The sequence below is a fragment of the Vitis vinifera genome, chromosome 7, assembly GCF_030704535.1.
Source record: "Vitis vinifera cultivar Pinot Noir 40024 chromosome 7, ASM3070453v1".
Lineage (NCBI taxonomy): Eukaryota > Viridiplantae > Streptophyta > Magnoliopsida > Vitales > Vitaceae > Vitis > Vitis vinifera.
Genome location: NC_081811.1, coordinates 25,503,305 through 25,557,329, shown reverse-complemented (window position 1 = coordinate 25,557,329; position 54,025 = coordinate 25,503,305). Strand labels below are relative to the sequence as shown.

Below are 54,025 nucleotides of genomic sequence, written 5' to 3'. Positions count from 1 at the left end.
AAGAAAAAAGTATTCAAATAAGTTGGGCAGAAAAAACAAAAACTAAAGCATGATGATTTTTTTTATTAATTTTAAAATTTTCATTTTTGCATACCATTTTCTTTTTTTTTTGGAGGACAGTGGACTGATGGAATGTATACAGCATGTGGGTCTAAACTCACGTGGGCAGCTTCTCTTCTGAGACTGTCCTTGGCCGCCCTACTCAGATCATGGTTCCACGAATCCGCCCAAAAAGCCAAGGTAGCTAGGAGTTTTTGACCAAACAAGAGTCATTTTTTTTTTATCCTTAAAAAAAAGAAAAAGAAAAAATCCTTCTAGATCTCTTTCGCCTGCTTGGACCATGACAAAAACGAAGGATTTGGAGACCATTCTGTAACATTTTACCATGCATGGCTGCTTGTCTCGCCATGTAGGTTTTTCATACGGCCAATTTTGCTGTTCTTTTCCCTTGAAAAAAAATAAAGTAGCAGTCCGTATATTTTTGGAAGAACGTAGCATACACAGTACAACATGTGGCCTTGACCTGGACCAACAACTCTGCAAGCTTTCAATTAAGCTCTTGCTACTCCTGATTTCTTGGCTAAAGTTAGGTACAATTTTTTAACAAATCAAGGAAGGATGCTTGGCATTCCCACGCTGATAGAATATGTCAACTGTATGGTCATCTTGCACCCTTTGAATTATAAAAGGAATGGGAAGTAGGAGAACTACCACAATCAACCAATGGCCTTAGGAAACGGTTCGGGATTACATTTTTTTAGGTATAGAGGACAGTGACACATTCCACTATAAATGGTTATTCGAAATTCCAAGATTGTTAGGAATATGTTGGGAGGCTAGTGGTAATGAGATCCTTAGGTGAGAATAATGTGAAAGATGGGAAAAAGTTGTAAAGAATGAATTTGATAAGGGTCAAAAGCCATGAAAATTAAGATAGAATGGGTTTACTTTGGGACAAAACAGGAAGCAACGAGGGGCCCTTTGTATCTTTTAGAAATTGAAAACTTTACATAGACATGTTGTAAAGCAACATGTCATACGGGTTTAGGGCCTTGCTGTCCAGGACAAATCCTTTTCAAATTTTTGTGAGTTTTACAAAAGAAAGTTGTTGCATAATAGGATAATCATCACAACCTTTTTAAGGCCACCAGTCGGCCTGGATTTATGATCTTTTTTTGGGTGAACAAAGTGCATTCTAAGCATATTTAACTTTAATTAGTGATTAGGTTAACCATTCTTTTTTCCAGGTATGTGTAAGAGCCATCTCCATGCCATTCAAATCAAGGCTTGACCCATGACAGGAAAGTAATGGAAACCTAATTGGGTGCTCTCAAGTCACAAGCCCTCTACCCATTTGGTCCAACCAGACTTGTGGGACAAGCTAGATCATCACCTAACTACTCATGGAGTCATAAGAAGATATAGGGCAGGTCTAGGATTGGGATTTTTTTGTTTTTTATTTTTTATATCACTGAAGACTTGTCCATAAAACTCACACCATGAGAGATCATACTCTTTCTTAGCCTAAATTGAATTTGCCTTTATGGCCTCCCATAGCCATGGATTCATGCCCAAAAACAGGTGGTGATTTGGAGTCAGATAGCAACCACTCAGCTAGAGTTAAAAAATTATGGTACAAGCAACCTGAATAGACCGCATAATTTCAAATTAATACGACTAGATTCTTCAATTGATAGTCTAGGCGTTCGTACTCATCATGGCCATGTGGGCTTTGACATGAATACACCTCCCCAGGCATGTTGCTCCACCAACAACAGCAGCCCATGTGTGGAAATGAGACTTAGTCCGGAACCCCATTTGCAGAAGAAGCCTCTATTGGATGGTCCTTAATTGGGGCCCTATTGCCTTAACTTTGTGCCAACAATTTAGCCGGCAACACTTCAACTGTTTCTGCCTCTTACCCCCAACCACCAAGTCAAATTTTGGGTATGCTTACAACCCCCCACTTCCAATTGTTTGAGTGTGGGTCCACCTCCTCCATCTCCTTCTCTAGATGATGGAAAGTCAGTCACCATAGTGGGGGTGACATGGGTCTCCCCTTTCTCTACTTTTAAACGCAAACATGATGCTTCCACTAAAAAGCTTCATCCAACAAAGTCTTACCAAGGAAAAGAGTGTCTGAGTGGGGCAAGCTAAAGCCTTGCTTTATTGGAAGTCGGTGCTTTGGTGATGCTCTAATGCTCTCCTCTTCTGAAAAAATCAAACTCGATATATTTATCTGACTAGACCCTTGTTGTCCAACACCAAACCCATTTATTTTCTCCTCCGCCTCCTACTAAATTCAAACCTCTTTCTCATCACTCATCACATGAGTTTTGTATTCTATTCTCTCTATCACATGGATTTGATTATTTATTTCGTCAGGCCACTTGTTCATGTACATTTTCCCCCCCTCTTTAAAGTTTATACTCTTTTCCTAGAAGGAGGGCACATCATGATCTACATGGTGCAAAATACAACATTACCCCTTTCCTCTTTCTTTTCAAAGCCCATTTTAGAAACATAAAGCCCAACCTTATCATCAGCTCTCTCTGTAATTTTCTTTCATATCATATATGCTCCTCAACCTTAATTCCCAAGCAAGCTCATTCCTTTTTCCTTTTTTAACTATAAATTATTTTTATGCATTATCTCTCTCCCAATTCCTAACAATCTAGATTACTTCTCTTTTTTTTAAAAAAAGAGAACATGAAATTTGTCACTGAAACATGGTCTAATGAAAATCCACAAAGAAATGCATAAAGGAATGGGAAGGACCCACGTGGAAAGGACTCGCCTCATAGCCGTATTCTCTATTTAATAAGAGAAAAAAATCAATTATCCAAATCAGCGGCATAATGAATTGATCACGCATACATACATAGAATGTGGTAAAGCAATGCAGAGGTTTCCAAGGCGCGTGAGAGTAGTGTGAGCCAGTGAGATGAGGGTGTGAACCACAGAGTCACAGAGAGAGGGGCGTGGGGCTAGAATGGTGAATTCAGTGAAGAATATAGACAAAAGGTCTAGGTTTCCTTGATTAGGACGGTTGGTATGGAGAGGGACGAGTAAAAGCTAAAACCCAAAAGAGCACAGCACCACATAAAATTATATAATGAACACCTAAGCAACATGGTCGGCTGGCCTTAAAGGCAGGAAGGAAAAACATCACAAAACCTTATCCCAAATTCCCCCAACTCCCTCCTCCATCATTGCCAACTTCTACGCTCCATAATCATCAAACCCCATGGAATCAAATACCCATCATACCAAATCATTGATAGGGCCCTAGTGTCCTCCTCCCTCTTCCCCCACTTGTCACTTCTCTTCTCACAACACATCATCATCACAGGTGGGTCTGGGTTGCTTTTATCAACTATTCAGGGCTGTTCACATTACACCCACCATTTCTTTATAGGGTTTATGTCACTTAATTTGTTCTTATGTATGGATGAGATTTCTGGATTTGATTAATTAAAGGGAAGTTTGATTTGGTTTAATGAATTTGTAATCGTTCCCAATCATCTCTTCGGACTTAAAGTTAGTGAGGAGATCACGCCTTATATTTAATTTTATAGTGTGCTCGTTTCTCAAACCCCGTCAAAGTCAATGCCTATCTACTTTCTTTTCGTACTTTGCCACTCACCGACAGTATCTTTAGATAATGCTTTCTATAAAATATCTTACCTCTATAATCATGAAGATAACAATCACAACATTTTTTTTTTCCGTTTCTACTTTATTTTTTTAGATTCAATTTCAATCTAACGAGTCCAAATTAGGCCAATGGGAGTCTTGAGCCCATCCTGTCGATTGTTTAATTCAGACCGGGAAAGGAAAGTCGAGAATTTCTAAAAGGTGGAAAATTTTAAAAATGGCGGGTAGAAAAACTGGTAGCCTTGATTTTGACCTGGTTTTGATCATTACGGTTGATTGAATCTTTGTCTAGTGCGACTTCTGGGGTTCAGGACAAAGACTTGTACAGATCATTGATAATCATGGAAGTCTTCTTTCTAAAGATTGATTGAAAGGAGAAAAAAGTATAGCGTATAGACGATTTTCGTTTACAATCATTTCATAAATTGCAGATTTTATTTTTTATTTTTTTGAATAAAATGCTTTGCATTTGGTCACATTAAAGCTAGAATAAGTCTTGAGAAGAAAAAGAACAAAAAAGAATAAGTCTTCAAACTTACTCATCCTAAATTTCATGGGGAAACACAAATACTAACATGATATATATATATATGATGGGACCTCAAGAAAATACACGAAGCCTGCCATGGCCACGCTTTCTCGTTTCTTATATCACTGGCCTCAGCCTGCTGCCACACGTGCAATCTTACTTTTCTTTTCATCCGTAAAGCATAAAATATAATAGTGTAGGTGCATTATGAGGAATACAAAAGAATAATCATCATCACCATCACTTTTAGAGTTTTAAAATGAGGGATTAGGTGGCATGCATGCCCACTGAAGACAGAATTGCAGGCCACATGAGCAAGGAAGCTAAAGTGTATCAGATACCAGTAGTCGATCATATATATGTATAGATGGGGCGCAAATTTTTATTTTCTGAATCTGAAAATATTAATTAAAGAAGAAGTTGCAACAGATCCAATTTCAAACGGGAACTAACAGCAGAATAATAATAGTGGCATTAGTCGTGGAAGCTATAATATATAAGCTGTCAAAACAGGTGTAGCAGAGCTTTCCGAAGGAGGATGGAGAAGAGAGGTGAGGAGGACCATCAATGCCCAAAGAGGTATTATTCCTATCTGAGGAGGGAGTAATAATATATTTAAACCAAAAAAGGAAGTGCATGATGGTGTTATGTTTGCAAGTAATAATTTAGGGTTATCATGTTGTATGGGTGACCTAACTTCTCATCAGCGTAGCCGACAAAGCATTATTGAATGGGTTAATACATGTAGAGAGGGAGAGAGAGCAGTAGGTCCAAAAACACTCCCTATCAACTTTCTAGTTAAGCAAAGATCCGGATTCTTGTTGATGAATCATATTCTGGCACCATTATAACTCTTTGAAACTCCAGTGGTGTCTTCTACCTACTTTCCTTTTCCGCTTTTTAATCTTTTCCTACACAACAAACAGGGGCAAAGAAGCTAGGAGCCATGGCTCATAGAATTCTAGATAGTGCACATCTCTATCTCATCTCCGCATTGAGAAGGAAAAAAACTAGCTACCATCCCCATTAATTTAGAGATGGAAAAAATGGCAAGCAAGGTAGCATAAGGCCCTCCCCATCTCTCTAGCTAGTTGAAGCAGGCATGGAGTGGGGGACAGTTCATGTGGTCTGCTATAAAGTGGACAAGAAACTTATGGGGTTATCCAATCATGGGTCCCCTGTTGATCAGAATTTTTCAAGATGGTTAACCCTCTAATCTCCACTTCATCTTTGGATGAACGCAAAAACTAATAGCGGAGAAATCTGAAAACTCAAAGATGATGCGGCAGGGACAGGAGTTAAAGAAAGCAAAAGTCGGCCAATAATTGATGCATATGTAAAGTAAAACTGAATACCCAAAAGAAGCAAAGGAAAAGTAAGTGGTAATAGTTAAATTTGGTACGTTAATGGGTGGCGAATGAGGGGCGAATCATTCTCTTGATGTGTTTCCCACTGCCATGTGAATCCACGTATTCATCTATCCTGTACATTGATTCTAGTATTCTATGGAGAAAAGTGAGAGAGAGAGAGAGCGGGGAGAGAGGGAGAGAGAGAGATAGAGGTAGTTTCCTTGTTTGTTTGTTTTATGATGGAGATAACAGTAGTGGGGTTCAAATGGTCAACCTATGCAGAGAGAGGATAGAGGGACTTTCATAATTCTCCACACCAGATTCGTTTCTCTACTCATTCTTTCTTTTGATTAATAATCATAGCCACCCACCCACCCAACGCCCCCTCACCCCCTACAAAGTCTCCCTTCTTATGCACCTCATTTCTTGCAAGACCTACTCTTCTCCTCCATTTCTTTCTTCTACCATTATATATCCCCCTCCTCCTCCTTCTCCTTCTCCTTATTACCCAAATGGGTTTCGATGATGGCTGTAACACAGGTCTTGTGCTGGGGTTGGGTTTTACAGCAACAGCAGCCGCCCTTGATCAGACTCCATTAAAGCCATGTACTACTACCGATCATGATCAGAGGTCCAAGAAGACCTGCTTGAGGTTCGGTCCTTTGGCCGCCGCGCCTACAAGTTTTGAGCCGTCTCTGACGTTGAGTCTCTCTGGTGAGACTTATCAAGTGACCGGGAAGATGGATATGAATAAGGTTTGTGAGGAGGCTGCTGCTGATTTGTATCGTCAACCTTCTCCTCACAGCACGGTTTCTTCCTTCTCGAATGCTAGTGTCAAGAGGGAGAGAGATCTCGGCAGTGAGGAGGTAGAGATTGAGAGACTTTCTTCAAGAGTCAGCGATGAAGATGAAGATGGAAGCAATGGGAGGAAGAAACTAAGGCTCACCAAAGAACAATCTGCTCTTTTAGAGGAAAGCTTCAAACAACACAGCACTCTTAATCCAGTAATCTCTCCCTCTCTGTTTCTCAATCGCTTTCTGTTATTGTGGGTATTCGTTTATGAGCTGTACAAAGGATTAAAACTTATGGCTGTTTTCTTAATTGAAGCAGAAGCAAAAGCAAGCTTTAGCAAAGCAATTAAATCTACGACCTCGACAAGTTGAAGTATGGTTCCAGAACAGGAGAGCCAGGTTCGCATTCTCTACTTCAATTCCCAAAAACAAAACAAGAGAAAAAAACCCCTGAAAAAGTACTTCTACCAAAAGAAAAGGCCAATGATACATACCACTTTGGACCCTTCCAAAATCTCAAATACTTTAGGTTGTCTGGTTTTCCATAATTTGATGTAGCCCTTATTGATTTACAGGACAAAGCTGAAGCAAACTGAAGTAGACTGCGAATTCTTGAAGAAGTGCTGCGAATCACTAACAGATGAAAATAGAAGACTGCAGAAGGAGCTACAAGAACTGAAAGCACTGAAACTAGCGCAGCCCTTGTACATGCAGCTGCCGGCGGCCACCCTCACCATGTGCCCCTCGTGTGAGAGGATCGGGGGCGTCACCGACGGCGCTTCCAAAAGCCCATTTACAATGGCTCCTAAGCCCCACTTCTACAATCCCTTCACCAATCCTTCTGCTGCCTGCTAAGTTGTTAGGATTAGAAAAAGGAGACTCCCACAACCCCTCTTTTTTTTGGTTAAGGGCTTCTAGTAGAAGATTAATGTAATTAATTTGTAGAAAATAGAATTTACTAATCAATCTCGTTCTCTTTTTATATATCATATATATATATGTTTGTAAATCAATAAACAGTATAGATATCTATGAACGGATTGCTTTATTTATTGTTCATTTCACCCATTTCTTTCATTCTCTTTTTGGTTTCTGGATAACTAAAAAAACCTTTGATTTTATGTAGATTATCATAGACCAGAAAAGCAGTTTAAGAATGAGGGAACTCTATAGATTAAATTAGGAAGTGATGATCATGAATCGCCTCAGTCTGGAAAACTTTTGGCCCTCAGCTATTAAGCAATAGACCACCACCTCAGTTTCAACAGGACCAACAAAGGAAGAAGAAAAACCATGGGTGGCTTGGAAGTCAGGCAACCAAATCCTATCTGGGGCCAAATGCAATCTCCCGATATGGATATGACTAGTGAGTTTATGTGATAATCATGCTTTTCTAAGAATCCTTAAGCAAGAAGCAAAAAGAGATAATAATAAATCAGTTGGTGGTTATGATTATAGGGGGATAGAGAGAGGTTGGGTCACGTGTAAATGTCTGTAATTCTGTGTTTCTGTTTGGTTGAGAGAGCAAGGGAAGAAAAAAAAAAAAGTTAAGAAAAGGGGGGGAGGTGGTGAGAAGCGTGTAGAGAAAGTAAGGAATGGAGGGGGTTGTGAGCCGGAGAAATAGAGTGGCTGTGGACGCGTGAGATGCTCCCACTTTTGGGGTACCGGTGGGTCACACCCCACGTGATGTCCCAATGTCCCTCCCGCTTCTTCTTTTTTCTCAAAATCTCATTATGGGGACCTTCCATTTCATGACCCACCACCTGTTTGATAAAATTCTAAACCATCCAAAAAGGCAGATATTCTACTTTACAATAATGGAACATATCTTAGGTTGAGTTGCCCAATGGACGGTCCAGATTCACGGCCTTGAAAGTAACATTGTTTATTTATTTAGGGACACGCCATCATGATTGGTGTTTGCAATTGATGAATGATGAGAAGTATCTCTCATGGTAGTCTTCGCATCATTCATTGTTGCCTGAAATTTGGGCTGCTCTATTAAATGATGAGTATCGCTGTCCCTACAACTAATCTTTTGATGCTCCGATCATTACCGTCATCCCCACCCTCCCTTAATACTTAATTTTTATTATCACTCCATTGCTTCCCTCACCATCACTCCTTCTATCATAATATCCGTATGTGTACCCACAATTTTAAGCTTCCAAAAGACACATGTCAAGTATAGCCTACACACAGTGTCGACCTGTCATCATTTTTTAGTTTATTTTTCTGTTGAGCTTTCAATTTATGGATATAATAATGGTAATAAAAGAATTCAGTTTGTGTTCTTTTATAAATGTGGTTTCATGAGTCATGTTTGAAAGCAACCGGGGGGCTACATGCTAGGCTATTAACAGTTCGATGGTCATCAAACATTGTCTATAGGTCAAAGCTATCATCCTCCTATTTCCTGCTTTTTTCAACCGTAATATGCCATAAAACCCGGAATGACACGAAGGTCGGCTTTGATTAGGCTGGTGAGTACACATTCACCGTAGAAAATGCTGGTTAATAGATTTCGTTAGGCAAAGTAGCGTGAGATTACAGTTGAGGTCAAACTCAAAGCGCCGGAGCATGGCTTGAATAATTGAGGGCCTACGCATTTGCAGCATTGCACAACAAGTCATGACTCAGGTCCATGTTGATGGAGCAAGGGTCCGACATGGGAAGGAACCATGTGGGTCTGAACCCTTCCCTCTGGTCATGATGAGGATTGCTCTTCAAGACTCCCTCCAACTATCTTAGATACTCTTTCGGCCGACATCGGTCCTGTAACCTTTCAATAAAATTTTAAGGTTTTCTACTTTATATCTCAGGGATTTTTTGGACCATCTTACAAAAAAAGAAAAAAACTTTGGCTTGGGATTATTTTATGAACAATTGCTCTTTTCATTGCACTCAGTTGGCAAGACTTTTTCGTTTTTAAAAATGAGTTCTTTTGAGCAACGCACGCTCAGTTCAGATGTAGATCGATTTGAAGAAATTAATATAACACATTTTCCTTTGATTTCCTTTTCTTTTCTGCCAACCATATGACCTCTTGGAGAGTCGCTGTCTATGAGCGTGTAGCCCCCCCCATAACCCTATTTCGCATACATAATACATTCACTTCTTTTTATTAAGGCCAATTCTTTCTTGTGGTCAACTTTTTGCCTTTCACTTTTCTGCTTCCATGTTCAACAATTAGAATTGTTGAACCCCGTGCAGCGAGACTTTTGGTCATTACAGATTTGTCATCAATGGCAGCAGTTCATGGAAAAGGAATGTCTCCGCAAGTTGAAGCTTTTTGGTATGAAATGCCTCTAGCCTTGTTACCAAATTCTACCAACTACCTGCTCACTTCCATCATTTCCCAGGTTCAAAATCAGGGAAAATCAAAAGGGTAGATCCAAATTCATGGGTGAGGGCCACCTCTATTGTACCTAATTTGTATCACCATTAAAAAATCAGTGGTGTGAGCAGTAGTCTGAAGTGATCACCATGGAGGATGGACCTAGCACCTCGGTTTCATTTCATCACTTCAATGGTCCATATGATGGTGCGGCAGTGGTAGTGGGCTTGGTGGGGACTGCCATATTTATTTGCATGGCGAACAAGAAGATAGAACCCATTTGGCTTGACCTCAACCGACACCATATTAGAATTGTTCAATTACACAACACCTAGTTAAATCTGGATAATAAGGTTGCACCTAACTATGCCCCACAAACCACTGCAGTGGGTTAGTGTTGGAATTTGTCAACTTTGAAGATGGAGATTGTTCCCTGCCTCATATTGTTGGGACGGTAAATTGGTGGACCTGTTAGGCTGTTACTTCTACTTTGGGTTGGACCAGACCAACCTAACCATATAGCCTTTGGTTCCGTGTGAATCCAAGTTTGGACCAGCGTTTAGACTAAGCTCCACTAAGCTACAAGCCTATAGCCCAAAGCTGGGCTTAGCCTACGAAACTAAAGTACGGGCTGACCACCAAGTGTTCAGCTAAGTCCACACGCTTATCAGAAATTATGCATTTGGGAATGGAAATAAAAGTAATTTTATTTTATTTATTTAATTTTTTTTAAATGATTCCTAGAAATCCATCTTATTTCCAGTACAAAGAAGTTCAATATTTTACCCATTGCAATAATTTGTAATATATTATAATCATTTTAATGCATCTTTATTTCAAAGCTTGATGAAAGGTAGAAGAAAAAGAAGGAAAGAAGTTTCATAATCCTTGCAAAAGTGTGGGTCCATATTTAATACACTGATTTACTAGATTCTGTAATTCATTGTCGGTAAACCCTAATTGAATGTAGGTTCTAGGACAGTCCAAATCTGATAGCACTCTACAAAACCACCATCATAATTACACACAATGTCGTCATGCATGTGTCATTTCAATACACTTTAAAGGATCTTCTACTTTGAAATCCAGAATGATATACTAATACTACATCTTCAATATTATTAGTAAGATGCTATTTCAAAAATAGGTCACCAATACTAAGAATATAGTCATATCATATCTCCAAAATTACGATTAAAAGCTATCACTAAAGTTGACAATGGGACAAGAGAACCATCATAAATATGTTAAATCAAGTCATGTACATTGTACATATCCTTTTACTATTTTTCCAAGATCTTCTAAACTCTAAATCACGACAATACGTCACATCCTTGTCATAATTACCAACAAGTACCATTATACTATACCATGTATTTGTCTCTATTCACTATACTTATATCAAATCATTGAATATATGCAAAAATGAATAAGATTTGTAAAGTAAATACCATTAATGGATACGATAGGCTTCACCTACCACTTGTTATAAAGGTCCATGTAATAACTGTAAGGATCTTTGGTGGAATGGATGGGAACACACATCAAGCATTGTCCACTTGAATGGTTTTAGACCATAAGTTTTAAAACTTTTACCTAATTAAATTTTGTAGATATTATCAATAAGGATAAAACTATTACTACTAAAAAATTAAGTCTTGTCAGCGATTTAAATTATCATAAATTTATAACCCACCTACATTATCGGTAAATTAACACACATCTACTATTATTAACACACCTATTTTGTCGGTAATTACAACAATAAATACATGTGAACAAAAATATTATTACGATGAATTAAAACTATTGCATGTGTTCAACTAACATATTTTGTCACAAAAATAATTTACTTGTAAAAAGAAAAAGAATGTTTATCCGTTGATACATGTTTATAGTTTTTTATCAAGTCAACCATTATATATTGGATTATCAAATGACTTGATAATTTAATTTTACTTGACAATGTATTTCAGTTGGGAAAAGTAAAATTTCTTATAATGTATACTTGATAAAATTTAAAAAACAACGTGTTTTCATACATTTATTTGAAAATAACCATTAAATAACAATCTTTTGAAAATAAATCAAGTTTTATATGTACACCAATCAAATATAGTCTTTGGGATGATTAAAAGTAGTATCCTATATATTATAGGGTATGTTTAATAGAAAAATATATTAAATTCTAATTATTTTGTGATTTTTTAAATGAAAATGCCAAAAGACAATTTCCCATTAAATTTACTTATTATTTTCACGTCCCTGGGTAGATAATGGGAAAGCAAGTTTGAAATTGTGTCTTTTAAGAGCCAAGATAATTACAGGGAAAATTACCCAAAAGGGTGGGTTGGAAAAAATAATGACTATAAAAGCTCATTTTTTTAGAGAACAATTTTACCCTTAAATATGTTTTCTATATTATTTATAAATAAATTGAGATTGTCAATGATGTGGGATCCATACATAATGATAAGTACATTTTGATAAATGATGTGGGACCCATACATGATGATAAGTATAGGTCGATAGACAATCAACGATACATTTATCAGCTTGAAAAAATTGTTATTACTTTTAAACAATTGATTATTTAAAAATTTGCTATTTTTTTTTTTAAAAAAAAGATTGAGATTTTTTAAAGAACCTTGTAAAAAAAATAATTTTTAATATCTCATAAATAAAAACCATATCCTAAAGCTATTATATTGTTTTATATATAAAACATACAATTAAAAACTTTGTTATCATAATATAAAGAATAATTAGTTTTTACAAACACTCGTTAATTGAATAATATATAAATATTCAATTGACTAATACACACCTATTAAATGGAATAACTCACAATTATTCATTGTGTAATATAGCAAGTGAAAAAATTAAATAAAAATAAATTAAATTATGTTGTAATATATTGTCATAAATTTCTTAATTAGGTTTTATTGTAATGTAAGTGTATTTATATTGTAATATAACATATTTTTCTTGTGTCTGTATTTTATAATAATATTGAGGATCCCTTTTGTACCTTATTAATATTCAACATATCAAATATATTAACATCATCCACTCGATGCATTGAGAAAAAAAAACACTATGCAATCATATAAATTTTTTTAAATTATTTTATTATAAAAATAAAAAATGATTAAACATTCTCTATCATTTTTTTTATTCTTTTTAAAGAATCTGAATGAAAAATTAAATATTTTATTTTCCTTAAATTTAATACAAAAACATAATTTATCAATTTAAAATTAATATATATATATATGGAAAAATCATCATTTTTATTATATAATTATAAAACTTATTTTTTTCTTCATAAAATTAAAAATTAGAATGACAATAAAAAAGGTAAAAAAACAATAAATAATATTTTGAAAATATTTTTGTTTTAAATAGTAAATTTAAATAACAAATTATATATAATTATAAGGGTTAAACCCAAAATTTTGATTTAAAATTTAAATATCAATAATTACAATAAATATGAGACCCATGTACTATAAATGTATTGACAAATCAAATGAAGTGCTTTAAATTTTAAAAGTTTTAATTAAAGAACAATTTTGATATATTAACCCTATTAAAGTCCTCCTTAAAATTTATTAAAAGATACCACCCTTTTTAATCATTGTTCTACCCAGCCTACCTTTTGGGTAATTCTCCCTAATTATACATCTTAGGACCAAGAACAATCTTGACACTTGAGAAGCCCCTGCTCTATAGTCTCCCTTCGTACCCAACTGCCTCTGCTATATATACAAACACGTCGTCCCACAGGAGGAGGTTCCTCCGTATTGTGGCATCATTTTGCAGTGTTTATCTTCGGGAGACCAGCTGAGCATTGAGATTTGAGAGTGGCATGCTGATGGAGGCAAGGCAAGTACCATTTCCCTAGAGAGAGGGGGAGGCAAGTACCATTCACTAGAGAGAGGGGACATTGTCGCTGTTGAGTACTGTTTGATTGAGGAGTGACGTTCATGGTCAATGGCAATGGGTACTCAAATTTAGAGCATTTTCTATGCAAAGAATGCATCTGCTTATCTTCCACTCAGCTGGGAAGTGAACGGCTTCTTGTCATGATCGTTGGTCGGATTCAGAGTCTTGTCAGTTGTCAGCAGAATGCATTTACTCTTCCATTCTTCTTAGTGGTGGTAATTGTAGTGTTAGTCTAATTCTCTCTTTAGCGTTTGCTCACTTCCAGTAGTCACTGCCAACTGTATCGTGACTACAACAAGATTTGAATTTCCATCTGGTTTCTGGTCTGGTCAACCAGACCTTCAATAATAGTCTTGTTATGGTTTCAGCACGCAGAATGCTGAATCTGGGTGCCCTGAGTGCTATACTACTGGTGGTTCTTCTGATTTTTGCCAAGTCCCAATCCTTGGCAGTTGGGGAAGAAATTTCCGATTTCAGCCATCTTGATTCTCCTTGTAATATCACTTCTTGCAATGACATTTTGGAAGACAAGAGAGGCATCCCAACAGGAGCTAATCCTCTGCATAACAGATAGCTAGAGGCACAGAGAGAGCTAGCATGATAGGATTTCCCAAATTTTTTTCCCACTTTTAATTAATTAATAGGTCCAAGGAATCTGTGGCTCCTTCTGTTCTTGTTTGAACTTTCTAATTAATATATAGCATGTTGGTATTCCATTCCGACTTAAAGATAAAGAATTAATATAGATGTATTTTTTATGTTGCTCTGACATGTTTTTGCATACATGCCTGAGTACCTGTCTGTTGCTTTGGTGCGCCTGAAAATGATTTTTCTTGCATGCCTGTTGCCTATGAATACGGGCGTGCCTTCAATTCCACTTAATTACTGGTGCAAAGCCATGCATGCACTATTGCTTGGCCTCACATGCACCATCTTATCTTGAAGCCCACAATAGTTAGCGACTAAGTATTTAGTTTCAAGATAAATCCGATCACATAAATTAATGTGCGCCACCACCCTTTAGAGTGGGCTGTAAGCTTTGCTGGACTTGTGGAATTCATTGAGCGAGCCACACTGAGCAGCAGGGAGTAATATTTATTGAAGGCAACAACACGCGTGATGTATATTATATTTGTGATTTGGATAAGCTTTTGTTTTATTAGTACGTGATGAGGAGAAACGAGGGCTGCTTTACTGTTGGATGATTGCTGGGGATCTTTCTATTCTTGTCTAGTTGAGAGTTGGGGTTGTGCAGATGTTTCTCTTCTCATGTCTCGTTTGCTTCTCAGTTTTTCTTTTATCAACTCTCTTTTGTTTTTTAGTTTTTGTTCTCTCAAACCAAGTAAATGATATTAAAAAATAAAAAATACATAATGGATTAAAATATTTTAATTATATTAAAATATCTATGAACTCTGAATTAAAATTCAAAATAAAGAAACTATTATTTTAATAATATTATACCATGTTAAATCAAGAAAAGAATATACGTTTAACCCACACATTTTTCTTTCCCTTTTCCCTATCAGTCCAGTTTATTAACTCGGTCCAATTTTTGTATTTTGACATTTGATAAGATCATCGAGCGAGACACACAAAGTAATTACTCATACATAGACACGTATTTCGTTTTCATTTTCGTAAAATTACAAGAATTTACGACACTGTATAAGCAAGGTTGGCTTCGACTTCAAATTTAGGGTTGCAATTCAACCCTAAATCAGCAAGCACAGAGGAGAAGCCCCTTTCTTGTTCTTGTTTCTGGCTCCAGAGTCGGAAGATGAACATCAGCTTGGTAAGACTTGGAAATTTGAAGTTGATTGGGCATCTGCATTGCAATGTTCTGGTTTCTCTCTCGATTTCTCATTCCCTTATTTCTTGAAACCAAGTATTGATTCCTGACCGATTGATTAGTTCCTGATTCATGCATACCAATACGTAAGCTTTGATCAATGGTATCAGGAATCGAATCCTTTGGATTGCGGAAGAACATTTGTTGATGTTTTGATAAAAGATTCCATACATGTCATGGTTCAATGCATTTGATGAAATCACCTTGTTTTGGTTTTACTTGTAGGAGTGTACTGAAAAGGTGAGATGCAGAGAGGTGGATCTTTCATCATCTTTTTGCCGCTCTGTGTATTCAGAGGTAACTCAGCTGCGATAGACTTATAAAACAATTTTGTTATTTCATCTGTGAATCCTACAATAAAATCAATTACACATGTAGAATACTCGCTGGCTTTACGTATGGTTTATCTGTATTTGCATCTCCTCTAGTTTTAGCTGTTGTTCTTCTAGTGTTTTCTTTCTGATTTTTCTTCCAGTTCTAGTGTGTTTTGGTACTATTTAGGAATCTCTTTTAGCTTAGCGTCTCTTCTAGTTCTGTTTTTCTTTTTAAGAAATTGTTATATAATTACAGTCTCGGTAATCTAATTACTTACACTGAATGTTTAGCTAAACTGCCATATTTCATTTTTGACAAATCAATCCAGTGTTTTCTCCCTTATCAGCAAAAACTCAATGCAGGTTTGTAATGTCATTTTTGAATTTGTTTTATTTCAATTCAATATAGCCATTCCTCAAATCCATTTTGTAGCATGACGGATTAACTTATATGTGCCTTCCTACTGAGGTCCAAGAAATAATTTAAGTTGTGCTCAATGGAAAACTAGATTTGTGAGATAGGCACCAGGGAACTCCATTAGTAATATTTTGGCACAAAAGCAGATACTTTGTTGAATTCAAATCCTTTATCCTCAAAAAGAAGAAGGTTGGCCCATTTTTTTTATTTTTTTTTGAATTGAAGTTGGTTTCTGGGGAATACCTATTATATCTTCTTATATATGGAGTATCATCCATGGCTTTGCTAATCATTCCTCTTCAGCAGCATTTGCATATTACTTTTTTTTTGATATGTAAATCGAAATATATTAAGCAAAAAAGGCCAATAGCCACACAGTATACAGGAGATATACAAGGCGACTATAACCTCTCAACAAAAAAACAAAAGAGACCAAGAAGACCTCACCCCCCCTAGGTGGATGCTAGCCACTCTAAAAAACCTAGAAGGGATAGAGAATCCTCTCCAATATCCAATCTAGACCAACCCCACAAGTTACAAACAAAAAAATTCTTTAACTTCTGAATATGTAGCTCACCCCCCTTAAAGGCTAATCTATTCCTTTCTTTCCAAACCGTCCAAAATATACATAACGGGATGGATTTCCAAATTTTTTTCCTTTTTTTCCCCACAAAAGAACCTCTCCAGCTCAATAGGACCTCCTTTACAGTTTCTGGAAAGACCCACTTTACACCTACAAGCCCAAGGACTAATTCCCAAAGGGCTCTAACCACTGTACAGTGAATAAGAATATGATTTACAGATTCTTCTGCACAACCACACAAAAAACAGCAATTCGGGAGATGCCATCCTCTTCTTTGGAGTCTATCAAGCGTTAACACCTTCTCCCACGATGCCTCCCACGCAAAGAAAGCGACTTTGGTAGGAACACTATTCACCCAAATGCTTTTTTCCGGGAAAACAATGTCACTAGGATTGACTAAACCACTGTACGCCATCTTGACTTTATATCTACTGCTTTTTCCTCCCTTCCAAGAGATTGAATCTTCCTCCAAAGCCGGCCTAAGCCCTCTCAACTTAAGAAGCAGATCTCCTACCATGCCCACCTCCCAGTCATTAAAATTCCTCAAGAATCTTAGATTCCAACCTCCTTGATCAGAATTCTGGTCCCACATCTCCTCCACCGTAGCATTCCTGTCACCAGCCAAGGCAAAGAGGTGCGGAAAAGATTGAGACAACGCTGTACCCGCACACCACACATCAGTCCAGAATCTGATCTTATTGCCCTTCCCCACCCTAAACTCTAGGCTGTCCCAGCACCATTCATTTTCCTTCATAATCTCCTTCCACACCCCTACTCCAAACGCCCCATTAGGTTTTTTAGACCTCCACCCGTATTCTTCTTGCCCAAACTTTGCCCAAATCACCTGCTTCCATAGGTTCTCTCTTTCACATGCGTATCTCCATATCCATTTACCAAGCAAAACTTTGTTCATAAGGCCCAGCCTCCTCAAACCCAGCCCACCCCTCCCTTTGTCCCCACCAAGGATTGAAATATCGGTAAACACGGATATATCGGTACTTGGATTTTACGGATATATCGGAAATATCGGAGAAATATCGGTGGATATTTTTCATCAAATATCGGTGAGACAAAAATTATCCAAAATTGATGGGAATGCTTAAAAAAAGCCAAAGAATGATAAAATAAGCAAGAATATGCATGTTAAAGTTATTTTATAAGTGTAATTGACATAAATATGGTCAAAGAAAAAAATATCGGTAAATAGTTTACGATACTTGGATTTGAAGAATAAAAAATATGAAATTTGGAATTGTACACTTAGAAAGTTAGAATTGAGTTAAGAAATATTTGATTTCATTAAATGAAAACAATTTACACATAAACATAATACATATGACATTGCAATGGTCCTTAATACCAAAATGAAGATCGATGTGGTTCCATCATATTGTTATTGTTAGATGAAGGGAGCCCATCTTGTTGAAGACAATATTCATACCAGGACATGGAGTTTCGATAGTATTGATTGTATGTACGAACATGCCATGCATAAATTTCTTGAGTCCTACCAACAACTTGTCCATGGATAGGAAATCCAGGGTTTTCCCATGTGCTCGTTTGAAATCCTTGTTGTTGCAGCTGATGTGGAAGGTAGTATGGCATTTGTGTGGAAGAAGGATAGTTATACCTTTCATACTCTTCATCAGTGGAACTTGAAAGATTTTGAGGAGGCTGACCATAACTCATTGCATAAGGGGCATAAATGTTGGCTTCGTTTGATGAATCACTGAATTGAGTCTCTACACTCATCGACTCAAAACTGGCCGACAATGAGTCCTCGTTGTATGGCATCATCCTTCGTTGTCTTCCTCTATATGGCTTTCCAATGGCTCCAACACCTGGACCGGCTCTTCTAGAGCCGTGGTCTTCATCTTGAGTACAATGTGTGAAATCATCTTCACAAGTAAATGCCAATGGTTGTCCACTTTGTTGTTGTTGTCTAACATCCCCTTCATCATTTCCAGGGTCGCTACCATCATTGGTCCCCTCTCCTCTTGAACCATCATAACCGGAAGCAGAAGTACCAGTAGCACTAGGTCTACTACTATGTTCAACACTCGTGGAGTCAAAAGAAGGTCGAGAAGTGACTGCCGGCTGAGAAATTCCTTGTTGAAATGAATCTCTCGTGTCTTGGCTGAAACTATCAGTATGAACTTCTTCGGATAACACTCGATCAACATCAACACCTGCTTCTCGGACATGTGCGGCAATTCGTGGGTCGGGATTTCCATCTTCATCATCTAGATGAAGAGGTCTAACCCATTGAAACAATTGGTTATCTTCTTCTTCACCAACCTCAGTTGCAATGTCAAGTAAATCGAGGTAATCTTTCTCTGCAACTTTGTCTTGTTCTGCTTCCATGTCACGTATCTTTAGTTTCATGTTATAATAACAGAAAACTAATTGTTGGAGCATCGGGTAAGCAAGCCGATTTCTTTGTTTTGTATGAATTAAGGCAAACGTGCTCCAATTTCTCTCACAAGCTGAAGATGATGCAGTTTGCGATAAAACCTTGATGGCCAACCTTCTTAATGTAGGAGCGTGATGTCCATACATGAACCACCATTCAGCTACAACCAAATAAATGATATCAATACTTATATTGGAAAGTTACAATAATATGCTAATGAAATGAATTATTATTTCACAAATAATACTCACCGGGAACCATTTCTGACCTCGAAGCAATCGCTGCTCGATCACCGAATCCTCTTTTTGCATCTCGGAATAGTATAATCTACATATTAAATAATTGAAAGTGAAAAAGTTGAGTAAATGAAATTCAATTATTTAATTTATATTATAACTCTAATAATTTACCTCATTTCCAAATTGACTAAGACCTTCTGATGTAGGATCTAATTTCGCAAAGACTTCATGAACAGCTTGAAGTAGATCAGGATCAGTACCAACTCCACGTTTATATTGAAATCTTGGATTAAGAAAGAATGCTACAATAGTAAAGTAGAAATGTAAAATTAGAATTTTATGAAAGAAACATATTAAATACCAATAAATTTCAAAGATGAATAATACTTACCTGCTGCATGAAGAGGATGTTTAAGAGTTCTATCCCAACGATCTGCAATTATTTCTAACACCCATTCTTTAGCATTAAGTCGAATGAGGTTCTCTTTCATAACTCGAATCAATTCGTACACAAATGGCATTGTAGGAACAACTTCTGAATCGACAATGCGAAGAACTGTGTATAGCGCCTCATATATTGACACTAACTTTCCCACTCTTTCCCAGTACGCATGGTCAAACATAAGTGATTCAACCTCTTTGCCGATTAATGTGCGACTTAAGTTGTGTTGTGCCCATTCATCACTGATAAACACTTTCTTCAAGTTTGCTTTCTTTTTCAAAAGACTGTCAAGGGCTATATAATTGGTTGCAAATCTTGTTGCTCCAGGACGAACTATGTCTCCACCACACACCTTCCGCATCTGTGCAAGCAACCAACTATGGTTATAAATGAAGTTGGTTATCTTTCGAGCCTTTGTAATCAGATCTGCAACACTCGTCCTTTTACCGATGTCTTCGAACATTAAGTCGATGCAATGTGCTGCACACGGAGTCCAATAAAGATTGTATTTCTTCATTAACAACTTCCCCGCCTTCACGAATGCCGACCCATTATCTGTAACTATTTGGACCACATTTTGTTTGCCAACTTCCTTGATCACATCCTTCAACAAACCATATATGTATTTGTTGTCCTTTATATTATTTGATGCATCAACGGATTTGAGGAAGATTGTGCTACCTTTTGAATATACCATGAAATTAATTATGCTTAATTTCGTGGGCCCAGTCCATCCGTCAGACATAATCGTGCATCCATAAGTCTTCCACTTTTCTCTTTGAATATTGACATAAGCTTCCATGTCTTTGTACTCCATATCCAAATACTTGTGTTTGATTTCATAAGGAGACGACGGTTCTATACCCATACCTACCATCCATATATAATTAAAACATATAAGAACATTTGTGTCAATCATACTATATAAATAGTAATGATATTGTTCAAATAAATACAACTTTTAAAATTATAGTAATTACCTGCTTGTTGTGCACCAACAATCATGTTCTTGAAGTGGTGAGAGTCTGCTTTACTTGGCGGAACACTCTCATATATGAAGAACTTACTGATCAAACGTCCCATGGTTTCCTTGATGGCACCACCTTTGAAAAGATTTTTTACAGTTTTCTGTCTTGCTGCTGAAGATTTGTACAATGAGGGTGCATCAGGCAGTGATGCATCTGAATATCGAACACTTTGCGATTTTCGCATTTGCCTTGTTGTTGGATTGGTTGGATGTGAAGACTCGCCTATTATAATTATTAAAATTAAACATATATGTTAATTTAATATTATTGATAAAGTTGATAAGAAACAGTAATAATTCAAATTAATATTATACCTGTTTTTCTTTTGCCTTTTATAAAATGTTCTTGTTGTTGTCGATTCCATTCAGCAGCTTTTGATGCTCGAACTGCCTCTCTATAAGCATGTCGCTCATCAGGGTGCATGTCAGCCGGATACATATACACATCATCATCTCCATCATCATCATCATCACCACCACCACCACCACCACCACCATCATCACCACCACCATCACCACCAAGGTTCTCCTCATCGTCCTCATCAATTAAATGCCTATGTCTTCTTCCCATTGTGTCTCGCAGTTCTGCTCGAATCTCTTCTATATCAACAGCTTTCTTCGCTTTTGCCTTATTTCTTTGCTCTATAAGTCGTCTTATTTCTTGTTTCACTTCTGGAGGCACGTTAGGACACTTTTTTGTATTTGAATTAGGGTCTGTATGTGATAGGTGAAATTTAAAACGAGTAATCCCACCACTCTTTATTGCCAACCCACAGTAATTGCATATTGTTCCATTTTTGTTCCCTTCCATAGGTGTACAATATTTCCAACAAGGATCTCGACCCATGGTACCGCTTTCACTAGCCATTTTCTAAAATTGAATTATGAAACTAATATCAAATTTAAAATTATTAAAGATAAAACATGTAAGAAATTTAATATGCATGAAATTGATAAGAACTAATAAAAATTGAAATTAAAATTGAATTATGCATATATGAAATAGATAAACATTACAATAAAATTTTGATAAGAATTAAAATAAATTAAATTTGCATATTCATGAAATTGATAAGAATCACTACTAATAAAAATTAAAATTAAAAATGAATTATGCATATATGAAATAGATAAACATTACAATAAAATTTTGATAAGAATTAAATTAAATTAAAATAAATTAAATTAAATTTGCATATTCATGAAATTGATAAGAATCATTACTAATAAAAATTAAAATTGAATTATGCATATATGAAATAGATAAACATTACAATTACATTTCCATATGAATTAGAAAATATCAATTAAACTATATATAACAAATAAAATTTAATTATGCATAATAAAATAAATTTTATAAAAGGTAAGACATACCTTAATTAGCCTTTGACTTGGAGTTAATCCCCTTCACCACCAAATTTTCAAAATAAAAAATTTTTGCTAGATCATATAAGAATTTTGATGTATGAAATGAAATGGAATGTGGGTATTTATAGGAATTTTTTTGGTCAAACTAGCCGTTGGATGGTCAAACTAGCCGTTATAAATTAATTTTAACCGTTGGATCAAAATTTGGTTCAAATTTCACCATTAGATCTTCATATAACCGTTGGAAACACTCCATAGCCCTTGGATAAAGTCAAGATTGATTTTCCACCATTGGATCACAAATCTGACCGTTGGAGGCCTTTACATACACGGGTGAAATCTGGGCCATCAGATCCTCAAAAATTCAAAATTGGCCGTCAGATCAAAAGCAGGGAATCTTCAAAAAAATCACCGATTTTTTCAAAAAATCGCCGATTTTTTCAAAAAATCGCCGATTTATCGCGATTTTATCGGCAAAAAATCGCCGATTTTTTGAAAAAATCGGCGATAAATCGCCGATTTTACCGATTAATCGCCGATTTTTTGCTGTCCTCTGCCGTCTTCGCCGCGCGTGGCTCCACTCGCCGATGTTTCGCCGATTTTTCGGTCCTCCACCGATATTTCGCCGATATATCGGCGATTTTGCCGATTTTTGGCCGATTTTTCCGTCAATCGATAATCGGTGCCGATTATCGTTTCGATGCCGCCCGATAACCGATATTTCTCCGAAATATCGGCGACATTTTCCGATTTTTCAATCCATGGTCCCCACACACTATCTCCCATTTCACCAAGTGTGCTTTCCTCTCCATATTTCCCCCTCCCCATAGGAAGTCTCTTTGTAATTTTTCTAGCCTTCTAACAACTATATTGGGCATCCGGAATAGAGACATTTGGTAAATGGGTATGCTGGCCATGGTGCTTTTAATCAGAGTGATTCTCCCACCTTTGGAGATGTATTGCCTTTTCCATAACGCGAGTCTTCTCCTCACTCTTTCTTCCACCCCGTCCCACATCGAAGAGGCCCTATTAGGAGCCCCTAAAGGTAGGCCCAAGTACTGGGATGGCAAAGATCCCACACGACACCCTACCTCCGCTGCCAGCTCCTCAATATCATCCACCTCACCCACCGGGATGATTTCACTTTTGCTCAAATTAATCTTTAACCCCGAAGCAGCTTCAAACCAGAAGAGAACCCAACTTAAGTGACTCAGGTGCTCTTTGTTGGCCTCACAGAAAATAATTGTATCATCATCAAAAAATAAATGAGAAATGTTCAAAGCACTCTCTCCGCCTTCCCGAATGCTACACCCTGATAGGAAACCCCCTTCCACAGCTCTCCTCAGAAGGATACCCAACACTTCCATGCCCATGACGAAGAGGTAAGGAGATAGAGGATCTCCTTGGCGGAGCCCCTTAGTACTCGGAAAGAAACCAGCAGGAACCCCATTCACTAAGACAGAGAATCTTGCTGAAGATATACAACTCCACATCCAACCCAACCATTTTTGCCCAAAGCCCATTTTTTGAAGAACTTTCATTAAGAATTGCCAATTCAAGCTGTCATAGGCTTTCTCAATGTCCAATTTGCAAATGACCCCCTTCTCTTTTCTTTTTTGCCACGAGTCTATCACCTCATTTGCAATTAGGGAGGCATCAAGAATCTGTCTACCCATCACAAAGGCATTTTGAGCTGGGGAGACCACTTTCCCAATCACTTTTTTCAGCCTATTAGCCAGTACTTTAGCCAATAATTTATACAACCCCCCCAAGAGACTAATAGGTCTAAAATCCCCAATATCTTCGGCCCCACCTTTCTTAGGAATCAGGACCAAGAATGTATTATTTAGGCTCTTGAGAAACGTTTTCTGCTCATGGAACTCCTTGAACATTGCCAAGATCTCCTCTTTAACAAAACCCCAACAACTTTGCCAAAAAGCTACTGTAAAGCCATCCGGCCCCGAGGCTTTATCCCCATTCATCTCCAACAATGCTGAATGAACCTCCTCAGAAAAAGGGGATTCCAAATTTTCTGCATCTTGTTGACTGATCTGGTCTAAGCACAGCCTCCCAATATCAGCCTGCCACCCCGCTTCTTTTGAAAGCAGCTTCTGATATGCATTTGCCACTCCATCCCTCACTTCCTGCTCCTCCGAAAGGCTCACCCCATCAATTTTAATTCTGTCCAGATAATTATTCCTACGATTTGCATTTGCTATACGGTGAAAATAACCCGTATTTCTGTCCCCTTCCCTTAGCCAGATCTCCCGTGATAATTGTCTCCAATGTGTTTCCTCCAAAAGCACCCATTTTTGATAATTTACCTTGGCTTCATTTTTTAATTCTGTTTCCTCCATTGACAGAATTCTTTCACTTTCTACACGGTCCCAAAATTCCACTTGTTGCAGGGCTGCCGCTTTATTACATCCCAGATTCCCGAACACCTCCTTGTTCCAAACTTTTAATTTCTGTTTAATTTCCTTCAACTTAGTAGCCAATCTGTAACTAGCACTGCCTCTCACCTCAATCTCCCACCACCATCTTCAAATCATATCTTGGAAGCCCTCCACCTTAAGCCACATATTCTCAAATCTAAAGGGAGAGGGGCCTCTTCTCAGACCTCCTCCCTCTAGTGAGACCGGGAAGTGATCAGATAAAGGCCGAGGCAGTCTACTCTGTAAAACGCTACTAAACTGATCCAGCCAGCTGGTATTCACCAAAAACCTATCCAATCTAGCCCAAGACTGATTGTTAGGTCCCCCACTCCAAGTAAACACTCCCCCTTGCATAGGAATATCCCTCAGCCCTAATTCATCAGCAACCTGGGCAAATCTCCTCATAGCTGAAGATATTCTCCCCTGTCTACTCCTTTCCCTTTGGAACAAGGTGATGTTAAAGTCACCTCCTACACACCACGGATCTTCCCAGAGGCCTCTGATCGCCCCAATTTCTTCCCACAGCCACTCCCTTTCCTCTTTAGTGAAAGGTCCATAAACTCCCGTGAACACCCAAACCATCCCATTATCCACATTTTTGAATCTGCAGGATAAAGAGAATTAGCCCTCCTCCCAATCCATAATCTCCAATGTCCTTTTGTCCCAATATATCAGAATTCCTCCTGCAGTCCCGCTTGCATCCAGGGCCCTCCAATCCAAAAATCTTCCCGACCCTAGACTTCTTGCCACCCCCTCCGACATTGATTGGATTTTTGTTTCCTGGATACACATTAGATCTACCCTCTGATTCCTTATAAATGTCTTAATGATTTTCCTTTTCTCCTTTTCATTCACCCCCCTCACATTCCAGCTCAGCAATTTTAGCTTCATTGTAGCACTGAAAGATGGCACCCTTTACCCTTTGGTGGGTCTTTCTGCTTCCTTCCCTTCTCATAATTCACTGAGCACTCCAACCTCTTCAATTCCCTTTCAAACTTGGACTTTTCTAGCAGCACCTTATCATGTATTCTCTCCCTTCTTTTTCTGATTTTAATCAAAAAGTCCAGGATTTCCTTTTCTAAACCCTCAGTCGAAAATCCCAAGAAGTGACTGAATTTTGCCAGGCTGCTTTCCTCCCATCTCTCCTCCTTCTCTCCCCTTTCAGCTTGAGGGTCGTTCAATCCTGAACCCCACTCCTCATCCCTATACATAGTGCTGCCGCCATTATTCTCTACCAACGCCCAACATCCGATTACATTCTCCTCTGACCCTTCACTCGGTACTACACATAAGGGAACCTCAAACTGAGGCTCCACCCCAGCATTTCCAGAACAATCGTAATGCCCCCCCTCCGGAGCCCGATCAAAAGAAAAAGAAATAAGATGAGAAGACCCAGGCACCCTTTCCCCCCTCAACAAAGGGACAGACCCGTACCTCATAGCTTCCTCAACAAGTGTCGAATCTGTCGTCGAGTGCAAAAACTTCGTATTTCTCTTTCTCAAATCATCTGTCTCCCAATTTTTTAGAATTTCTTCCTCCATGTTGCTCTCGTTATTTACCAATGGAGAGGCCGGCGAACACACCTTCAGTTGCTGATCTTTATTGTTGTCTTGAAGCAGTGGCTTACTTGGGCTTTCCTCCAGGTCCATTCCTCCATCACACGATGGGCTTTCCTCCTCAGTAGTCCACCATGTTTTTGATGGCCCAGCCTCCTGCCCAGCTAGCACTCCTACCACTCCTTTTAGCTTTAAGTTTAAGCCCATCGTTGCCCCTTGATTGTAAGGCCCACCCACCCTCTTCATTCCTTTTGGTCCCAAATCTGGGCCTACCGATTGAGGCCCAAAATCCACAGCGTCCCGGGTTGAACGGGCCCCCGATCCTCCTTGGTCCCATTTTTCAATCACCCGACCCACTTCTCCCTCCTGAATCCCCATCATTTCTTCTGGCAGCAGCAGCGCCTCGAGCTGTTTGCCTTCCACCTCCTTCCCCACTCGCGTAACAGCGCGTGAGGCACCATCACCCCTAACCTCTCCTCTCGTACTCTGGTTCACTTCGCTCCTATTCTCCTGAGCCTTTTTCAGAGACGGTTTCAGCTCCCACCAGAGGGCAAGAGCGTACACCTTCTCCTCCACTGAGATCTCCAACCTACTTGGCAGGTCTTCCCCGTCTGTTCTGATCAGGATTCGCGCCCATTGAAGCTCCTGCATCTTTTCCGTCCTAGGGTCCATTGCTATAAATCCGCCACACTCCTCCCCCACTCTTCTCAAGATGGTTTTGTTCCATAGCGATAATGGTAACCCTACGATCCTGACCCAAACTTCATTTGTAATCTCCACCTCTTCCGAGCACCCGATCCTAGGGTTCCATCTTTCTAGTCTCAAATGAGCCCCGTCAAACGATCTATTCCCTGCGGACATTACCCGAATAGCTTCACCCAAAATCTCGAACTCCAGTAGAACCCTATTCTTTTCCATCCTTGCCAGCCCCAGATTACCCTTCAGCCCCCAAACTTTTGACATTGTTTGCCCCAACGATTCCAGATCCTCTCCTCCTGCTGAGCAAGGGTCCCAACTCCCAATAATGCAGTGTTCCAGCTTTCGCAAATTGTTTTGGACTTCCTCCTTTCTCACCTCCATCCTAACTAGTTTTCTATCTCTGTTCTTCTGTTTCTTCACCACTTCCGCATACGATACTTCCATCCCAAGTTTCCCTCCACCCCACTCTTTCTGCTTTTGCTCCTTTCTCCCACTGAAACCTCCCATTTGTTGAATTTTCTCCGCCATGGTCACCCATCCCCCCTTTTCTCCCCTACCTTTCGGAACGATGATACTATGCCTCTTCTTCTCCAGATCTACTACCTCCAGCCTGAGATAGAGACCCCCCTTGTTCTCGCCACGTACCAGGGAGTAGGATCTCCCATTCTCTTTCCAGCCCCTTTCCCATTTTCCTCCTTTCCCATCCTTAATACAATACTCTAGGCCCTCCGACAGAAACCCTAGACTCGCCAGCCCCAATCTAACCCAAGAAGAAATCCCTTTCTTCATCTCCCAGATCTCAACTTGGACTTTTCCCCGTTTCTCTTCTAAGTTGATCTCGAAGGTCTTAGATTCGACGGCAAAGCTTTTCCTCTCCCTTTTCCTTCGCTTCGTCGCACCTTCATCCCCTTCATCACCTCCGCTCTCGCGCTCTCTCTCTCTCTCGCTCACCCATTCAAAATCCTACAAGTTTTATTTGCATATTACTTTTCATAATCTAATTTCCCTATAAAACAAATGTCACCTAAGATTTGAGACTTTAGAAGCCGAATTCACTTAGGAACACATCCTTTAAAAGGTTGTGGTGATGTATACATGAGACATACTTGAACCTGTGATATTTGGCCAGTCTACACTGATTTCCCTGACATCCCTGGTATTTTTTTATGGCAGCTGGTTTAGTCAGTCAAATCTTGGTGCATGTGAATTTTTTCCTGTTAGACCAATACCAGAGTATAAAGGTTAATCCATTTGGCTCCACATTGGTCATATGATAACCTTTTTATTTTCTTCTCTGTTCTTATATTGTGCAATTGTGCTTCTAATGATATAATAATGTAGTGGTGTACCTGCCTGATGTGATTCTGAGTGAGTGAGACAGATTGCAACTTCTGTTTTATATTTCTCTACACTTCTATTTGATCTTGTTTGCATTTCTTGAAGTTTTCTAGAAATGGACACTTGTTACATGTAGCTTCTGTGGACATAGAATTTGATTTCAACCAAGCATCAAAAGGAAAAAGAGAGATGCATGGTAGATGATATCATATTTTCCTGCAAGTTGTTGTTTTTTGTTTAATTTGAGAAAGAATGTCTGATGTGAGTTGTTCTTCTCTGTATCTATTTGAGTCGCTTCTTTAGCGCCTCTTTTGCAATTCACATATTTTCTTACTGATCAAAAAAAAAAAAAAAAATGTCCAAGCAAATGTGAAGGTAGAACTAGTTTTGAATTGTTTAGTTATATGCTAATGTAAATGAATGCAAAAGTTCTTGAGTGAAGGCCTTTATCCAAACTCTCTGTTGAATCAACTGCCCAGATCTTTTCTTGGAGATTCTAATATCAATGCATTTAGTTTTACTTTTCCAGAAATTATATGCATTTTAAGATCCTAATTTGATAATCATAAGTTGTAACCATTCAATACACAGATAGAAGAGGTTGGATGGGAGCATTTGGTGAAGTTGGATCATGATCTTATGATTCTTAGCTTCCGAATCCTGTAAGAGATAATTTATGTTGTTTTCATCGTCAGAAGAAAATCCAAGGTTTCTTTTGCCTTCTTTTATGTTGTTTTCCTTATTGATTCAAATTGCTAGAAGAAAGGCAGTAAGATGTGGGCAGGATATATATGGAACCTATGCTTGTCATGCTATCTTATGTATGTGGAATAAATGTAGCAAAAAATAGGGCAGTTGGAGTTATCTTTCGAATCCTAAGAATTAAAGATTGTGAGGGAGAGCACGACCAAAAGCCTACCTCCTCTATATGTTGATTGCTTTTTACATGTAGATGGATTCTCATGTAGTTTCCAAATGCAACACCTGTCGAGGATATTGTGGCTGGAGTTGGATTCATTGAACCCATGCTTGGAATTGGGACTCAGAATTTGGAGCTGCGAAAGCCAAATCTTGGAGATTGAATATGTGCATTATGAAAATTGCTCTATGTTTAAGTATTCAATGGCATATAAGTTAAATAAATCAACATTTCTTGTCATATGAGAGACCTATCTTCATTATTAAATTTACTCCAATTTTGGCTATGGATATATGTGAATAAGAAATCGTGCAAATAAAAATAAAGTAATCAGGAGTGTGGTACATGAACCCATGGATTTTGGTTCTAACACATGTTAAACATGGGTACTTTACTCATTTTGAGGTCTCCATGTATTAATGTATAATCTCCTCTCTATTTTTGCTTGCAAGTTGGTTAATTGCTTAAACCTTCCAACTGATACTTATGGTGAAACCACCAATCTTTTGGTTTGTGTTAGATTTGATATTATTTTATTATGATTTAGGGACACGTATCTACTTCTCTTTTCCATTTCATTCCAATCCTAGTCCTTCTGCTTCATAATTTGGGAGAACCAATTTGATTATTAGGCGATCTCAACTAATAATATAAGCACTCCATCGGCATAGTTTAGCTTCAATCTTGTACCAAACTGTTTTTTGTTTTTTCACTTGAAAATTCATTATAATGATTTAGACCAAGTGTGAAAAGTACATTATTAACTAAGGCTTTTATTCTGAGGGTTGGGATATGCGTAGCAGCAGTTAGTAAGGATAAATTCAAGAACCATGGGTAACAGCCTATTCGAGTTTCTTATTTAGGAAGATATTGGACTGGTCAATTCAGTGTAGAAATGCCCTTCTTGATCTGGTTCTGATAAAATCGAACCATTTGCTTGGGACAAACTTGTATGCTGGAAGGTAGTTATGAAACCTACAATGTAATGCTGTAAATTATGACGTAGATAGCTTAGTGTTTTATTTTGATAGGGCCTTGGATGGTGAATATAAGTGATTAGCTTAATGCATACCACTTATTGAAAGATGCAAGTATTTAATATAGTAGGCCGAGGCAATTTCAACTGGACCCGGAAATAGGTGCTTTTAAGGAGATTAAGCGTACTGTATCAAAATGCTTTGTTTTAGATACCATGACCAGGGTAAGTCTCTAGATAGGCAGTGGTTTCCTTTCATGTCTGACTGAACATATAGCTTGTCTGCATTCTTAACGCTCCACAATTTTTTAGTCAACAAGGAGATCATGAAATGTTTCTCAAACTGTGTGTGCATATTAACATATATTCCCATAACCTTGATTTGATGCAGGTTTTTTTTCCTTCTTATATCTGACTTGGTTTCATGACATGGTGTGCTAGGAGTCAGGATGGGGTGAAAGCTTTTAAAAATAAGGAACAGAATGATCAAAAGATGAAAGTTTTGTTCCTTTGTAATCTTTCATCTTAGTTTAGCATGCGCATAAATAAAGGCTTAATGCCTTTGATTTTGTAGATTGGGTGGGGTTTTGTTAAGAGTCAGGGTAGTTTTTTGTGTCCACTCTTTTGAGGCCTTCATTTAGGTGCTCCTTGTGCATGTCCTGTGTACTTTGTCCTATTATTAATTTATACGTACCTATCTTTACCTATCAAAAAAACAAAAGAAAAAAAAAGGCATGGTGTGCTGGGGATGCATATTAGATTAAACTCTGAAACACTTGCACCAGATAAGGACCTGTTGTAGATCTGGATAAACATCTGTGGTATGGTACAAACATGAGTGCATGAATTTGTCACTGGTCATAACCAGGTGCTGTATTAACTTATAAAGGGATCTCACGGAGTCGATATCTTCTTAAAATAAGAAAAGCACATTGTTTCTAGTGATACACTGGAAGCTGCCGAATTTTCAGTTGCCTGTTTATGAATTATTGTTTAGTTGTATGTCACGGTGTTCTTTTCTTTTTATTTATCTTTGTTTTCCCTGCTTGTTTATGTAGAAGACTCATGGTTTTGTGTTTCTGAATGCTAGAGATAAGAAGGGAAGAGCACATATTATGGAAATTGAATTGGAAAAGGCCTATCCAAGATGTCCACCTTCAATTTCTGCGGTTGGTTTCCTTCCGATCTTTTGTATGTGAAGTAGCTCATTCAGCTTAAATATATGTACTTCTTCTTCAGGATGTGCCTTATACTTTTAACTTAGAATGGTCTGTGAACTCAAGACTGAAACATGTCGTGCAGCAGTTTCAAGAGGTACTGATGGCTAGTTGCTTAAGCAAGTTAAAGAGATTTTCCTTGGTTTCTTGTTCACAAATTCTCGCTTTTACCATTTACTGAAGCCACTATTATTTTTCCCAGCATCTGGAGAAGCTTCAGGAATTTTGGTGTACCTTGGATAATATTGATAAATCTCTTTGGGTTGTTTATCCAAAAGAGCCATCTCGAGCAACATCATGTCGTGAAATCAATTTAGGTGAGCTATTTCTCATTGCGCCTGTATTGGTGGTTCTTCATCTCCTTCTGTTGTAATTAATACTTTTTAGGTTTGTGTTTCTTAGGGAATGATTGCTTTATCATGTTGTCTATAAATGTGAATGATCCAAGATCCTTACCAGAGTAAGAATTCATCTCAAATAGTTTACTGTGGATAATGCTGCTAGCATATTTTTCACTCTTTTTTTTTTTCATCAAGTAATGGGTTTTTATGTGGTAGGTGTCGTTTTATGGGTTCAGATCCAATTGTAAACTCATTGAGAAAGAAGTGGACGAGAAATAGCAAAAGATGGTACACACTCAAATTTCTTCATTGGTTTTTAAGCCTGCATTCTGGTTTCTGAGAGCATTTACAACTTATCCTTGATTCATAAAGTATGTGAAATATTTGTACTGTTAAATCCGAGGTTTTGAATTTCTTTGTTCTTCCATAAACTTCTACAAATTAATTCCTCTTCTGGACTGTCTGAAATTAAATATCTTGTTAACTTTAAACCACACAAGAGTTAAGTAATTCTTTTTGGAGAGCTCCTGAGTTTCAGCCTGGATGTTGTGTTCAAAACCTCTACTAGATAAAAGTTTGTCTCACAATGGACACTTAAAAAGATATCTTCAAATCATGGATAAAGCAAATCAAAAACTAGGTTCAATTTGTAACCCACTAGAACTGAGATGATTGAATCAGTAATGCTATCTGGAAGTGCATTTTCCTTAATGTTCTTTTGACAGATTGACCACTAGTGATTTTCCTCAATAATACAATTTTTATGCACTCTGTTTTATTGCCTAGGGTGAAGGACAAATCACTCGTTGAAAATCTTGATAGTGCATTGGAGACTTCATTGCCAGGACCCCCAGATGTTCACAAGAATGAACAGCAAGTCGAATGTGGAATATGTTATGCTCAATTTCTTCCCATTGGTAATGTCGTGTGCACATGCTTAGAAGTCTTGAAACTTACATATTGTCAATCTAATTATTTATTGTGTGGTGCTAACATAGATGAAGAGCTTGGTGCTAAGAGTGGAAGTGGAACAGACTATACATGTGAGAATACCAGTTGCAGTAGGGCCTTCCACAGTGTTTGTCTTAGGGATTGGTTGCGTTCCATCACAACAACAAGGCAGTACGTAGAATTTTTGGTAGCTTTGTGGTTTTTTCAATGATGTTTTTTGCATTGAAATGCTATGTAAAATCTAAATCCTCAATGATGGTTTTTGCATTCAAATGCTATGTAAATCAGAATTGAGAGTCAATTTCCATTGGTTTTACAAAATAACCCCTTGCTAGTCCAATTTTTGCAATAATTTTTTCCTACTCATCTTGCTCCCTGGACACCCCCAAAGCCACCGGTCCCAATCAGATCATGTGGATGTTTTGATTTACGAAGTTATTTTGGGCTGGAGCAAAATTTATGACTCACGAAGAATCCTAAGTTAGTTGGGTAGCAATGAGAGTATTGGCAGGTCCAGGTCGGCATGTGTCCTGTGTACCTCATAAGTTAGCACGGCTACCAAATATTTCCTTGATTTTCTTTTCCATTTTTTTTTTTTTAGCTGTGGCTGTTTGATTACTTGATTCATGGTCCCTGTGCATGCTTGTGTTGCAGGTCATTTAATGTTCTGTTTGGGAATTGCCCCTACTGTTCAGATCCTGTTGCAGTCAAAATCAGTGACACTAGGAAGTAAATCCCGGACTGTCATTAACTTATCAGATGAGACTTCCAGATAATTCCGTTGCATGATCACAGCTCTGAGAGCTAGAGGCATTGAATTCCTGACAAAGCACACATAATTCCACCCAATTTCTGGTATTCCAAATCCATAAGCCACTGGAGGTGAGCTTGTGGAGGGCTGTTGCCTTTGGAACGTAGCAGACAAATTTTTTTGTTTGATTAAATTCTAAGTTTATGACACTGGGAATGCTTATTATTTTTAAAAGGGAAAGTTGTGTTTTCATGTACCAATATGATAATAATATTGTTTTGAGAACCCAATTTTACATATTTCAAAATTGATAATGTAATTAGAAAATATTTGGAGAATCATGCACTTTCAGTTTATGTGTATTTCAATACCAAAAATACCCTTCATCTTGCCAGCTAAGCGTTCCACATCTGAAAATTCAAAAGAGAAAAACCCTTCGAAAAGCCACAAAACCAATATCTCTCTCGTATTCTGCTTTTCCCCTTCTCTCTCCCATTCTCAATCTCAGAAACCCAAAATGTTGTAAAACCTAACCTCTTTCATTTCTGTAACATTCTCGTCTCCCATTTTCGTAACCTTTTCCCCAAATTACTTGATCCAGAAACCCTAATTTCTGAAACGAAGATCAGATACGGGGAAAATTGGTAATCAGAATCAATGGTGGGTGCATCGAGCTCATGGTCTCGCGCATTGGTTCAGATCTCACCCTCCACTTTCTCCGTCATCGGTATCGCCATCGGCATCGGCGTTTCCGTCTTGGTACTTTCTTTTCCCTTCCTCCCCTGCAAAATCCACCAAAATAAAACAACTAATAAAATTTTTGCATTCTTGTCAAACCAGCGGAGGTTTAGGTTAAATCGATACATTATATTTGATTTTTTTTTTTTTTTTGTTGGATCGTTGTTTTGATGGTTGCGTTATTGCTGCATTTTTAGGGGAATTTATATAACTGGAAGTATTTTAATTGGTGCCATCAAAGCTCCTCGGATTACTTCAAAAAATCTGATTAGATGAGTACTTCAACTTTCTTTCTTTCTTTTTTTCTCGCTGGTTTTATGGATCATTGATGTGGTATTACATTGACTGGCTTATTAATGAGAGGTAACTGACAACTTCCATGTGTAAAAAAAATTGAATTATGCCACCACTTGCTAGATTGTCCGGGCATAGGTTACATGGTCGTAGGATAAGCTGATACGCCTATTTACCATCAATATCAATGAGTGTCAATTCTGAAATCTTACTGAACATACATTTGGACAAATCAATATCAATATTGCGGCCAATATTTCAGTATGGTTCATGTTGATATTCTATAATATTATTGGTATTCCTCATTTACTTTGATGAACTGAAGATTTTTGTGCTCATTTCCTATGCAATACTTGCTTGTTTTGAGTTTAATTTGAAGACTCATTCAAGATTGCTGCTAAATTCACAAAGTATCGGCACTATAGAATTGTAATAGACTTTATTTTTATTTTTTCATTTGGATTACAACCTGTTTGTTCCTTTGGATTATTCCAGCTGCTTCAATGTGTTGGAATTCATTAATATTGAAACCCTAGTGTTTTTTAGCGGCCATTTATTTATTTATTTATTTATTTTTGTCTCTTGCATTGTAGATATGTGCCTAGTGGAGTGAAGGGAGGTTCTTATTATAAGTTTTTATGCATCTTTGAAATTCTTGTTTTCCTCTGTCATCCAAGATGGGTACTTGTTGACTGTTCAAGTACTTGATGTATTATCCTGTGGTATGCACCCTCTTAGAAGGTATAAGGTCTCTGAAAGGAAGAAATAGAGTAATGAATAATATGCATAAAGCTTCTGGTCATAGCAGTTATAACAGCTATTGAAATAGGTCTAGAACTGTATTTCAAACTCTAATTCCCTTTGTACTTCATGTGAAGTTGATGTTAGACAATACAATGCCTGTAATTGGAATAATAAGAATTTCTTAATTTCTTTGGTTGTATAGCCCCTAGTCGTGATCTGAAGGGAATATGATCACAAGTTATTATAATCAGTTTCCAATAAAAATTGAGATGTGGACAAAAGAAGTTAGAAAAATAAATAATAATAATATTAAAGTGGCTGAATACCAAAGCAAGCTTAAAGTGGCTGAATACCAAAAATATCATGAAGAAGAAATAGAGGAAGAGAAAATTATTAAGAATAAATTGACAAAGTCTACATAAGCTTAAAGCGGCTGAAAAGTGGCCTTGGGTTTGGCTTTCTTTGTATACTGCCTGTGTACATGGGGAGCGCCCCCTTTTAGGCGTGTTTTAATTATTTTTCTTCTCTTTGTCTATCAAAAAAAAAAAAAAAAAGCCAAAGAATGGTGTTCCTGGCACACCATGGGTTTGGAGGTAATTTGATTAACCCTCTTAAATATAGTCTGAGGGGAATGTGAATATTATTTTCTTCATAGATAGCTTCTATTTAGACTGTGTTAAATACTATAATTTTGTTGTAATAAAAGGTCTGTATCATTACCAGCTATTATCCCTCACAAAATATTGTGCCACTTCATTTAATGAGTATAGATTTTAGTATTATTCTGATGTTTATTAATATGAATTTCAACCAGCCTGTAAAGTTCCATGTGATGGTCGTGGAAAATTTTGTTTTTAATTACTTTTTCAGTTTTCAATATCACATCAATTTATGCATATTTCTTCATATGCGGTCTATATGAATAAGTTTGTATATTAGAATTTATATAAATTCACATCATATGGTAGTTTGATTTAGGTAATGACTTCTGGTCATTTTTTCACTGTTGCAGGGCTTCCTCATGTAAGGTGTATGGTGTTGTCCCGCCCCCGCACCAGTTATTGGTTGGTGTTCAGAGTTCTGGGAATGAGCTAAATGTAAAAACAAGTTCAAATCCTTGTTTGACATCATCGGATGGAAGCTCTACACCAACTCCATTAGTTTCCTCTTTTGACTTTGTGAACAGTGATTTATCTTTTTGGTGTTTCTCATGCAATGCATATTTGGATGCTCAAGCGATTTTGTAACTCCACCTTGTTTATGAAACTGCATGTATACTGAAATTTGGCCAAGCCCCTCCATTTCCAACCACAGATAATCAAGCAAAAGCTTCAACTTCAGGCAATTAAGTTTCAACATAGTACATTAGATTTGTAGGTTCTACTATTGAGTCCTTTTTTTTTTGTTCTTCTCATTTTGGAAATTGGGAAGGATGTTGGGTTCTGGTTGGTTGTTAAGAAAAAACCAGTTGTTCACAACCATTGTTAAAATTATCCTTGAAATAGTTAAGGGAAACTGATTTTGTTTTATATCATACCAAAGAGAGTTATACAAGACATTCAAATGATTTCCTATATTAATTAATTTCATATGACTCTTATTATTTGCAATAGTAACACTGAAAATCAAACAATAACATCAGTTGATGGTTTATGGTAATTATGTTAATGTCATCCTTCACCAAAATCTGGAGTTCCTTGTAGATAACATGCACGCAGCTCGCATTTCAGCTTGCCCCACCTTGCATCAACTCTCTTACAAGGAAATATTGGTTTATTAAGGCTGTTGAAACACAAAACAATTGCAAATTAGCACAAACAAAACCAACTTGCATGTTGAGCAACACCCATTCTGGTTTATGAGAAACTTGGTTTCATTCATCAAATCAGAAACCTGAATTGATTTGGTAAAATGGGTCACGTTGAAAACCCAGCAGAAAAACAATTGACAGTTGAGACCTAAGTAGAAGTCAACCAATTGATAATGTCAAAATCATATCCAAACCTCCAAAGCAACAAGTTTAAACAGACCTGAGCTGCAAGAGTATGGAGAAAAGTCCAAGTAGCCCTTCCAAGCTCTACTTCACTCACATGATTAGCTTATTTTCCCTGAACAAATAATTAATGAAATAATTTAGCAAGAAAGCCAAGTCTTATATGATACCATATGATAGAATAAATTCACCAAGTAGATGCAAATATGAATAGATATCTGTATTAGAACACAAATAAGGCACTAAGAATCCTATATCTGGTATGTGTAGAAGGTTTCACAAAATCATCAATTTTGACATGGCAAGTTCAATGTAGCATGATAGAAGTACCAAACCAAGAGAGATAGCATAAAATAGGGAAAACCCACTTGAACCAACAAGCCAGTCACAAAAAACCAAACTTTAGATAAGGTAGTACTTGAGGTCCCTTAAGGTAGTACCTAAGGGCCATTAAGGTAGTACCTAAAGGCTCTTAAGGTAGTACCTAAGGTACAGTCCCAAAAAACCAAAGGTGAACCACTTGAGCACACAAGAGAACCACATAATGACATAGTCTAAGGGTCACAAAGGAAGGCTTGAGGCTTTGGAGAGGTAAAGTTCAAGTTTACCTTAAGGTAGTACCTAAGGTCCCTTAAGGTAGTACCTCAAGGCCACTAAGGTAGTACCTAAGGGCCCTAAAGGTAGTACCTAAGCTAAAGTCCCAAGAAACCATTGGTGGACCACTTGAGGAATGAAGAGAACCACATACTGGGATGGTCCAAGGGTCACCAAGAAAGACCCGAGGCTTGGGAGAGGTTGAGTTCAAGTTTACCTTGTGGTAGTACCTAGGGTCCCTTAAGGTAGTACCTCAAGGCCACTGAGGTAGTACCTAAGGGCCCTTAAGGTAATACCTAAGCTACAGTCTGAAAAAACCATTGGTGGACCACTTCAACACTGAAGAGAACCACATGATGGAATGCTCTAAGGGTCACCAAGGAAGACCCGAGGCTTGGGAGAAGTTGAGTTCAAGTTTACCTTAAGGTAGTACCTAGGGTCCCTTAAGATAGTACCTCAAGGCCACTAAAGTAGTACCCAAGGGCCCTTAAGGTAGTACCTAAGCTACAGTCCCAAAAAACATTTGGTGGACCTCTTGAGCACTCAAGAGAACCACATAATGGGATACTCTAAGGGTCACAAAGAAAGGCCCGAGGCTTGGAATTTAATAATTCACTATGATATGATGTAAAATTTTGTAACATGGTAGTTAAAGGTTACAGGCATTACACTACTGAAAAATCATGTCAGATGAAGTAATAATCAATATAATCACTTCATATATACGCCTATGATTCTCAACAAATGCATCAACAAAAAATTGCGGGACATGCTTTAAGTAGAAAGATAGATAATTAGTAAATTTCACATGTCAAATTAGAGCCAAATAGATAGAGCAACTATTGCGTGAGAGGGTCAAAGGGCCATCAAAGGGGTGTTAGATGTTTCTAGTTGTAAGTTTCTTCTCTAGATATGGAAGAGTAGTACCAGCTTACTGTGTTTTCACTCAAGTAAATGATGCAAAGTCAAAAAAGGAGAACCTACCCTATTACTTCCTTTATATCCATTCTCTTTTTTGGATTTCTCCATCTCTTTCTCCCACAACTACTTGACACAATTGTTTAGTTACTTGCATAGAACTTCTGAAAATCCAATATAAGCAATGAGGCTAGGCAAATGAGAAATCATGTGAATAAAAATCTAAAACTAGTATCTTTATTAAAAAATGCAATGAAAAATAGCCACTATAGTAGGAAAATGACTAACAATACAAGCATTATGCATGTATTAATATAACTATTTGAAAATAATATGGGATTTAAACCCCAATGAGCTGGAATAGGAAATTTCACCGTCAAAGTGGAAAATATTATCATTTTTATGCACTCTCTGCTGACTCCTTTTTATGTTCCTAAATTGCCCCTTCATGCCTCCAAGTCACCAACAACGTGCCGATACTTTGTGAATTTAGCAGCAATCTTGAATGAGTCTTCAAATTAAGCTCAAAACAAGCAAGTATTGCATAGGAAATGAGCACAAAAATCTTCAGTTCATCAAAGTAAATGAGGAATACCAATAATATTATAGAATATCAACATGAACCATACTGAAATATTGGCCGCAATATTGATATTGATTTGTCCAAATGTATGTTCAGTAAGATTTCAGAATTGACACTCATTGATATTGATGGTAAATAGGCGTATCAGCTTATCCTACGACCATGTAACCTATGCCCGGACAATCTAGCAAGTGGTGGCATAATTCAATTTTTTTTACACATGGAAGTTGTCAGTTACCTCTCATTAATAAGCCAGTCAATGTAATACCACATCAATGATCCATAAAACCAGCGAGAAAAAAAGAAAGAAAGAAAGTTGAAGTACTCATCTAATCAGATTTTTTGAAGTAATCCGAGGAGCTTTGATGGCACCAATTAAAATACTTCCAGTTATATAAATTCCCCTAAAAATGCAGCAATAACGCAACCATCAAAACAACGATCCAACAAAAAAAAAAAAAAAATCAAATATAATGTATCGATTTAACCTAAACCTCCGCTGGTTTGACAAGAATGCAAAAATTTTATTAGTTGTTTTATTTTGGTGGATTTTGCAGGGGAGGAAGGGAAAAGAAAGTACCAAGACGGAAACGCCGATGCCGATGGCGATACCGATGACGGAGAAAGTGGAGGGTGAGATCTGAACCAATACGCGAGACCATGAGCTCGATGCACCCACCATTGATTCTGATTACCAATTTTCCCCGTATCTGATCTTCGTTTCAGAAATTAGGGTTTCTGGATCAAGTAATTTGGGGAAAAGGTTACGAAAATGGGAGACGAGAATGTTACAGAAATGAAAGAGGTTAGGTTTTACAACATTTTGGGTTTCTGAGATTGAGAATGGGAGAGAGAAGGGGAAAAGCAGAATACGAGAGAGATATTGGTTTTGTGGCTTTTCGAAGGGTTTTTCTCTTTTGAATTTTCAGATGTGGAACGCTTAGCTGGCAAGATGAAGGGTATTTTTGGTATTGAAATACACATAAGTTGAAAGTGCATGATTCTCCAAATATTTTCTAATTACATTATCAATTTTGAAATATGTAAAATTGGGTTCTCAAAACAATATTATTACCATACTGGTACATGAAAACACAACTTTCCCTTTTTAAAATTAAGCAGCATCCTATGTAATGTACAGACTGCACAGTCACTGCTGACTCACTTCTGTACTCACCGATTGATGCGTGACTTTGGCTCCATCAGGACTCTGTACTAGCCTTATCCGTTAGATCGTACACTTGATTATTCCATCAAAATTATCATTGTCTTAAGATTTTTGAACCTCTTGTTGTTGATGAGCCCATTTTATTAGTTGCATATGTATCTTGCATACAATCACAATATCCATTGAAATTGACAGGTGGGGCGTTTCATTGAGCCGTTGTGGAGGTCGTGCAGCCACATCTACGTTCGCGGCTTAATGATGCCCTTAAAAGTCAGTCGATATGCAGCCAGAGCCAGCACAACCCACACCCACCCATATTTACTACTCGTTAAATGTGATGTATTGGTGGCTATAATTGCACTGAATGGTCCTTCGTCCTCTCAAACTCCGTCAATCCCATTGGAATCCCGGGTCCCTATTTTAATATCTTCCTGTTAAACTCGTAGCGCCTTCTCTTCATCTCACCTCTTTGATGATATGTCTAATAATTTTTTTCTCCTGTCTATTTTAGTGTTAAAAATATTTTTTGACACTTGGAAAATTTTCCTTTACTGTGCCCCTGCCTTCAACTTCTCACAGAGGCAGGGCCCGTGAGATTATTTATCTTCATTTGCAATTCACTAAAGTTCAGGTATGGTATGAAAAAACTCAATGATAGAACGTAAATTTGCGGTCAAATTTGTCATTAACCTCATCAGTGTGTTTCTCATGTCTGTCGAACAAGCATTGACAAAAGGGAAAATTTAAGTTGTGATTGGCCATGCGGGTCTTGTTTTCTCCTCGCTCGCCAGTAAGGATTGACGACTGGCGTGAATATTTGATTAGTATTTTGGTCTCACTCTCTAAAGATCGAGTCCCTACCGTTCTCCTGACCCCTTTGAAATCAATGTATCAAAAGTATTGTCTTCACACCTGTGAACATATTGGCACATTGTCCAATGTAGATCATACGATACATTCAATTCTAGAAATTAATTACAAATAATATTAGATTTTTTCCCCGACCCGTTTAAAAACCTATTCAAAAAAAGAAAAAAAGAAAAAAAAAAAGATGGATGATGAATTGAAATACTTCTACTGAGATACTGTTCAGGTTGGATGATAACAAATGTACAGTAAAAAGTATGGTAGTAGAGAAACCTAACAGGATGGACCATCTCCTTGCATTATTTTCTTCTGGTCCATTTTGTAGAGTAGGTCAAAGTTTTGGGTTCAGATTCAACTCTGGAAGTGAAGAAATTTTTTGCTTCACGTTAGAAAACTCATATAAAGCAAAAAGCATCCCTTTCACAATCATGCAGAAGCTTTATTGGCACTTATGATAATCGGCAAATACAGACACATATGGTTTACAAATAGAAGTTGACCCTTTGCCCACCCTTAGAAAACAAACCTTACAAATCTTAGGCTTCAACCACATACTAAAATCACCATCGAAACAAAAATAATATTATTTTTTATCCCCTCTATACCCCCTGATATGCATGGCTCTTATCACACAACAGAGTGTATGAGGGTGTGTACGTACGTAGGCATGAATGTATTTACCAATTAAGGAAAAATTGGCCATCGGATTTTAGATGCCTGCGACACACTCCGGTGGGGTAACCGGGTATCGCGATTTGTCCGTGCAGTAGTCATAGATCATGTGGTTCTGACGGACCCAATGGTATCGTCTGGCTTCAATAGGGCTGAGTTCATGGTATGCAGTTCCCTCCCACCAGTTATTAGGGTTAGAGGCACAAGTCCCGGGTCCTGGCATTGGGCATCCCTCTATGTCGAAGTCCTTGTAATAAGCATAGAAAGGGGCTTTCCTCCAATCAATTTTCTCCAGCCCTCCCCTTGTTGCCCAGTCATCTGCTTCCCACAATGTGGAGTACACTCCCATGGGCTGCAGCTTTGGATATGGGATGCCTCTGGCTTCATTGTTTTTGTAAACCCTGATTGGCACTTCATCTATATAGAAACTGCAATATCACCACCCACCAAAAATTATCAGTACTAAAATCAAATCATTATTATCTTTAAATACTACTACTATTATTGGATACGATCACCCCATTACATAGTAATTGACCCTCTCTCTTTCAAGCTCCCATTCATTAGCTATTTGTGTGTTAACTGTATTTGTGAAATCTTAAACTTACGTGACTCGATAATGATTCCAGAGAATTGAATAAGTGTGGTACTCTGCAGCAGGATCAAACCAAAGGTTTATTCTTTGTTCTCTATCACCCTTCCCATGGGCATAGACATTGGTTTGGACCGTATAAGGCTGCCCGGTCCTGTTTCCCAAGAACTCAAAGTCCAGCTCGTCACGGATTGTGTCGGTGTCCGAATTCATCTGCCACACAATTCAAAGCAAAGAAGTGAAAACCGAGCCAGACCCCCAAAAAAAAAACTGACATTCATTCAGCATTTGAAACAGAAAATTGAAGGTGTTCGACCGCATGCTAAACTCACATAAAAGGCAGTGACGGTTCCGGCAGAGTCCCCAGGGATGAGCTTGATCTTCATGCTAACTCGCCCGAACAAGTACTGGTACTTGGAAGCAAACCCACATCCTGAAAAGAAAAAAAAGAAAAAGTGTATTCCATTAAAAATCACTTAAAAGTTGCCACCATTTGATCAAAATCCGATAAGAATACATTCTGATCACTACTCAAAAAGCACATAGGGGACCCATGAAAAGTGTTACCCGAATTTTGGTCTAGGACTAGCTGGATGGCTTTCCCTCCTTCGATTTGCCTGATATGGGAATCAGACCACGTGATTCGAAAATCTTGCAGAAAAGTGGCCGGTCGTCCGAAGACTGAGGGAGAAAATGCGACCAAACATAAGAAAAGAGCAAACACGACATTTTGTGATATGCCCATGATTTTGTTATACAGAAAGAAAAGAAAAATATAACTAGTGATGATTTAGGAGAAGAGAAGGTGTGGGGGGTTTTATACAGATGGAGAGTAAGGAAAGAGAAATGATGGGGACTGCTGCATTCAACTGGATAATGCCATGACAGCTTTGCTTTTCATACAGCTAATCACAACCCGTCCTTGGCCCCGCCATTCATCCCTCTCTACCCAATTCTCTATCTGTTGTATCATCTCTGATTGGCTTCCTCCTTCCATCTTTTAGCGTTTACCTTATTATAGTCTTCTATCTTCCTTCTAACGGGCCTTTACTATTGTACTGCAAAATTACATGTGAATTCTAATGTCCCGTATGTCCACAATCTTTTAGAAGAATAGTAGTAAGGTTGATGATGATAACTCCAGAGAGGATTACCATGATGAATTAAATTGCACCTAACGTCACTGTGACACCAGACTATGGGTGATTTGATTGGACATAAACCACTTTCCAGCCAGTTAACTTTTTTGACATCTTTGTTTTATCAATTCAGTCCGACTGTCATTAATCTAGGGTCAAGTTGATGATATTAAGAGTGAGAATCTTGCTATATTCCTGTGGCCAGCCAAGAGAATGTGATTGATATCTGATAGGGAAATTAGCAGGTACCTGAGAGCTGAGGCCCACTGAGTAACGCAGGGCCTCATGTTACAGTCTGGGTTGAAGTTGGACATAGTAGGTCATCGATCCATCTTCTTTTGTGGATAGTTTTTCAAACACTGCAGTCTCTTTCTCCGCTCTTGTGGGGGCGTGTTCGATTCAAAACCAATCAAAAAACAAATAATTGAGTTTTCCTTTGTTTCTTCCTTTTTGGTAGGATTATTGCATCCTGTATTTGCAGAAATGAAAAAAGAAATTTTGGATTGTGGGACAACCAAACGAGCCCTTATATGAACTGAAAAGAGGGATACTATTGTTAAAAGACAAACAAATCACTTTTGCCGTGAAGTTGAGAATAGAAAGGTCGAAAAGGAGAATTGTTCATGAAACCAATGGAAAGAAGGCACGTGGCTGACGAAACTCTCAGAGAGAACCCACCACATTTTCTATGAATTGCCGCGACCTAACAGCAGAACCTCTTTTTATCAGTGCCCACGTGGAATCACAGGATTGGTGAAAGACCCCTTGTGAGAAGGTATGAATAGACCCCTCCTTCCTCGAATTTGTCGGAGAGGAAAGATTGTTGATTGGAAGCCAGTTTTAACACGTGTCTGAAGCAATTGGCTCGAAAATGCTGGTTCCCAATACACTCGCTTCGTTCATCTTGATCTTCATCTTCATCATGACTCACATCTTTGAATGACATTTATAAATTAAATAAATAAAATTTAAAAACCACTTTTTAAACACCCCAAAAGGGGCGTTTTAGTGCATTAAGTCTTAAATCAACGCAAAATTCAGGACAATAATTGGAATCAGAAAAAATGAAACGCATTGACTTTGGTCCATATCGTGCATACTACATAGTCCTAACGTTGATTGATGGCCGAGAGGACTTTAGTAGAAAATGGTCGGTGGCCTTTTCAACACTCTATCATTGTTCGATCCTCACTTAACCTCTGTTGAATCCACTAATTAAACATTCTATCATGTCTTCATTATATATCTTCACTAACTTTATTTTCCTGTATTTAATTATGACTATGTAGCCATGCCCCTAAATTTAGATTGCCCATAATTTTGAACCCTTATCTACTCAATAATTTTGGGGTGTACCATATTTTGACCCTCTCAACCGCCTCTCTATGCTGGGTCAATAATTGATGCCACATATGGGACACATCCCATTACTAATTAAGACTTGATTCATTGAAGCTATTAAATGTATTTAAGAGGATAAGCAACTCTCCATCACTTCCTTGGGTTCATTCCTGGCATCCATAACTTATATTATTTTTTCCCCAAAGCTACCCTATAAAAGCTTCTTATTTTCCATCACGCTGGAAGAGTTTTAACTTGTTCCTTGATGATTTGAAAGAGTTGTTTTTAAGCATTTAAAGAAAAAACCCTACCCAATTGGCTATTCTATGAATTTAGTATTAAGAGATAATATTTGAGTGGATGATTGTGCTCGATCTGTCCAAACCTTTGTCAAGGCATTTTCATCGATATGTTGACCCTTTAACGAACAGATTCTTCTGAGTTGAGCAGGTTCTTGTTAACATCAAAGACCTAAGCTTAATCCAAAATTCCAATTCTATTCCCATAAGTAACTGTTGTGAATGAAACGCAATTGTGACCCGCAAATTATAGGGTGGGACTCATTACTCGTACAATAAATTTTCATCAGTCAAGCTTGAGGTCCCAAAATTTTCAAACTACTACCATCTGGTTGTAGGATTTCACTCTCCCAAAGAACAATAAAATACTTAATATAAATGTCAATAGAAGTTCAAGTCTCTTGGTGATTTAATTTGACTGCACAGAACACCAAACCTTTCTCGGAAGTGAATTATAAGCACATGGGCCTTGGTTTTCCAAGCACTTCACCTGGCTTAGAACATGGGTCAACTAGTTGGAGACTTGCAGCTGGGGTCCAGAAAGCAGTGTTTCCATTCACTTAATTTTTTTTTGCCTGTAATCAGGACGAACAGATTTGACAATCCAACGCCAGTATAGCAAAGAAGGTTCTCAGATACTCTTACAGATTTCGACTTTCCAACCTTTTTTGTTCTAATAATTACCAACAAACATACACATCACGATGGGATAGGAATATAAGTTGATGCTTTGAAAGCTTCAATCTTCACTTAGGATAAAATTCTATCAATATTCCCATACTTCAACTGTGGATCCATCAGCCGCTAAAGAATGTTCTTCCCTTGATCACCAGCTTCCACCGTCAGTATATGTACTAGTATTTCCATTATCACGCAGATAAGTTCTATCCATCAATGGGCTCCCCTTCTGAAGGGTGGATATAATCAAGGGTCCCAGATGGATCACTCACACGATTGGATGGGTACATATACCAAGTTTTTTGGTACCGCGTCGGCATCAGCCAGGTGGTATGTGAGTGGGAATGATGTATGGGTATTGAAATACAGTGTATTGACTTAAATGGTAATCACTTTGATACAGAAGTGTAGGGCATGGCATTGATGATATTGGGAAGACGCTCTGTTTTATTGACTCTCCTCATCCATGCGCTGTTGTCCCACAGGTGAACGAATAATTCACGTGGAGGGTCATCGTCAGTCATGGAGGAGCTTATAGCAAATTAGCAATTTTACTGTATGATCAACAAAAATAATACAAGATATTTCGTTTTTGCAATTAATGTGCTTTGTTTTGAAGTACATCCAGTCGCTTATAGTAAATGACCTTTCCCCTAACTTTTCCATTTAGGAGTAGGGCCATGAAGGGACATCATCACCCCCACATGGCAATGGATAAGAGAGATTTGGACCATTTGTTATACATGGTTGTTTCATAGTTTGCTTTAACATTATTCGAGCTTATCTTGTTATGGATGTGATAACTGATACCTACTTCATTTCTAAATGCTGTAAACATCTTCCCTTTCCTTCCTGGTTTATGTAAAAAGTTTGCCGACAATGTGGGGGGCTCTCGGCAGCCTACCGATTTCTAATTTGGCTTTAGGTCTAGCCTATTAGGCAAGACACCTTCACAGGTGTGTAACGCACAGAGCTGAGATCATGACAAATTTCAGATCATGATTTCCGACCAAGGAGATCTCTTAACTAACGCCGACCCACAATTTGGAGTTCCCCGTTGGTGGTGGGGATGGAAAGGAAACGAAAAAGGAAAAGGGAGAGAATTGAAGGAGATTGCATTTACGCAGTTGGTCAATAGCACATGCATCCAAGGCCAACCTGATAAGCAGTACTGAGTTTTGATAGACATGACAATATATCCGGGCCATGCTTACTGGGGAAACTTAAGAATGTAAAACAGAGGCTACAAAAGAGAATTTTATGAGGCGTGTACCATTCTCAACTTGTGATAAATTTGATTGATCTGCGAGTACCGTAGCTATTACATGCTCGTGTAACCACAAATGGCTAGAACGATATGTGGAAGCTTCAAGGAAGGAGGAAGGATGGTGGGTTTAAAAAGAAAGGGCTTGGAATGAGTAATGTATGCAAGGAGCTGCTCTCTAGTTATTTTTTTCCCATTTTTTCATCATCATTTTTTGTTACCTTTCTGTTCCACACACCACAATCTTTGATGTCAACCTCTTTCTGAGATTCTTAGGACTTCTGAGACACTGCAGATCGCTCATGATTTCTCCCTCTGCAAAAAGTTCTGTATATCAAATGCCTTTTATGATTTTGGTTTGCATTACAATAATAAGACAGTTTCCACTCTGACACCCCAAATCTATATGCTTGGGTCATTGTTAGCTTTTTACGCCATTGTTTCAAAATACTCAACAGTTTATGGGCATCCATTGATATAGCATTCACACCACCAAAAGCTATAAACCCAAGAAAAGAAAAAAAAAACCTGGAATTCACAATGTAAATACACGTTCCAGGAAGAACACAGAACTAAAGCAAAGCTAAATGATGGTAAGGTGACCATGCATTCTGAATGATGTCCATGCAAAGCGTGCCATCATGATAAAGTGCATATCCATACAAAAGATGATGCGGTTTTAAGTGTCATGGGGAGAAACAATGACTAAAATCTGAAAGGCCTTTTTCTATGAAAAACAGAACTTTTCTGTGAATCAAAGCCAGATGACAGTTCTCTTTCTACATTAAAAGTTAGAAGAAGAAACTAATTATTGCCTCACTAGTTCTTGCAGGACTTTTGCAATTAGAATGCCTATTTTAATTTTTCTGGACCACAGTCTAGCTGTTTGGTTAATCAGAATTTCTCCAAGGCAGTATAGGGTTCTATCACAGGTGAACCGATTCTCTGTCGCCAGAGAACTGTCTCCCACAAGGTTCAGAGAGGGAATATAGAATTGTGGTTCAAAGTATTGCTCTATGTATCACAACTGCGACTAATATCCTCTAAAGGTTCCAGCCCGATCCAATCTGGGAGTCTGAGTGAGTCAGATGGTTGCCCCACAATCCCATGGGATGTGCTTGAGGGCCTTGGCCCACAATGTACACTCCAAATTAAGTAAATTTTTTTTGTCTTCTTCACTTCTTTTTTTTCTTCATTTCCACTCCAAATGAAACCAAGCCTTTGTTTTACAATAGCTTATACTCTGTTTGAAGCAATTTATGCGGATGACCATCCTCAATAAGGTGCAGAAAGAGTCCCACTTGGCTTATTCGGGGAAACAAGAGTTTTTGGCACAATTCTCAACAGTAGCTGAGGAGGTGAAACAACCAACGCGATGCAGTACTAATTATCCCGGAAAATTCTGCCAGAATATCCACTCATAATAAAAACAAACACATTGAAATTACATAAGTAAGAAGGGGATTACTTTCTAATTCTCCTCCTTTTGATTATTAATTACACGCATTTGAGTTTTACATGGAGTAAAGGGCGTTTTAGAAGAATTTAATTCAAGATGAAAGAGATTATGATGGCTTTAAGATCAGACATAATGATGCCATCTTCACCAGGAAAAGGATTCTCTGTTTCCCCTTTCTTTCCGTTTATTTGCCGTCACCAATGGAAATGAAAATCCAGCTGGCATTGGCTTTGTTTTTGGTTTAATAAGGTAACGTCCATTTTCAGCCTTTCCTGAGATTTTCTTTTGGATGAACTTACTTGAACAAATGAATTCAACCCAATGGCGACAACAAACTTTTACCATCCAAATGTGGCATAGAAAGGCCACAGAACAAAGATTGGCAAGTAAAACATCCCTACGCCTCAAGATTCAGGAGGCTACGTTGTTGTCACACCCAAGATTTCTCAAGGGAAATATCCTCGGCCACGTTGTTGTCACAACAAAATTTGTGAAGGTAATAATAATGGAGATAGTGTAAGATTTTAGTTTGGGCCACATGATCAGGCCCCTTCCATTGGGTTAACCAAGATACACACTTGAATGAAGCCAATCCACTCTCATGATGGAATTATGGCCATGAAAGATCATAGAAGCCGACTACCTTTGGTTGTTTGCTGATAATGTGAAGAATGACTCTTAAGGCATCAGAGGACGAGACCCTCTAGAATTAGAAAGTGACTTCTGCTGGGTGGAGATGGATCTAGGGGTTTTGGCTGGCTCTCTGTCCTCACATTAGAAAGGAACCTTTTTTGCCTTGAAAGCTATTGCACATTCCTGCCAGAATTAGCACCCATTTAGTTATTCTCCATGTCTCATTCATCTCTCTATCATTACAACAGAATATCAGAAAGATGGCAGCTGGGTTTTTTTAACATCCTATGGGCCACATATTCACATTCAATCCAAGCCTTCAACTTGAATCACAAAATTGGGTTTCAAATTTTTTTTTTTAGTATTCCATTCCTGTATCTGGAAAGCTTTGAGAGTATCGGTTTAATAGTATTATTTTTCTGATATCCAGAAAGAGTTTAAACTTTCTTGAGAAAGTTCACAACTTTCTTGGGAAACAAAAAAGAGTTACGGTGGAATAAAGTATTGGTTTAAGCATAGACTACTGTTGGAAGAGAGGTGGAGTAAAAAAAAAGCCTAAAAAGGGGAAAAAAATTGACGGGGATGGATGTAATTAGGCGATCATGATCAAAAGATGTGGCACGAGAAAGTATATGTTGTTTCTTTTTTTAGTGGGGAGATGGATATATGGCGTGATGTGGTGGGATTGCTCAGGCCAACCACCACAGGAAAACCAAAATGAAGGACAAAAATACGGGAAATTGAAGGAAAGCGAAAACCCAAATCCACAGCTGTAATCACCTGTCCGTTTGTGAGAGCTTTCTCTCTCATCCATGCACTTGGTGTGGTTTTTTGCTGTTGGGGGTCCTTGTCATCTCTCTCTCTCTCTGTCTCTCTTGTTGCCATCTAATCTTTCTGCTACTACTGTTCTCTCTTTCTTATATTATCTTTGTTGTTCTGAGGCTCATCAACCGAGGTTGAGGTTCTTCCCTTTGCGGGTCTCCTTCCCTTCTATCTTTTAGCCATACTGCAATCCTTATTTGTCCTTCCACGTTCCATCATCTCAAATGAGAAAGAGTCCTTCAGTTATGGTGTCATTCAATCACTACTGACCTTTTCCTTTCTTCTCATTAACACTTATGCATATTTGTTATGCCTCCTCAGTCACCAAATACCTTCTTATTAACTAGCTTCTCTTACTCTCCTCCATCCTGTTTCCTCTCATTCTCTCACTCACTTGGTAGAACAACTCTCCATCTCTCTGTGTATCTGAAATGGGTTGGTGTCCCAGTTTCATTAGTATCCATGGACTTCGCTACATCACCATTTATCTTCTCTTTCTGTTGATTTTAAGCTCGACCCAACTGAAATTTATGGCTGAAGGTAAGTGGACCACATGCAAATTGCAGAGAATAGAAATATTATCTTTGTCAGTGCAATTTGAAGTGAAATTTTCTGGCTGTGGTTGGTTGCAGGTAGAGCAGTCTTATTCAAACCAGTTGGATTTTCCCAGGTGAGAAATAAATGCCCTTTCTTAGTTGTCACCCCTCTCTGTTAACTCATCGAATTATAATTAATGAAGGCCATTTGGACTTTGGTTGATTTGGATAGCCAGTAAGTGAAGAGAAGGCAATTGTGAGAGCTCAGATCGGTTCAAGGCCACCAAAATGCGAGAGAAGGTGCAACTCATGCGGACACTGTGAAGCCATTCAAGTGCCTGCAAACCCCCAAGTCAAGACTCCCAACACAAACTCTTCAACAGTCGTTGGTACTATTGCCTACTCCAGAGGTGATGACAACTCCAACTATAAGCCCATGAGTTGGAAATGCAAGTGCGGCAACTTCGTCTTCAACCCCTGATTCCACAGACAATTCAAAGAAATGGTGAACAACACCCATTAATTCGGACCCAAGCTGTAGATATATGAATGATACTTCTAAGCCTGAGCCATGTTTCCACTCTTTTCGGAGCCTTTTTTTCAAATGGGGTTTCACATTTGTAGGATTATCCTTGTTTTTTGGTTTTTTTTTCTCTATTTCGCCCTTTTTTTTTCTTGTCTAATTCTCTAGATCCTGTAAGTTAATCCTGATTAGCATATACTAATGCTAATGTTATTATATTAATGTATTCATATGCCTAGCAGCTTCTCTGATTTTTGAAACTGGCATTGATGGAGTCTGATCATATTATTTATCTTATTCAAACTTCTGCATTACAGATATGGACTCTTGAGTGTGCGCATGAATGTGTTTTCTTTTCTTTTTCTTTTTTTCTCAGGAAAATTACATTTGCAGCAGAAACATAGGCACAGCCATACTACAAATAAAATCTAGGCCAGTAACAACTCCAACAGAGGACACAGAAGAATTGGACTGAGTTGAAGAAAGAATTAGGCTATCCATCTGGCTTCACCATACTCCAGCTCTCCACCCAGTATCCATAGTTCTAATTCCTTTTTGCTCAAAATCACACCGTCTCCCAGTATAAAAGCAATGATTGAGAAGTTACTTATAACTAGTAATTTCAACCATTCAACACTAAAACGTCTTTTTTATACTGAAATTTCCGGTACTAATCTCTTAAAATATAATAATCTCAGATTACTTTTTGTATAGCGAACTCATGAAATTTAATATTGCCGTTATTGTTTGAAAATAGAAGGGAAAAAGAAGAGAGCACGACCCTCCCAGTAGCTTGGTCCCAATAGTCCTTGAAAATCACATAAGAAATAGGAAAAAAAGAAAGAAAAGGAAGAGTGAGCCCCATTATTTACTGCATGCCCTAGCTACCGACCCTCCCCAATAGCTCGGTCCCGATATTCCTTGACGTGAAAGAAATCACCAACTTCTGGAATTCTGATAAATTGATAATGGCCCTTGGGGTTGTGGAGCTGCTCACTCTGGATCTGAGCTAGTAGAGAGAGAGAGAGAGAGAGAGAGAGAGAGAGAGAGAGAGACTAGGAAAATGAGACCATAATTGGTGCAACCAGCTCGAAAGGGAGTTGACCCAGTGACAAATCAAGTCATCAAAGTACAGATAGATAAGCAAGGGCAGTTAGGCATAGGCTAATCTGATTTTGCCTAAGCAATGAGAAAGGGGCAGCTTTTTGATTGCTAACAAATGATCAAAGTGCCAGTGGGAGTCGGAAGAGTGATGATTGCGGATTTCATTAGTGAATTGTGGGATCTGTTATTAAGGATGAAATGATGGGATACTTCATGGGCGAATTTCTATCTGTGGTCAATCCCAGTCGTAGTTGTTACTACTTCAAATCCAACTTTTCCAGCTACAGACGTGACTCTACAGCACTACTTCCATGCGTGCAAGTACGAATTTTGCACTTACATCAATCCCACCCACCTTTTTTTTCTCTCTCTTTTCTGAGTGATGATACAACACCAGGGTTGAGCTTTTACTTTTACTTTACATTCTGTTTTTCTCTTTTTATTTCTGTTTACTGTTTTTCAAACACTTTTTCCGATCAGGTTTTTAGAACAAAAAATTATTCCATGTGGAATCAAGATTTTTGGGTTTGTTTCAGAATAGACATGTTTTCTAACCACGGTTTGCTTTATCTATCCCAAGCTGAGATTTAATTTTCAATGGTTTCTTATGAATGAAGGCACCAGGGTTATCAATGGTTTGTCATGATTTAAGGGACCAGGGTTAGAGCTCTTGTTCATGGGAACACGAGATGATGAAGCTCGTCTTCTTTAGTTGGAGGTCTCAAGAGTACGGACTTAATCTCTAAGCATCATGTGTCACGGAAAAGTATATTAAAGGAGAGTTAAAAATAAAGAAGACAATTCATGTTAGCATGAACACGGACATTACATGGATTTATGAACACGAATATTATATTGATTTATTTTGTAAGAAACACAAGTCAGATCTCGAAGGAGATGAACCTCATATTTGAATGATGAGATGACATGTGATTAAAAATAATTTTATAATAATGACAAATCTATTATAGAAAGGAAACTTTTTTCTACACACCCCATTGACATTAATCAAGGATTAAGATCGATGAATTAACCTATTGTCAATCCCTTCACCGCTTGACTTGAATGCCAATACTAAAAGACCTCACAAGCCTTACACCTATGAGGATTCTAAAAATGAAACAAGGAAAATATAGAGGTTTTGTAGGACATCACTTGGGAAGCTAAGTGAGGCGACAACACGGATGCTGGGAGGTTGCATGCATATGCCCATACACCCACTAACCCACACCCACATACAAGCGTACTTAGGCATCTTCAGCACTTAGATGCTTGCTTTGATGTGACTATGGTGATGGTGTAGATGAAACATGAGGTTTATGAAGATTGAATGTCTCCTCTAAAAACTTTCAAAATAACCTAAAATGCTTTTTAAATGGAGGGTGATTCAAAAGGACACCAAGGCCAACCCTTGGACGCACCAAGAAAGCATTGTGGCATAATCTTGGGCATGTCCATGGCACTTGGATGACATATTAGCATGTACACATGGGCTCTACGATTTGTATGGCGTGTAACCTATGGTTGTAATGACATGAGGCGTGATATAACCTATCATTTCCAAATGCTAACACACAAACACTCAATCTTGTGCATTGGGGCAATTCGTGA

At 38.0% G+C, this 54,025-nt stretch overlaps 5 protein-coding genes and 1 long non-coding RNA gene across 12 annotated transcripts; 3 read left to right on the top strand and 3 right to left on the bottom strand.

Moving 5' to 3' along the window:
• Positions 1–5,630: 5,630 nt before the first annotated feature.
• LOC100267724 (homeobox-leucine zipper protein HAT22) lies at positions 5,631–7,385 on the top strand. 2 transcript variants are annotated; one of them, XM_002271475.5, is made up of 3 exons: positions 5,631–6,539; positions 6,646–6,725; positions 6,902–7,385. In XM_002271475.5, the coding sequence occupies exons 1-3, from the start codon at positions 6,048–6,050 to the stop codon at positions 7,179–7,181; spliced, it is 852 nt and encodes a 283-aa protein (XP_002271511.2). In that variant the 5' UTR covers positions 5,631–6,047; the 3' UTR covers positions 7,182–7,385. The 2 variants fall into 2 exon arrangements, with proteins under 2 accessions (XP_002271511.2, XP_010647309.1); XM_010649007.3 differs by having other exon boundaries at positions 5,710–6,539; positions 6,643–6,725.
• Positions 7,386–15,092: 7,707 nt separating this feature from the next.
• LOC104878371 (uncharacterized) lies at positions 15,093–33,807 on the top strand. 4 transcript variants are annotated; one of them, XM_059738614.1, is made up of 11 exons: positions 15,093–15,406; positions 15,689–15,760; positions 28,890–28,960; positions 31,284–31,362; positions 31,433–31,507; positions 31,613–31,727; positions 31,798–31,870; positions 31,968–32,039; positions 32,538–32,668; positions 32,750–32,873; positions 33,357–33,807. In XM_059738614.1, the coding sequence occupies exons 1-11, from the start codon at positions 15,392–15,394 to the stop codon at positions 33,433–33,435; spliced, it is 906 nt and encodes a 301-aa protein (XP_059594597.1). In that variant the 5' UTR covers positions 15,093–15,391; the 3' UTR covers positions 33,436–33,807. The 4 variants fall into 4 exon arrangements, with proteins under 4 accessions (XP_059594597.1, XP_059594598.1, XP_059594600.1 ...); XM_059738615.1 differs by having other exon boundaries at positions 15,095–15,406; positions 31,813–31,870; XM_059738617.1 differs by lacking the exons at positions 15,093–15,406; positions 28,890–28,960 and having other exon boundaries at positions 15,685–15,760.
• Positions 18,066–22,946, bottom strand: LOC132254102 (uncharacterized). Of its 2 annotated transcripts, XM_059738613.1 has the most exons (7): positions 22,277–22,946; positions 21,215–21,770; positions 20,853–21,122; positions 19,822–20,742; positions 19,602–19,732; positions 19,443–19,518; positions 18,066–19,351 (listed from the first exon to the last, which is right to left on the bottom strand). In XM_059738613.1, exons 2-7 carry the CDS (start codon positions 21,765–21,767, stop codon positions 18,132–18,134), a joined length of 3,171 nt encoding a protein of 1,056 aa, XP_059594596.1. In that variant the 5' UTR covers positions 21,768–21,770; positions 22,277–22,946; the 3' UTR covers positions 18,066–18,131. The 2 variants fall into 2 exon arrangements, with proteins under 2 accessions (XP_059594596.1, XP_059594595.1); XM_059738612.1 differs by lacking the exon at positions 22,277–22,946 and having other exon boundaries at positions 21,215–22,084.
• Positions 33,808–36,782: 2,975 nt separating the features above from the next.
• On the bottom strand, positions 36,783–40,244 carry LOC104878370 (uncharacterized). Of its 2 annotated transcripts, XR_009466235.1 has the most exons (5): positions 39,898–40,240; positions 39,109–39,721; positions 38,801–38,898; positions 37,260–37,337; positions 36,783–37,011 (listed from the first exon to the last, which is right to left on the bottom strand). It is a non-coding gene; the product is annotated as an uncharacterized LOC104878370 (long non-coding RNA). The 2 variants fall into 2 exon arrangements; XR_009466236.1 differs by having other exon boundaries at positions 38,801–39,721; positions 39,898–40,244.
• A 1,526-nt stretch (positions 40,245–41,770) lies between these two features.
• On the bottom strand, positions 41,771–43,639 carry LOC100852777 (probable xyloglucan endotransglucosylase/hydrolase protein 7). The gene is made up of 4 exons (XM_059738611.1): positions 43,184–43,639; positions 42,949–43,049; positions 42,633–42,829; positions 41,771–42,452 (listed from the first exon to the last, which is right to left on the bottom strand). Exons 1-4 carry the CDS (start codon positions 43,359–43,361, stop codon positions 42,062–42,064), a joined length of 867 nt encoding a protein of 288 aa, XP_059594594.1. The 5' UTR covers positions 43,362–43,639; the 3' UTR covers positions 41,771–42,061.
• Positions 43,640–50,172: 6,533 nt separating this feature from the next.
• LOC100266341 (uncharacterized) lies at positions 50,173–51,561 on the top strand. Its single transcript, XM_010648622.3, has 3 exons — positions 50,173–50,791; positions 50,884–50,921; positions 51,020–51,561. The coding sequence occupies exons 1-3, from the start codon at positions 50,683–50,685 to the stop codon at positions 51,266–51,268; spliced, it is 396 nt and encodes a 131-aa protein (XP_010646924.2). The 5' UTR covers positions 50,173–50,682; the 3' UTR covers positions 51,269–51,561.
• The last annotated feature ends 2,464 nt before the right edge of the window (positions 51,562–54,025 follow it).

Coding starts and splice junctions, on each gene's coding strand:
- LOC100267724 (XM_010649007.3), top strand. CDS start 6,048: ATGGGTTTCGATGATGGCTGTAACACAGGTCTTGTGCTGGGGTTGGGT. Junction 6,540..6,642: donor AACACAGCACTCTTAATCCA/GTAATCTCTCCC, acceptor TCTTAATTGAAG/CAGAAGCAAAAGCAAGCTTT. Junction 6,726..6,901: donor TTCCAGAACAGGAGAGCCAG/GTTCGCATTCTC, acceptor ATTGATTTACAG/GACAAAGCTGAAGCAAACTG.
- LOC104878371 (XM_059738614.1), top strand. Junction 31,728..31,797: donor ATGTCGTGAAATCAATTTAG/GTGAGCTATTTC, acceptor AATACTTTTTAG/GTTTGTGTTTCTTAGGGAAT. Junction 32,669..32,749: donor TGCTCAATTTCTTCCCATTG/GTAATGTCGTGT, acceptor GTGCTAACATAG/ATGAAGAGCTTGGTGCTAAG.
- LOC132254102 (XM_059738613.1), bottom strand. CDS start 21,767: ATGGCTAGTGAAAGCGGTACCATGGGTCGAGATCCTTGTTGGAAATAT. Junction 21,123..21,214: donor AAAAGGCAAAAGAAAAACAG/GTATAATATTAA, acceptor TAATTATAATAG/GCGAGTCTTCACATCCAACC. Junction 20,743..20,852: donor TGTTGGTGCACAACAAGCAG/GTAATTACTATA, acceptor TATGGATGGTAG/GTATGGGTATAGAACCGTCG.
- LOC100852777 (XM_059738611.1), bottom strand. CDS start 43,361: ATGGGCATATCACAAAATGTCGTGTTTGCTCTTTTCTTATGTTTGGTC. Junction 42,830..42,948: donor GAACCGTCACTGCCTTTTAT/GTGAGTTTAGCA, acceptor ATTGTGTGGCAG/ATGAATTCGGACACCGACAC. Junction 42,453..42,632: donor TGGAATCATTATCGAGTCAC/GTAAGTTTAAGA, acceptor GTGATATTGCAG/TTTCTATATAGATGAAGTGC.
- LOC100266341 (XM_010648622.3), top strand. CDS start 50,683: ATGGGTTGGTGTCCCAGTTTCATTAGTATCCATGGACTTCGCTACATC. Junction 50,792..50,883: donor ACTGAAATTTATGGCTGAAG/GTAAGTGGACCA, acceptor GGTTGGTTGCAG/GTAGAGCAGTCTTATTCAAA. Junction 50,922..51,019: donor AACCAGTTGGATTTTCCCAG/GTGAGAAATAAA, acceptor TGATTTGGATAG/CCAGTAAGTGAAGAGAAGGC.